Genomic DNA, 72,089 nt, shown 5'->3' with positions numbered 1-72,089 from the left:
CATTATGCACATATGGAGCGAAGGCTACCCTGTCTGGTCCTATCCCACAGAAGAGCTACTGTAGCACACATTGCTGAAAAAGTTAATGTTGGCTATGATAGACAGGTGTCAGAAAATACAGTGCATCACAGCTTGCAGCATATGGGGCTGGGTAGCCACAAACTGGTAAGAGTGCCCATGCTGACCCCTGTCCGCCACTTAAAGCACCTACAGTGGTCACGTAAGTGTCAGATTTAGACCATGGAGCAATGGAAGAAGTGGCCTTGTTTGATAAATTACGTTTTCTTTTGCATCATGTAGACAGCCAGGTGTGTGTGCATTGAGTATCTGGGGAACAGTGTGAGGGTGCAGGCGGTGTCCTCAATGTGGGTATGCAGGCGGTATCATCAGTGGTGGGTGAAGGCAGGGTCCTAGGTGCGGGGGTATTGGTGGAGTCGGCAATGTAGGGGTGCTGGCGGTGTTCTCAATGCGGGGGTGCTGGCAGTGTGAGGGTGCCGGTGGTGTCCTCACTGTGGGTATACCGGCACTGTTTGCAGTGGGGGGGGGGGGTACAAGGGTGTCCGCTGTGTCTTCATTGCAGAGGTGCCAGCAGTGTTGGCAGTGTGGGTGTCCCAGTGGTGTCCTCAGTGCAGGATTTCCAACAGTATTCTCATTGCAGGGGTGCCAACAGTGTTGGCAGTGCGGGGGTGCCGCTGGTGTCCTCTGTACTGGGGATTCAGCTGTGTTGACAGTGCAGGCTGTGTCCTCTGTGTGGAGGTGATGGCCTTTGTGAGGGTGCTGGCAGTGTCAGCAGTGGAAGAGTGCCTGCAGTATCCTCAGTGTGGGGGTGCTGGCAGTATCGGCAGTGCGGGCAGCAGTGTCATTAGCGTGGTGGGGGCCGCCATCTTGCCCCATGTGGTCTATGGGGATGGGCTAAAAGAAATGGCAGGAGGCTCTCTCAGCCAATCGGTGGTCAGCCCATTGTATTCAATGGGACTGGTGCCCGAGCCAAAACCTCAGGATCCTGAGGTTTTGCATCGATTTGGTATCCGGGGCAGGCAGGGAGGTCTGAGCTATGGCTCGGATCACCCCGAAACCTCTATGTTCAGGTGAGTCCGGTTCTCTGTGACCCAGTGCCTTCTGGGTAACAGCGGTCATGCAGTGTAGTCATCTGATGAAGCGGTGTTTTGATGAGTGTACCCACCCTATCTCTAACCCTAATCTCTTACGCTCCCTCTAGTTCCTAACCCTAGCCTTTCCCCCCCCCTAACCCTAACCTCTCTAGTGCCTAACCCTAACCTCCCTACTGCCTAACCCTTATCCTCCCATATTTCTCAAAATGTCGTCATTTCACATGTCAACATTCTGATAGTGCTGACACTTCACCTTTTGACATTTTGACACTGGCGTTTCTATAATGGGTGCCATGTGTGCAACCATGTTTTAATACTTACCTTTACGGAGTCCCACGTTGGGCGCTGCAACCGCAGCAATAATCATCCAAAACGGCCGCTGTGCATGCACTGAGGGCACCATGTTTCTAGAGACCTTCACTTGCGCAGGCCCCTCCATTATGGGAATGTCGATATAATGCAATGATTGCCTCTGCCTGATTGACAGGCAGAGGTGGTCGCAGGGTGGGAGGGGGTGTGCCAGTGGTGTTAGAATGCCGTTGGCGGAGCGCGGTCCAGACAACGGAGGCATGTCCAGACGGTTGGGGGGGGGGGGGGGCACGGTGCTGTGAGTAGTGTCCTGCCAGCGTGCAGGAGCTGCGCTGGCAGGGAGCTACTCGCCAGGTACAGAAGTATTGCCGCTGTGCGATGTTTTTGTACCTGTGCTGGAGGGGGGATAGGGTCTGACATGCGGGGCAGACTAGCCCTGTGCTGGGTGTCCCCCTGCATGTCAAAGTAAATGATCGTAGATGTGCTACATTTACTACATCTACGATCAGATCTGAATGACCTAATTTACTACATCCCAAAAAAATGGTCCAGAATCTATTTCATCCCAAACTAAGACCATATCTAAATATTTTGAATGATTGCACTAAGTAAATAATTATTACGTTATGAAATATGTATAACCAGTTATGATCCAAGTGAGCAGAGTGTCACCCTAGTAGTGAGAAAACCTATGTGACTGTTTCACAAATCCAGGTATGATATCAAAGATTAAGCAGAAATGTAAGAAATGCTGTCCTGGCATACACAGCAATGTACAATTTGTAATGGCCGCAGTCCAGTTCAAGTCAATCTAAGATAGCATCTACAGTATCTATAAATATGACATGATTAGTCTGTACCGAAACTTAAGAATTCATTACGTCAAGTGCTATTGAGCAATTAGCCATGAATGATTGATCAGGAAAATGCTTCCTCCATGAATCAACAGCTACTGCTTGTCTTTGTAATAATGTGAGCAAGTGTAATATAATCTGTACATGAACTTCACACAATTACATAAAGGGCAGATGACAACATGTCCCTACTAATGTTTTGTCATCTTGCAATGTGGCTACTGTATATTAATCAGATATATCCAAAGTCTGTTCAGATATCCCAGTAACTAACTGGACAACTTCCCAGAATAGTATTATGGCGGAGTCTGTTTGGTTTCATCATAATCATACATTCACTTGTACCGTGAGATTATATTAAATATGCATGTTTGGTGGAGGTGTTTAATTTATAAAATGTCTATCATAGACTGTTCTTCATTCATGCGCATACACCAACATCCATAAACAAATAACTGACACTGACACCAGAATAATGTTTGCCAATAGAATTGTCAGCTTTTATTAAAACAAATGGTATGGTGGCAAGGAGGGACGGCCTATTTAAATAACGTCCCTATTTATTCTAACCTTTCCTTTTAACTGTGGCTGACCAAAACACAAGAGGAGGCAAGGGCCCAACTTCAGCCCGGCCACCATCGCATAACAAGGGGGGTTTTAAGGGCCCAATTTCAGCCCCGCCCCCATCACATCACAAGGGGAGGCTTTTAAGGGGCCCAATTTTAGCCCAGCCCCCCACTCGTCACAAGGGGCCATAATGGGCCATTTGCCACCCCTTGTGTTACCTGCTCTTTATCGGGAATACCGCGGCCAACTCTCCACTCAAGGTATTCCCCAACTCCCAACCAAAGGTGCTCAGGTGTGTACCAACTCCACCTGAGACCGAAGCCCACCTGGTCCGATGGAACTCCGGCCCCGTAATGTATCAAACTCCACCACCTTCACATCTCCTGAGCACCTATAAAACTGTTTAAATTACAGCCACAATTTCAGGCTGTCCCAAACCGCCACAGTTTCAACGAAACCCCCGCCACCATACCTCTACCTTAAAACTATTCTTACTACTTCTAAAATCCTCCAACCTATCAATAAAATTCCTGAGTAAAAACCGCTAACAACAAATCCTCCATAAAAATCTCCATACCCCTCAAATTCAGATGGACACTAGAGATGAGCGCCTGAAATTTTTCGGGTTTTGTGTTTTGGTTTTGGGTTCGGTTCCGCGGCCGTGTTTTGGGTTCGAACACGTTTTGGAAAAACCTCACCGAATTTTTTTTGTCGGATTCGGGTGTGTTTTGGATTCGGGTGTTTTTTTCAAAAAACACTAAAAAACAGCTTAAATCATAGAATTTGGGGGTCATTTTGATCCCAAAGTATTATTAACCTCAAAAACCATAATTTACACTCATTTTCAGTCTATTCTGAATACCTCACACCTCACAATATTATTTTTAGTCCTAAAATTTGCACCGAGGTCGCTGTGTGAGTAAGATAAGCGACCCTAGTGGCCGACACAAACACCGGGCCCATCTAGGAGTGGCACTGCAGTGTCACGCAGGATGTCCCTTCCAAAAAACCCTCCCCAAACAGCACATGACGCAAAGAAAAAAAGAGGCGCAATGAGGTAGCTGTGTGAGTAAGATTAGCGACCCTAGTGGCCGACACAAACACCGGGCCCATCTAGGAGTGGCACTGCAGTGTCACGCAGGATGTCCCTTCCAAAAAACCCTCCCCAAACAGCACATGACGCAAAGAAAAAAAGAGGCGCAATGAGGTAGCTGTGTGAGTAAGATAAGCGACCCTAGTGGCCGACACAAACACCGGGCCCATCTAGGAGTGGCACTGCAGTGTCACGCAGGATGTCCCTTCCAAAAAACCCTCCCCAAACAGCACATGACGCAAAGAAAAAAGAGGCGCAATGAGGTAGCTGTGTGAGTAAGATTAGCGACCCTAGTGGCCGACACAAACACCGGGCCCATCTAGGAGTGGCACTGCAGTGTCACGCAGGATGTCCCTTCCAAAAAACCCTCCCCAAACAGCACATGACGCAAAGAAAAAAAGAGGCGCAATGAGGTAGCTGTGTGAGTAAGATTAGCGACCCTAGTGGCCGACACAAACACCGGGCCCATCTAGGAGTGGCACTGCAGTGTCACGCAGGATGTCCCTTCCAAAAAACCCTCCCCAAACAGCACATGACGCAAAGAAAAAAAGAGGCGCAATGAGGTAGCTGACTGTGTGAGTAAGATTAGCGACCCTAGTGGCCGACACAAACACCGGGCCCATTTAGGAGTGGCACTGCAGTGTCACGCAGGATGTCCCTTCCAAAAAACCCTCCCCAATCAGCACATGATGCAAAGAAAAAGAAAAGAAAAAAGAGGTGCAAGATGGAATTGTCCTTGGGCCCTCCCACCCACCCTTATGTTGTATAAACAAAACAGGACATGCACACTTTAACCAACCCATCATTTTAGTGACAGGGTCTGCCACACGACTGTGACTGATATGACGGGTTGGTTTGGACCCCCCCCAAAAAAGAAGCAATTAATCTCTCCTTGCACAAACTGGCTCTACAGAGGCAAGATGTCCACCTCATCATCACCCTCCGATATATCACCGTGTACATCCCCCTCCTCACAGATTATCAATTCGTCCCCACTGGAATCCACCATCTCAGCTCCCTGTGTACTTTGTGGAGGCAATTGCTGCTGGTCAATGTCTCCGCGGAGGAATTGATTATAATTCATTTTAATGAACATCATCTTCTCCACATTTTCTGGATGTAACCTCGTACGCCGATTGCTGACAAGGTGAGCGGCGGCACTAAACACTCTTTCGGAGTACACACTTGTGGGAGGGCAACTTAGGTAGAATAAAGCCAGTTTGTGCAAGGGCCTCCAAATTGCCTCTTTTTCCTGCCAGTATAAGTACGGACTGTGTGACGTGCCTACTTGGATGCGGTCACTCATATAATCCTCCACCATTCTATCAATGTTGAGAGAATCATATGCAGTGACAGTAGACGACATGTCCGTAATCGTTGTCAGGTCCTTCAGTCCGGACCAGATGTCAGCATCAGCAGTCGCTCCAGACTGCCCTGCATCACCGCCAGCGGGTGGGCTCGGAATTCTGAGCCTTTTCCTCGCACCCCCAGTTGCGGGAGAATGTGAAGGAGGAGATGTTGACAGGTCGCGTTCCGCTTGACTTGACAATTTTGTCACCAGCAGGTCTTTCAACCCCAGCAGACTTGTGTCTGCCGGAAAGAGAGATCCAAGGTAGGCTTTAAATCTAGGATCGAGCACGGTGGCCAAAATGTAGTGCTCTGATTTCAACAGATTGACCACCCGTGAATCCTTGTTAAGCGAATTAAGGGCTCCATCCACAAGTCCCACATGCCTAGCGGAATCGCTCCGTGTTAGCTCCTCCTTCAATGTCTCCAGCTTCTTCTGCAAAAGCCTGATGAGGGGAATGACCTGACTCAGGCTGGCAGTGTCTGAACTGACTTCACGTGTGGCAAGTTCAAAGGGCATCAGAACCTTGCACAACGTTGAAATCATTCTCCACTGCGCTTGAGACAGGTGCATTCCACCTACTATATCGTGCTCAATTGTATAGGCTTGAATGGCCTTTTGCTGCTCCTCCAACCTCTGAAGCATATAGAGGGTTGAATTCCACCTCGTTACCACTTCTTGCTTCAGATGATGGCAGGGCAGGTTCAGTAGTTTTTGGTGGTGCTCCAGTCTTCTGTACGTGGTGCCTGTACGCCGAAAGTGTCCCGCAATTCTTCTGGCCACCGACAGCATCTCTTGCACGCCCCTGTCGTTTTTTAAAAAATTCTGCACCACCAAATTCAAGGTATGTGCAAAACATGGGACGTGCTGGAATTTGCCCATATTTAATGCACACACAATATTGCTGGCGTTGTCCGATGCCACAAATCCACAGGAGAGTCCAATTGGGGTAAGCCATTCCGCGATGATCTTCCTCAGTTGCCGTAAGAGGTTTTCAGCTGTGTGCGTATTCTGGAAAGCGGTGATACAAAGCGTAGCCTGCCTAGGAAAGAGTTGGCGTTTGCGAGATGCTGCTACTGGTGCCGCCGCTGCTGTTCTTGCGGCGGGAGTCCATACATCTACCCAGTGGGCTGTCACAGTCATATAGTCCTGACCCTGCCCTGCTCCACTTGTCCACATGTCCGTGGTTAAGTGGACATTGGGTACAACTGCATTTTTTAGGACACTGGTGAGTCTTTTTCTGACGTCCGTGTACATTCTCGGTATCGCCTGCCTAGAGAAGTGGAACCTAGATGGTATTTGGTAACGGGGGCACACTGCCTCAATAAATTGTCTAGTTCCCTGTGAACTAACGGCGGATACCGGACGCACGTCTAACACCAACATAGTTGTCAAGGCCTCAGTTATCCGCTTTGCAGCAGGATGACTGCTGTGATATTTCATCTTCCTCGCAAAGGACTGTTGAACAGTCAATTGCTTACTGGAAGTAGTACAAGTGGGCTTACGACTTCCCCTCTGGGATGACCATCGACTCCCAGCAGCAACAACAGCAGCGCCAGCAGCAGTAGGCGTTACACGCAAGGATGCATCGGAGGAATCCCAGGCAGGAGAGGAATCGTCAGAATTGCCAGTGACATGGCCTGCAGGACTATTGGCATTCCTGGGGAAGGAGGAAATTGACACTGAGGGAGTTGGTGGGGTGGTTTGCGTGAGCTTGGTTACAAGAGGAAGGGATTTACTGGTCAGTGGACTGCTTCCGCTGTCACCCAAAGTTTTTGAACTTGTCACTGACTTATTATGAATGCGCTGCAGGTGACGTATAAGGGAGGATGTTCCGAGGTGGTTAACGTCCTTACCCCTACTTATTACAGCTTGACAAAGGGAACACACGGCTTGACACCTGTTGTCCGCATTTCTGGTGAAATACCTCCACACCGAAGAGCTGATTTTTTTGGTATTTTCACCTGGCATGTCAACGGCCATATTCCTCCCACGGACAACAGGTGTCTCCCCGGGTGCCTGACTTAAACAAACCACCTCACCATCAGAATCCTCCTGGTCAATTTCCTCCCCAGCGCCAGCAACACCCATATCCTCCTCATCCTGGTGTACTTCAACACTGACATCTTCAATCTGACTATCAGGAACTGGACTGCGGGTGCTCCTTCCAGCACTTGCAGGGGGCGTGCAAATGGTGGAAGGCGCATGCTCTTCACGTCCAGTGTTGGGAAGGTCAGGCATCGCAACCGACACAATTGGACTCTCCTTGTGGATTTGGGATTTCGAAGAATGCACAGTTCTTTGCTGTGCTGCTTTTGCCAGCTTGAGTCTTTTCATTTTTCTAGCGAGAGGCTGAGTGCTTCCATCCTCATGTGAAGCTGAACCACTAGCCATGAACATAGGCCAGGGCCTCAGCCGTTCCTTGCCACTCCGTGTCGTAAATGGCATATTGGCAAGTTTACGCTTCTCCTCCGACAATTTTATTTTAGGTTTTGGAGTCCTTTTTTTTCTGATATTTGGTGTTTTGGATTTGACATGCTCTGTACTATGACATTGGGCATCGGCCTTGGCAGACGACGTTGCTGGCATTTCATCGTCTCGGCCATGACTAGTGGCAGCAGCTTCAGCACGAGGTGGAAGTGGATCTTGATCTTTCCCTAATTTTGGAACCTCAACATTTTTGTTCTCCATATTTTAATAGGCACAACTAAAAGGCACCTCAGGTAAACAATGGAGATGGATACTAGTATACAATTATGGACTGCCTGCCGAGTGCAGACACAGAGGTAGCCACAGCCGTGAACTACCGTACTGTACTGTGTCTGCTGCTAATATAGACTGGTTGATAAAGAGATGTCTATGTAACTATGTATGTATAAAGAAGAAAGAAAAAAAAACCACGGTTAGGTGGTATACAATTATGGACGGACTGCCTGCCGAGTGCAGACACAGAGGTAGCCACAGCCGTGAACTACCGTACTGTACTGTGTCTGCTGCTAATAATATAGACTGGTTGATAAAGAGATGTCGTAGTAGTATGTATGTATAAAGAAGAAAGAAAAAAAAAACCACGGTTAGGTGGTATACAATTATGGACGGACTGCCTGCCGAGTGCAGACACAGAGGTAGCCACAGCCGTGAACTACCGTACTGTACTGTGTCTGCTGCTAATATAGACTGGTTGATAAAGAGATGTCTATGTAACTATGTATGTATAAAGAAGAAAGAAAAAAAAACCACGGTTAGGTGGTATACCATTATGGACGGACTGCCTGCCGAGTGCAGACACAGAGGTAGCCACAGCCGTGAACTACCGTACTGTACTGTGTCTGCTGCTAATATAGACTGGTTGATAAAGAGATGTCTATGTAACTATGTATGTATAAAGAAGAAAGAAAAAAAAACCACGGTTAGGTGGTATACAATTATGGACGGACTGCCTGCCGAGTGCAGACACAGAGGTAGCCACAGCCGTGAACTACCGTACTGTACTGTGTCTGCTGCTAATATAGACTGGTTGATAAAGAGATGTCTATGTAACTATGTATGTATAAAGAAGAAAGAAAAAAAAACCACGGTTAGGTGGTATACAATTATGGACGGACTGCCTGCTGAGTGCAGACACAGAGGTAGCCACAGCCGTGAACTACCGTACTGTACTGTGTCTGCTGCTAATATAGACTGGTTGATAAAGAGATGTCGTAGTAGTATGTATGTATAAAGAAGAAAAAAAAACCACGGTTAGGTGGTATACAATTATGGACGGACTGCCTGCCGAGTGCAGACACAGAGGTAGCCACAGCCGTGAACTACCGTACTGTGTCTGCTGCGACTGGATGATAAATGATATAAAAAATATATATATATCACTACTGCAGCCGGACAGGTATATATTATATATTATATAATGACGGACCTGCTGGACACTGTCTGTCAGCAGAATGAGTTTTATTTTTATAGAATAAAAAAAACAACAACACACAAGTGAAGTCACACGACGAGTGTTTAACTTTTTCAGGCAATCACAATATAAGTATACTACTAACTATACTGGTGGTCAGTGTGGTCAGGTCACTGGTCAGTCACACTGGCAGTGGCACTCCTGCAGCAAAAGTGTGCACTGTTTAATTTTAATATAATATTATGTACTCCTGGCTCCTGCTATAACCTATAACTGGCACTGCAGTGCTCCCCAGTCTCCCCCACAATTATAAGCTGTGTGAGCTGAGCAGTCAGACAGATATATAATATATATAGATGATGCAGCACACTGGGCTGAGCCTGAGCAGTGCACACAGATATGGTATGTGACTGAGTCACTGTGTGTATCGCTTTTTTCAGGCAGAGAACGGATATATTAAATAAACTGCACTGTCTGGTGGTCACTCACTATATAATATTATGTACTCCTGGCTCCTGCTATAACCTATAACTGGCACTGCAGTGCTCCCCAGTCTCCCCCACAATTATAAGCTGTGTGAGCTGAGCAGTCAGACAGATATATAATATATATTATATAGATGATGCAGCACACTGGGCTGAGCCTGAGCAGTGCACACAGATATGGTATGTGACTGAGTCACTGTGTGTATCGCTTTTTTCAGGCAGAGAACGGATATATTAAATAAACTGCACTGTCTGGTGGTCACTCACTAGTAAACTCTCTGCACTCTCTACACTTCTACAGTACTCCTCCTAGTCCTAAGCTCCAGTAAATCTCTCTCTCTTATAATCTAAATGGAGAGGACGCCAGCCACGTCCTCTCACTATCAATCTCAATGCACGTGTGAAAATGGCGGCGACGCGCGGCTCCTTATATAGAATCCGAGTCTCGCGAGAATCCGACAGCGTCATGATGACGTTCGGGCGCGCTCGGGTTAACCGAGCAAGGCGGGAGGATCCGAGTCTGCTCGGACCCGTGAAAAAAACCATGAAGTTCGGGCGGGTTCGGATTCAGAGAAACCGAACCCGCTCATCTCTAATAGACACCATCGGCCATGTAAAGATGAGGGGCAGAAACTGAAATTGAGGGATGTGGGACCACAAACCCCCAATTTTCGCTAACAGCCCTGCCCACCACAGAATTGATCCAGCGCCGGATCAACTCTATGGCAGCCGGTCTGTCCGCACCTCTCCACACCAAACGAGGATTAATGTCCGACCATCCCACACTCAGAAAGCACAACCTGTTCTGCAAACTAACTAAGTCCCTAACTATAGTTTTATGAAGGTCCAGACCAGACCTTCTGGTCAAATCATTTCCAGCAACATGGAACACCACCCTCAGTGGGTATCCCGACCTCTCCAACTGTTGCCAAAAAAGGGGGATGACTTGCTCCCAGCGAAGTCCCCTCACACCGATCCATCTGACCAGATTAGCTTCAGGGGACTGAAGGCACTCCACACCAGATCTTTCACCATAGTAAACGTATGAGTGCCCCATAATCCAAATCGGACACTCATCCAAGCGCAAATCTGAAAATACAAAAGCATTCACAGAAACTTATCGAACAAAAAACCCCTAACACAAAAATCTTGCAACAACATTACCCAAAAACATCCCATTATAAACTTACTAAAATGGTTTTATTTATTTATTTATTAAATAGTTTAATTTGGCCTCTAAGGTGAAAATTTTTGAAGCGGGGATGACTTTTCTTTAAAAGGGGGTTGGGTAAGGGCGATCAGACTTGACGAGAGGCGAAAAACACACCTGCCAAGCGGGTATGAACCCCAAGGCTTAAGGCACTTGACAGGATAAAAAATTCCTCAAGACCTCCAAATATGACGAGTGGCTGAAACCTCAAGTCTGATTTTTTTTTTTTTTTTAAACAGGTCAAAACCTGATATATTTCCGGAATACATCAGACTTCCACCTCCCCAGAGCTCTAATTTGCCCGCTCGAACAGCCTTCAGCGGCTGCTGCTGTCGCCGCACCTATCCGAAACAAATGGGTACCGTATCTCGATACCGGCAAACCCATCGTGCAAATACAACGTTCCAACACCCATCTAAATTGAAATTGAGTCACCGGCATACAATCCAAATGCTGCAACCATGGACCTGGCATATCAGTCCTTGTTTTCACATAAACCCTCGCCAAGGACACAGGACAAATCACTTTGTCGTCCGCACATCTCAAAACGACCCAACAACCTTTGCCCAATTGGTCCGTTTTGGAACGTTGTACTTTGCACCATAAGCCTCCATCTTCCAGTGACACATGTTCACGAAGCATAGGTGACATCGCTGTTTTCGAAGCTGACACCAGTTCACTGACTCTAAAGGCCCCAAAAAAGGCCATGACGAAACACAATGTAAATAAGAGTGCTTCGTAATCAGATGCACAGACATCATGCAACACGACCGCCATGCGCCGCAATATTGAAATGGTTATTGGCCTTCGTGCATCTTTTACAGGGGGCATAACTCGAGCCCACCCTTTAAGAATCTTTGCTAGAAAGAAAGACTTAGTAAAATCATGCCGACCATCAAGTCTCAAGAAATAAGAAAGAGCAGACAGTAAACGTGTTACAAACCCTCTTGACCTGCCTGCTCTAAAACATTCCCAAATGTAATCCAATAACATTGCATAATCGGTCTTACCTTGCTCCTGATGCAAACGAACATATCTTTCCCACTCTCCCATAGCATTTCTGTACCCTCGGAGGGTGGAAGGAGCCAAGGATCGCAGAGCTAAGCCCTCCAATCCGGGCGTATCACCTGCCAGGCATAAGACGGGCAAGGGTCACCAGATACATTCGCATCCGGAGCTAGCACCCTAAACCTGCGCCACTCGAAACGCGATAGCGCATCTGCCACACCGTTTTCAATGCCTGGAACATGCTTAGCGCAAAAACTTATATTTGATTGAAGGCAGCGCAACACTATCTGACCCAACAATCGCAGTACAGGAAGGCCGGAAGCTCTCTGACTATTAACCGCGTGAACCACACCCAAGTTATCACACCAAAAAACTACTGACAAGTTGGTCAAGACCTCATGCCATAACTCCAGAGCAACCATGATAGGGAATAATTCTAATAGTAACAGGTTGCTAGTGAGTCCCTCTTCAAACCAAGTTTTTGGCCATGGGGAAGCACACCACCTACCCTCCAAAAATGCTCCAAAACCCGTAGAACCTGCTGCATCGGTGAATAATTGCAACTCAACATTGGAAATGGGTATGGACTGCCAAATGAGAACACCATTAAAGGTGGCCAGGAACTCTTCCCAAATGCGTAGATCCCTACGAATTTCTTTGGATAATCTTATAAAATGACTGGGTTTTTTCACACCCGCTGTGGCTCTCTCCAACTTCCTGCTGAAAACTTTACCCATGGGTATAACTCGGCAAGCAAAATTGAGAGACCCCAATAATGATTGAACTTGTTTGAGCATCAACTTGCCGTTTGCCAATGCCACAATTATCTCTCCCTTCAATTTGTCTATTTTTTCCTTGGGTAAACGACAGCAACCCTCCATGGTATCAATTTCGATTCCCAAGAACGTCAACACCGATGTGGGACCTACAGTCTTCTCCTCAGCTACTGGGACCCCAAATTCCTTCAACAATGACAAAGCATTTAATAAAATATTGCCATATATGTCAGATCCGGCTGGACCCATGAACAGAAAATCATCTAAATAATGAACAATTCCAAACTGACCTGAATTTTTGGAAATGCACCAATGCAAAAAACTGCTGAATTTTTCAAAATATGAACAAGATATGGAGCAAACCCATTGGGAGACATCTATCAACATAAAAACCGTCATTCAGACGGAAACCTAGATAACGAAAAAATTCCGGATCAATGGGCAACAGCCGAAAGGCCGACTCTATATCAATTTTACTCATCAAAGCCCCTCTACCGAATGATCTCACCTTGGCTAAAGCATCCTCAAAAGACTGATAAATTACCATGGACAAACTCTCAGGAATTGCATCATTCACTGAAGACCCTCTTGGAAATGATAAGTGCTGAATTAGTCTGAATTTACCCGGAGTCTTTTTTGGAACAACCCCAACTGGGGACAAAATTAAATCAGGCAATGGGGGGGCAACTAAAAGGACCTACCATCCTATCCAAAGCAACCTCCTTATCAACTTTTTCTTTTTAATAACTGGGAACTCTTGAGCCGTACGTAAATTGCAAACTTGACCACGTTTTACTTGGCCTTTAATAGGCAACGGAAAACCCTTTGAAAAACCTAACCTTATCAACTCGGAATCATCTCTATTTGGATAATGATCCAACCAATGCAATAATTTGTCCAATTTAACTGGAGTAGGTGCCCTACTTAGGCCCAGCAGTTGCTGGGATTCGTTGTTGCTGCTTGTGCAAACTACCTCTCCCACTAGCCGTTTGCTGGCAGTTTTTAATGGGGTGGGTTCCTTCACAGCGGATACAAACATGCCGAAAACGACACCTGAACCCTAGGGTACATTGACTATTATTGAAGGCATAACATTTGCCTGAACGATTCTTACCCACCATCCATCTGTTACTGGGATTACCTCGCTTCTCAGCCAGACCCTCTAAACTACTTTTAAGAGGTTGAGTAACATCTACAAAAATCTCTACATCTTTTTTACCAAAATCTATGATTTCCTTGCCATTCTGTTTTCTACGAAACTCCTCATCATAGGACCTCCATGCTGTTCCCCGCCCAGATCTGGCCAATTCGCGGAGCAAATACATATATTTAATTATATTCATGTGCTCCTGAGGCCTGGATTCCAAATAACAAGCTGCAAAGATAAGCATGCCCTTCTGCCAATTAGAGTAAGACTTATAAGCCTCCTCACCTATACCTGATTTCTTTCTAGCCGCCTCTAATGCTTTTTTCCCTTTACTAGTTAAAGCAACATATTCACAAATTTTCCCTGTCTAATCCGCTCCCTAATTCTGGGCCGAATTCCTCTCAACACTGCAGTATTGGCGCATTGCAGAGAATCCTCGGGACCCTCCTCCGAGGACATGCTGGAGCTACTGTGTCTGCGCCTTCTTTTATGTCTTTCTTTGCAACCACTGCACCTGCTATCAAATGAACATGAGGACTCGGAGGAAGAAGTAGATGAATCCCTATGACTTCTGCGCCTATGCTTACGCTTTTGTGACGCTTTTTTCTTGCATGATTTTTCTTTAACTGCGCCCATGTTACCTGAGCTAACCACTGCATCATTTTGGCGCGCTGCAGGGTGCACATCCGACTCACCATAAAGACATCCCTCGTCCAGGGCAGACTCTACCACAGCCGCCGATTCCCCAGAATCCTCCTGCACTTCAGGGGCTGCAAAGGACTCCTCTGTAGAAATGCAAGGAGAAACATCTACCAGAAACTCATTAGTATTCATATTGCCCCTATTACCTCCACCCGTTCTGGCCTGTAAAACAGCAGCCCCTAAATCACAAACGCCATTCCTCTGCAAACCGGAGGGATTCTGTTCCCCCAAAAAATTCCTTTCAGTGTTATTAGCGGTCAGCACCGGGACCAGTGCTGATATAACCGAGGTGCATATAGACGCTACCTCAGACGAGTTGAACCCAGCGCCATTACGTCCAAAACGCACCGCATCAGTGTATGACCTCCCCGGTACTGTGTCCCTCATACTATGTACCTCAGGGGCTCCTTTTTTACCCCTAATATTACAAGTGGCGGGCCTTCCTTGCTGCCTTCCAGCATTTCTAATACCCGATGTGCCCGCGCGCTGGCCCGCTACAACCGTGTCAACTCCATTATCTATTGCACTAACCGGCCCCTGTTAATTCCTCTGTTAGGTGCTCCCTCTCCTTGCACCAACTCTTGTACCCTTGTTACTCTTCCATTTTGCTCACCTCTAGAAAAAAACGTACTGCGTCGACCACCTCTGGCAGCCACGGACCCCCGCGGGCCCACGGGGCGACCGCGGCGTACCTCCGGCACATGCACTCCTGAAGTAACTCCCCGGGATGTTACTATTCTCCTCAACACCCTGCTCCGCGACTCCATCATAGCCCCGACACTTCGCGACATAGTATTAACGGTAACTGGTTCCGTAGAATCGTTTCTCAAAGCTCGAGTTAAACCAACAGCTCGTGACACAGATGCGCTGCTGACCCGGCCTCTGCGTGACGCAGCTTCGCCCGCCAAAAGCCTCTCAGGTGGTCGAGCCCGACCCCTGGCGGCGGCATTACCAACATTATTCCTAGCCTGACTCCGTGTTTGTGCTGACAGCTGCTGCCCCCTCCCTGACACTAAAACAGCAGCGTCCCTTTCCCCGCTTTCAATCAAACGAACAGGGGGACGCACAGCACGACTAGGCCTCGGCATGTTAGAAGATAGGAAAGATAGATAAGAAAAAGTCAAAGAATAAAAGGGGGTTGAAAAGATTAAAGATTAGTAAAGATTGAAAGGAAATAAGAAGAAAAATACCACAAATTCACAAATAATACACAGTTCAGTACAAAACAAATGCAGAGCACTTCACTGTTCAATTTTCACTGAGGAAAAGAGGGAGAACCTATTCAGTCCTCTCCTTATAAGGGCTAAGCCCCTCCCATCACCAGATTCCTCAGTCAACTCATAGGCCCACTGTTACCATGGATACCTCCACTTATCCAGCTGCTTCATTCAGCCTGCTATTCAGAATTTTATGTCACTACAGCCATATAAAATGTCCTCCGTTCTCTGAATGTTCAGGCTGCAGGTAGCTGCCAATGGCCTCAATGTGCTGTTCTGGCAACAGCACTTTGCGGTCAGCAACATTGCTCATTTTTTGCTTTACGCCCAAGATGTGAAGATTTGCAATGTTGAGATACTGTAATAGGTAGTAATGTGTGCAGCCAAACATTGCCATCCTCTTAACGCTTTAGGAGTATTTACATTTTTTACAATATTCTCCTAAAATATTGCTTGGTGGTGCTACATACACATCTCATTAATAATCCAGAGAGGGAGAGGACATTCATTTTTATTAAGTATTACATTAATATACAATAAACATGGGAGAATAAATGAGAAATAATGATACAGACATGTACAGCAAGATAATACAAGTGTGCACACTGATGTAGGGTACACTGTGGTTGATGTCCACTGATACATCAAGAGTCTTGCCCCTGGCGAGCATTGAAACAAATAGATTATGGATAAAGAGGATACTATAGCAGGTAATATCCCAACAGGATATAATATTACAAACCTCAAAAAACACAAATATCTGCACCAATCACAAGATAAAGGGACAAAAACACATAGGAGGAGAGAGTAGGGCGGGGGAAGGGGTCGAATCAATCCTTGACTCTTTTAAGGGCCCTACAGACTGGGTGACCCGCCGCCGAGCTGCCCGACCACCGATACGGCAGACGGGCAACCCGGCGGCGAGGGGGGAGGTTACGGGGGGAGTGAAGTTTCTTCACTTTCCCCGTCACCCAGCTCCATAGCGATGCATGCTAATATGGACAATCTCGTCCATATTGGCCTGCATGCATAAGCAACGGGGCACCAACGATGAACGAACGTGGGGCCGCGCATCGTTCATCATTGGTGCCTACACACTGCACGATATGAACGAGAACGTTCATATCGTGCAGTGAGATCTGCCAGTGTGTAGGGCCCTTTAGAAAATCAAACCAAGAAAAGTGAGAAGAATCTAGAACAATCGTAGAAATATTGCAATCAGGGTTCTGAGAGTAGGCAGCAATGTAAGAACGATTCAGCCATCTCAAAGAGATGCAGAATTTGATTCTGTATATAATAATCTAATTGTTCTATAAAAGTACCCCATTTGTTTTATAAACCTACAATTCCCTTATCCACATTTGGTAAGGTAGAACCTCAGAATATAAAAATTGTAAAAAAAATTTGTCCAATGTACTAATTTGTATTTCTTAGATAAAGAAACTATTACCCCCTCCTGCGTGAGGATGGGGTCTCACAGACAGAATTCTAATTAGAGAAATTTGCACAAAGGCAGGCAAGTGGGTCAGGCCATAACATTATGGAAAGCATACTATTTATGAATGATAACACCTTGTGCCAGATCTGAAAATGTGATAAAAGAGATTCTTTCGTACAAAAATGTTTAGAGCTGAGCCCTAAACTGCACTTTAATCCTTCAGTGCTCTCACCATTAGATTTATGTAGAAAGCAGTTCTGCACAGGTTGGGTATTTTTTTCAACATTCATAATATCAACATTCATTTTATCATAAGAATGTAATCATGTTTAGCATGTCAACACTGACCATGTTGTTACTGATAAAATATTGACATAAATTGGATAGGTAGGTCTCACTGACATCATCTAATTACATTTAGATTCAATTATATATGGATATGTGTCCTTTCCCCTTTATTTCAATAATATATATGTATAAATACTTTGAATATAGTATATAGGGAGGTGCTACATACTCAGAATGTCAACAAAACAGTGGGTACTGGCAGTGTGAGGATCACTTGCCTCCATTCAGCTCCAGCAGTGCAGTGGTGTCTTCTAGGTCTGGTGGTATCATCTGATCCAGTGGTTTTGGTGGTAAGTACACTAACGCAATCAAGAATGTAGACAGGTGACTATGCGCTGCTAACAGCTGCTAATTAGGTATCACTAAAAAAGAGGTTTCTCCACCCTCCAATTAGAACAAACAGATACAAACATATAGGATACCACTGAACCAGCGCTGTGTAGGGATCGATAGGGTCGTATTCCTGTGGTTTTCCTTATTTCTCATTAAGTACCGGAAAAAAAGGAAATATGCAAAACATAGTGCATTACCTTATATTACATGTTTATTCACTTAAAATCACCACATAAAAACAATGACAACAGTAGGAGCTGGATGGCTACCAGCTAGGCAATCTCCACTGTGTACAAAAATAAAAACTGCACAGCACGTGCTGTAATGGCATTCATTCAATGGACTAGATCCTGTACAAATAGAGGAATGGGTAATTACCACGAGCCGGTGAGAACCGATAAATCAGTTCTAAAAGCATATGAACAACAGGCTTTCCAGCTGCAGCATGGAGAGTTCTCTGGTGTCAACGGCCTTCCAGGTCTGGCATTGATGGTACCACGTCCTCCTTCAGTCAGGTCAGTCCACAGGGGCACCCACGCGTTCCAACCCTTCCTGGGTCTTTCTCAAGGTCAGCTCCTCTGAATGCCTTCTCTGTCTCTCTACTTAGTATATAAGTCCCTCCTTTGTTCCTAATTGGTCCCGGCACAGCTGGTCTCTATACAATGATTATCCTATGAGTCTATGACACTCGTGTGCCAGGACCACCTCCTTATGACGTCTCAAGCCTCTTTCTCCACTTACAGTCTCGCGGTCCGGTCACGTGATCAAAACAAAGGAAGCGTCACTGGATCATGTGCTCGCTTCACTCCCGTAGTCGCGTATATCCCGTGTTTACAGCGAGCACCCATCGTCTGGTCACGTGTTACGGCATACGTCATCACGCTTTCCGATCACATGGCCGCTATCTGGTTTGTTCTCGTTACCATAGAGACTTTCCTCTCCCGCAGTCATTTAGCTTCGTTGGTTGTTATAGTAATCGGAACCAGTCATGTTCCCAGACCGCTCAGATCTCTTCATAATTATGGAGGCCTTTCATAGATAGGAGTATTGTTGTTGTCCACTTCATTATGACATACATATCAATAAAATCTAAATTTAAAAATAAAAATAAAAGAATATGTCACCAATATTGCAATATATACACAAATAAAACACACTACAGGAACCACTTGACCTCAAAGTCTAGATTCAGTCCCCCCGGTTGGAGGGTACCCATATCATAGATCAGTCTCATTTTGGCCTTAGCCAATTGAGTAGAGAGATCCCTCCTTCTCCAATGTCCCTGTATCCACTGCAGACCCACAAACCGAGTGATGGCTGTTGTTGAACACCCATGCACTCTCTTGAAATGGTTAGAGAGTGCATGGGTTTCCAGACCCTTTCTGATGTTCCTAAGGTGTTCTCCCAACCTGACCTTCAAAGGTCTGGATGTTCGCCCTATGTATACCAAATTACACTCGCACTCCACTGCATATACCACATTCTTTGTTGCGCATGTGATAAATTCTTTTATTTCAAATGGTTTCCTATTAATGTCGATTTTACTGATTTTACTTTGGTTCACCATTTTAACTTCTTTTCAGGCAATGCAAGACATGCATCTATAGAAACCCTTCGATTTAATCCTTGAAAGATTTTTTTCCGCAGGGCAAGCGCTTCTTACAAGGCTGTTTCATATATTTGGTGCTTTGCGATATATGCACACTGGTTTGTTGGGCAGAGACACCCCTATCACCGGGTCCTTTTTTAGGACATTCCAGTGTCGGGTCATAATTCTCTCTATTGATCTATATTGGTCATTATAAGTGGTCACAAAAGCCCATCCAAAATCCTTTTTTTTATTCTCATTCCCTTCATGCTCATTTACCCTATCCATCAATAAAGCACCTCTATCTAGGGTTGCCACATCCCTAGTTGTCTTATCTATCCAATCTTTATTGTAGCCACATGCCATAAAGTTTTCCTGCATCTCCCCGGCCTGTACCAGAAACTGTTCGTTTCTAGAACAATTTCTTTTAACTCTTTTTAGTTGTCCTGCAGGGATCAAACGGAGCCAATTACGGTGATGGCAGCTTGTTGCATTGATATAGCTCAATGAGTCTGTATTTTTAGTGTATGTTCTTGTCTGGAGTAGGTCATTCTCCACATAAATGGTAATGTCCAAAAAATTAATTAACTCCTGACTGCTTGTAAAGGAGAACTCTATATTTACAGAATTGTTATTCAAATACAAGCAAAAGTTTCTTAGGGACTCCTCATCTCCACGCCAGAAGAATAGAACGTCGTCTATATACCGGGACCAGGACACCAGGCTCGCCCCGAATTGATGGTCATTCCATATGTGCTCATCCTCCCATCTTCCCATGAACACATTGGCAAAACTCGGGGCGAACCTGGTGCCCATTGCGGTCCCGATCTTCTGTAGGTAGAAATCCCCCCCCCAAAGGCAAAATAATTATTTTGTAAAATAAATGTCACTGCCTCCACCAGGAATTTTTGTAATTCCTCACCCAGATCACTTCTCTCCAAAGTTTTAGTTACAGCTCCAATGCCATCTTGGAGGTCTATTATGGTATATAACGACCTAACATCGGCCGTCACCATAATCAGGTCATTGTCCCATGTGATATCTTTAACTAACTTGAGAACATCTTTGGTGTCCTTTAAGTGTGATCTGTTCACTGATACCAAGGGCTGTAAATGGTGATCCACAAACTGTGATAAGTTTGCTGTCACAGAGTCAATTCCTGCTACTATAGGTCTCCCCGGTGGATCCACCAAACTTTTGTGGATCTTGGGGAGAACATATAGTACCGGGATGACAGGTTCCGTATTGATGATGAACTTTTGCTCATCTTCATTGAGCACACTTCCATATTTATCAATCAAGGTTTTTATTTTTTTTCGGATTTCCATCGTAGTGTCAGTCCGCAATTTCCAATATGTGGTGCGGTCCCCCAACTGGCGCAAAATTTCAGCCTCATAGTCTGTGGTGTTCATCACTACAACTCCCCCGCCCTTATCGGCTGGTTTGACAGTGATTTCTACCCTCTCTTTTAATTCCTTTAAAGCTTTCCTTTCATTCCTGGTTAGATTTTGTCTACACTTTCCTTTTTTAACCTGTTTTAGATCATCAAGTACAAGTGTCTGGAAGGTGTCTATGAAATTTCCTTTACAGAAAGTCGGATAAAAGATGGATTCAGGCCTGAAAGGCCTAGATTCCACCTCTTCCGTAATGGTCGGAGTTTCTGATTCACGGCCCAAGAAGAACTTTTTAACCGTCAATTTCCTTATGTACCTTTGTAGGTCTACAAACAAAGAAAACTGATTGATATTATTGGAAGGTGCGTATTTTAACCCTTTCTCCAAGACACTATTTTCATGTACTGTCAAAAGGTGTGTACTCTGGTTAAAGATTTTAATTTTACCTCTACATAAATCTTCCCCTTCTGTATTTTGATTTACAGTATTTTCTCCACCTTCTCTATAGGCAGTGATTCTTTTTTTGCTAGTCCTATAATCTTTCTTTTTTCTGGGGGGTTTTCGGACTTTACCTCCTCTTTTCCCTCTTTTCTTCCTTGGGGCTATTTGAATGACTCCCTCCTCCCTCTCCTCTCTAAAAAAGGGGAGTTAGTGGCTGGGGCATCTTCCCTTATAAAATCAAACCTATTTGTTCTCATCACCTCTCTTCTTCTGGTCTGCATTTCAGATCTTTGATTTCCTATTTGTTTCTCCTCCCATCTAGGTCTAGTGAAATCATCTGGATATCTATAGCCAAATTGTCGACTGCTCCTCTGCTCATAATCACCCCGTTCTTGTTGGTTATCAAACCGTTTATTTACGTTTTCATAAGGTCTATTTCTCCAATTTGGGGTATAAACCTTATTTGGCTTTATATAGCCTTTGTTAGATTTATTTTGTATAGGTGCTATCTGTTTCGGTCTAACTACTTCCTGTCTAGGCTGTGCAGACTGCTCATTTCCTGTGGTCTGTTCCACTGGGTCATCCACTTTTTCCTCCTTCTTATCCCTGTGGAATTTTTTTCGCTTCCGTTCCACAATCAATTTTTCATTCTTTTTTATATTTATCTCAATTTTACTTTCTAATTCTAGATATTCTGGAGAATTCAAAAAAGGAATGATTAATTATTTTTGTTTTTGTATTTCTACCTCCAATGCATTCATTTCTTTTTGTCTTTCCTCAATGATGACTCTCATTAATGAAAATGAGCAATCCTTTAATACCTTGTCCCATTTCAATCTAAATTCATCATTAGCATGAGTGAAAGAGGCTGTTTTATTCATCATCAATCCCTTTGGAATCATCTGGTGGGATACTAACCCCTATTACTAAACCAACACTAACATGATTTCATTTGTTAAAACAAAAATATGGAAAAGAGATCAAAGGATGGTGAAAGGCACAATTTAGTTTTGTTCCTTGATTGTAGGTGTTACGGACTCCAATCTTAAAATCATTTTGTAATCCCAGGATTTCAGAATTACAATACACCAATCTCGGGATCAGGATTACTATTTTTTTTATTCTTTTTTCCTTAATTTCTTCTCCACCATGTCTTCTCTATAATCCATCCCCCCCCCCGGTTCTCTCTGTCATCCATCTCCCCCTTCTATCCTATCTGTCATATATTTTCCCCTTCTGTCCTTTCTGCCATCCTTGTATCCACTCCTGCATACCCTCCAACATTTTACACATAAAAGTCAGTACAAATCTGAAAAGGGGGCGTTGCCACAGATAAAGGGGGCGTGGATACGCCCCTTTTCCTATACTTTCAATGGAAGTTTGGAGAGCCAAAAATCGGTACAGACCATAAAAAAAAGGTACTGTACCTGCCAAAAAGGTACAATTGGAGGGTATGCTCCTGTCCGACATGCTTTCCTTCCCCTCTCTATATCACCTGATATCCTTCCCCTCCCCTTTCACTTAACTTATTCATACAGTGGCTCAGAGGGGGCTTACCTTGTTGACGGGTATATTGTCCGGTCCTCTCCCAAGTCCAGCTGTAGTAGAAGAGCTGGAGTTCTATGATTGGCTGTTCTCAATAACTGACTGACTTGGAGCTCACTGCACAGTGATGATATCACTGTGCACTGCAGAGTGTGCAATACACTTGCAGCCTATCAGTAACTGTAAGCAGCTGAATCATGGGATTCCATCTACTCTACAGGCAGCTGAAAGAACTTCAGCAGACTGGATAATGTGACCTAACCCGAGAAGGTAAATATCATCCCATTCCCCTCCACAGTGGGGGACATTCATGTGCGGATGTTCTTCCTACTCCTATTGTAATGATTTGCCGTATGCAATTGCGATGCTATGCTAATATGGGCAGAAGCTAACCCATGCAAAAGCGCCCACTGCGATTGCATCATTTGCGTACATGCCACATGATTGCAGAAACATCGCTTACATCATCGCACATCGGGTCACCACACAGAGTCTAAGGGGTAAATATACTAAGATGGGAAATCTATTTAAGATGGGATGTTGCCCATAGCAACCAATCAGATTCCAGGTATTATCTTCTAGAAGTAGAATCTGATTGGTTTCTATGGGCAACATCCCATCTTAAATAGAACTCCCATCTTTGTAAATTTACCCCTAAGTACCATCTGCCCCCTGGGCCAGTAAAATTGAAATGATCCAGGGCCATCTGGCTGCGGGAGGCAAACTTTTGAGAAATGCATCTAATGGTTATATGGCTCTATTAGCCAATTACTACCACACAATGGGGGTAATTCCAAGTTGATCGCAGCAGGATTTTTGATAGCAATTGGGCAAAACCATGTGCACTGCAGGGGGGGCAGATATAACATTTGCAGAGAGAGTTAGATGTGGGTGGGTTATTTTGTTTCTGTGCAGGGTAAATACTGGCTGCTTTATTTTTACACTGCAAATTAGATTGCAGATTGAACACACCCCACCCAAATCTAACTCTCTCTGCACATGTTATATCTGCCTCCCCTGCAGTGCACATGGTTTTGCCCAATTGCTATAAAAAATCCTGCTGCGATCAACTTGGAATTACCAGGGCCGAAACTAGGATTTCCGTCACCCGGTGCAAGGCAGTAATTTGGCGCCGCCACCCACACAAAAAAAGAACCCCCCCAGTAAAACAAACTCTGTCAGACTAAAATAATCAGATTATCAAAATATTTGAAAAAAGGGGATACTATTGGACAATATTCCCCTATGTGCCTCAAATGCCCTATGTGTCACATGCTTCCCCAGTAGCATGTTCCACTACATGCTCCTCTGTATGTCCTCATACACTGCACTATGGTGGCCATTCCGAGTTGTTCGCTCGCTAGCAGTTTTTGGCAGCCGTGCAAACGCTATGCCGCCTCCCACTGGGAGTGTATTTTAGCTTAGCAGAAGTGCGAACGAAAGGATCGCAGAGCGGCTACAAAATAATTTTGTGCAGTTTCAGAGTAGCTTCAGACCTACTCAGCGCTTGCGATCACTTCAGACTGTTCAGTTCCTGTTTTGACGTCACGAACACGCCCTGCGTTCGCCCAGCCACGCCTGCGTTTTTCCTGGCACGCCTGCGTTTTTTCAAACACTCCCTGAAAACGGTCAGCTGACACCCAGAAACGCCCTTTTCCTGTAAATCACTCTGCGGCCAGCAGTGCGACTGAAAAGCTTCGCTAGACCTTGTGTGAAACTACATAGTTCGTTGTAATAGTACGACGCGCGTGCGCATTGCGGCGCATGCGCAGAAGTGCCTTTTTTTGCCTGATCACTGCGCAGCGAACGAAAGCAGCTAGCGATCAACTCAGAATGACCCCCAATATCATAAAACTTCATCACTGCACGCCATTCCCCTCTCCACTGCACTACATCACTATACTACATCTTCTACATGCTGAACTAAATTACTACACTACATGCCCCTATGCACTGCACTACATACCCTATATGCTACACTACATCCCTACACTACATCTCCTTATATGCTACACCACATTAATGCACTACATGCCCCTATATACTGCAATACATTACTACACTACATACCCTATATTGTACACTACATCACTACACTACATCCCCCTATAAGCTACACCAAATCCCCCCATCTAGGAGGCAAAGCAGAGGTTGATACTGCTAACTGGAAGCACAGTGTGCGTCTGTAGCTTGTATAGTGCACCGCACGCTAGTCGCAGCACTGCATGGCAAAGAAGAGAGTTTAAGACAATAGCTGGCATAGGAAAGATCCCAGGTACTGGAGCTCACCTGCACAGCGTCGGAGCCAGCTGTGGGCAGGCAGGTGGGTCAGCGACATTGCCCCTGGAGCTGACTGCTGACTCACTGGAGCAGCACTGCACTGCCGGTAAAAAAAAACACACAAAAAACCTGCTCCTCTGTAACTCCTTGGCACCCCTCAAATCCTGCACCCGGGGCACATGCCCCCTTAGGCCCCCCCCTAGTTACGGCCCTGGAATTACCCCCATTACCATTTATACCTGTAAACTAGAAAATAAGCACACAGAGTCAGTTACATTTATTAAAGGTTTTCAGCTGTATTTGTGAATATTACAAATCACATTTGTAGCTACAGTACTTGAATTTTAGAGGTAGGGGTTATTGAAAGAGACAGGCGAGGTTTATAAGTGGGTTTGCGCAAGTTGTTGTCTTAGTTTAACCCTTGGACTCAGTGAATTTCTGCAGACATTCAGGTCTAGCACACATGCTGTGCTCATAAAAATCATCCAGCCTTGTTTGCTATTGCTGTGAAATTGTAGGTCCGTGCTTTTAGGGATATGTATGATTATAGGTTGCAAGTTTCATTAGGTACTCACCTATTGCTTATTTGTACAACATAGAAAGCTATATCAGGCACGGAGGAGGATCTGTATTTTTAGAGCTGAAGTCAATTATGTACAGAACAACAGTCTAATATTATTTTATTTTTACATTACATGACAGTGGAATCTTATCACAGAACTGCTGAGTCTGCCTATAAGGAGATAAGGGCCATACACAAGACGCAATATTAGACTTAATACTTACAAATGGAGACAGATTATCAGATGTAAAAGTGGGTGAAAACCTGGGATCCAGTGATCATCAAGCAGTATGGTTCAGCATTAAGACAGAGACTGACTCGTCCCATACAAAAACAAAGGTGTTGGATTTTAGGAAGGCTGATTTTGTAGGGATGGGAAAATGTGTAAGCGATTCTTTGGAAGAGTGGAGGAACTTGGAAGCAGTGCAGGAGAGGTGGGAAACATTAAAATGTGCAATATTGAAGGCAACAGACCTTTGTATCAAAACTGTTAGGAAAAACACAAGGAAAAGGAAGCCAGTGTGGTTTGCAAAAGAAGTAGCAAATATTGTGAGAGCAAAAAAGATGGCTTTTAGGAAATATAAGCAGACACAAAATAATGAAGACAAAGAGATATATCTTGTTAGACAGAAGGAGACTAAGAAGGTAATCAGATGTGCAAAGGCACAAGCTGAGGAGAAAATGGCCCAGTCAGTGGGTAAAGGAGGCAAAACTTTTTTTTAGGTATATAAGCAAAAGGAGGAAAACAAAAGACGGAATTATAAAACTAAAGACGGACACTGGGAGTTTTGTTGAAGGAGACAATTTAATAGCAGATCATCTTAAAGATTATTTTTGCTCAGTATTTACTACTGAAAGAGAGGGGAATGGGCCACAGTTAAGTTGCAGGGATATTCAGGAAAATGAAACAAGTACATTTACAGAGGAGAAGGTCCTAACAGAACTCTCAAAGCTGAAAGTGGACAAATCTATGGGGCCAGATGGGATACATCCAAGGATACTAAAAGAACTTAAAGAGGTGCTGGTAGCACCATTGACAGAATTATTCAACCAGTCATTAGCTACAGGAGTAATTCCAGAGGACTGGAAAAGAGCAAACGTAGTCCCACTGCACAAAAGTGGAAGCAAGGAAGAGGCAAACAACTACAGACCAGTGAGTCTTACATCAGTAGTAGGGAAATTGATGGAAACTCTCTTAAAAGAAAGAGTTGTAGATTATCTCAAATCCGGCAATTTACAGGATCCCAAACAGCATGGATTCACTGGGGGGAGATCATGTCAAACAAATCTTATTGACTTTTTTGATTGTGTGACTAAAGTGATGGATAAAGGTGGAGCCATGGATATAGCTTATCTAGACTTTAGTAAGGCTTTTGACACTGTTCCACATCGCAGACTGCTAAATAAACTTGAAAGTTTGGGATTGGATATTAGGATTATTGAATGGATAAGATCTTGGTTGAAGGATAGAAAACAGAGAGTTGTGGTAAATGGAGTGCATTCACAGGAGGGAAATGTTACCAGTGGAGTACCCCAGGGATCTGTACTTGGACCAGTGCTTTTTAATATCTTTATTGGTGACATTGCAAATGGCATTAAAGGGAAAGCATGCCTTTTTGCAGATGACACAAAGGTATGTAACAGGGTAGACACACCAGGTGGGGTAAAACAAATGATTGAGGATCTAGGTAGACTAGAGGAATGGTCAAGAGTCTGGCAATTACAGTTTAATGCCAAAAAATGCAAAATCATGCACTTGGGTCTCAAAAATCCTAAAGCTAAATATAGTATTAATGGCACTATACTGGAAACTACTGAGGAGGAAAGGGATCTAGGAGTCACTATTTCAGATGACTTAAAGGCAGGTAAGCAATGTAACAAGGCAATGAGGAAGGCTAGTCAGATGCTTGGCTGCATTAGGAGAGGAATCAGCAGCAGAAAGAAAGAAGTAATAATGCCACTGTATAGGTCATTGGTACGGCCTCATCTAGAATACTGTATTCAGTTCTAGAGGCCATATCTTCAAAAGGATATTAATACATTAGAAACTGTGCAAAGGAGGGCAACTAAAATGGTGCATGGCCTACATCACAAAACATACCCAGAAAGTCTAAGAAATCTAAATATGTATAGTTTGGAGCAGAGAAGGGAAAGGGGGGACATGATAGAAACTTTCAAATATATCAAGGGTTTTAACAAAGTCCAGGAGGGAAACATTCTCCAAATGAAGAGAAGCAATAGGACACGAGGACATGCACTGAGGCTGGAGGGGGGGAGGTTCAGGGGAAATTTGCGGAAAAATGATTTCACAGAAAGGGTAGTGGACAAGTGGAATAGCCTCCCATCAGAGGTGGTAGAGGCTAAGACAGTAGAGCAATTTAAACATGCATGGGATAGACATAAGGATATCCTTACAAAGAAATAAGGATCAAATAAGGTTAGAGATAAAAATAATGTAAAAAAAAAAAGGGGCAGACTAGATGGGCCAAGTGGTTCTTATCTGCCGACAAATTCTATGTTTCTATGTTTCTATGTTACAGACTAGGCGATTTTGAGCTTAAAGTAGCTCACTTTTGGCTTTTTGAGCTCAAACTCGGCCAGTGGGTATATCCGGCCGATGAGCGCTGATGCGCGCACCCGCATCATCAGCAGCTGCCACCATCCGTCGGGTTGTTTGAACAGCCGAGTGAACCACTTTCCACAGACTCCTAATGTGGAAAGTGCTTCACCCCCCCCCCCCCCCGTGAACATCGCTGGGCGAGGAGAAAATTGCTTAGTGTGTATGCACTGAACGTTTTTCCTGCCAGCGATTTTCACATCATCGCTGTGCATACACGCTGGGCAAAAACACCAAGTGTGTATGGATAGATAGATAGATAGATAGATAGATAGATTGGTACCCCCCCAATATTTTAAGCAATTAAAGTATTTGCTGTAAAAGTAGGTTACTCCAGTGGTAACACAGAGGTTGCTTATTTATTAGAGAAGAGAGGGTTCGGTTCCCAGAGAACAGAACCCCCTGTACTCCACGCTCCGAGCCCGGATCCAAGTCCGACTCAGGACTTCCCGCCAGACTCAGAGACCAGAATGAGGCAAAACGTCATCAGTCCGCTGTTGGAATCTCGCGGGTTTTGCTTTCCATATAAACAGCCGCGCATCGCCGCCATTTTCACTCCGGACTTGGAGAGTGAGGGAGACAGAACTCTGTCTCTCTGTGGGTGGTGGCATCGGGTTTGCTTAGTGTGTGCGCTGTAGGGGTGCTGCTAGTCACTGTGGTGTACCTGTGCTGTGTTAGGGATGCTGTCCTGGCTGTCACTGGTGTTTCATGTGCTACAGCTGTACATGGGTGTTGCTGTCCTGGCTGTCACTGTGTTGTACAGGGTGCAGGGTACTGTCCTTCTGTATGCTGTAAAATATTGGGGTGCTGTTGGCCCTGTATGTTGTAAAAATTCAGTGGTGCAGTTTTTAAAAATGAAAAGCACACTGCTGTATGCTGTAAAATATAGGGATGTTGCTGTTCAAATAACATAACACTGGCCCCGTATGCTATAAAAATTCAGGGGTACAGTGAAAATCAATGTACACTGGCCCTGTCTTGTATGCTGTAATAATTCTAGGGTGCAGTGAAAATCAATGTACACTGGCCCTGTCTTGTATGCTGTAATTATTCTAGGGTGCAGTGAAAATCAATGTACCCTGGCCCTGTCTTTTATGCTGTAAAATTACAGGGGTGTTGTGAAAATACAGGGGTGCTGACACTGTCTGCAATTGCGATGTCTAGGCCTGACCTTCACAACACTGTATGGGAAGAGGAGACTCCTACCACCAATTGCACGCCCCCTGCTGGGAGGCGCACCGCCAGTCCAGTTGCTGATATTGAGATCGAGGATGTCACTGTAGAAGTACACCAGGATGAGGAGGACATGGGTGTAGCAGTCGCTGCGGAGGAAGTTGATGATGAGGATTCTGATGGTGATGTGGTTTGTTTGAATAAGGCACCAGTGGAGACAGTTGTTGTCCATGGGATGAAAAACCCCATTGTCATGCCTGGGCAAAATACCAAAAAAGCCACCTCTTCAGTGTGGATTTATTTTGCCACAAATCCGGACAACAGGTGTCAAGCCATCTGTTGCCTTTGTCCATCCATAATAAGTAGGTGTAAGGATGTTAACCACTTGGAACATCTTCCCTTATATGTCACCTGCAGCGCATTCAACATAAGTCATTGTCAAGTTCAGAAACTTTGGGTAAAAGCGTAAGCAATCCACTGACACCTAAATGATGTGGTTTTGTTTGTTTGAATATTATTTATCTGTGAGGAGGTAAACACTGAAGGGGGGGGATCTGAGGAAGAGGATGACATCTTGCCACTGTAGAGCCAGTTTATGCAAGGAGAGATTAATTGCTTCTTTTTTGGTGTAGGCCCAAGCAAACCAATCATTTCAGCCACAGTCGTGTGGCAGACCCTGTCACTGAAATTATTGATTTGTTAAAGTGTGCATGTCCTGTTTATACAACATAAGGGTGGGTGGCAGGGCCCAAGGATAATTCCATCTTGCACGTCTTTTCTTTGTCTGCCACATCACTCCAGTGGTGCTACCCCATTGCAGTTTAAGTCCAAGGGTGCTGTTGCCTGTCTGCTTTGCTGTGTAATTCTCCAGGGGTCCTGCCTATGCTGTATAGCCAGCCATGAACACCTTTTGCATGCTTCTGATCATCTCCATAAAACAGCTTAAATTCACCACAACTGACCTATGAATCATCATAAATATCCAAGGACTTACCTTTAACTTGTACTACTCTACACGGACATCTCATCAAAACCAACGGATTGCATTCCTGCACTGTGATACACACTGGATTGAAATCTCTGCATCTCTCCACTGAGAAGTCCTTCAGTTTGGAATCTGCTGTACTCTGCATTGGACGTCCCAGACAAGGTACTGTGGACTACAACCTATCTTTGGCTCCATCCAGCCCCTCACTTAGACATCATTCACCTCTGTTCTTTGAGCAACAAATAACTCTGACTTCTTGCATTAATCAACTAATATACAGTATATTCAGACTCTGAATTGCTGAAGGGTCACTGTTCATTTCAAATTGCAGGATCCCAGCCATTCCCCTGGACACATGTTATCACACCCCACCCAAATCTAACTCTCTCTGCACATGTTATATCTGCCCCCCTGCAGTGCACATGGTTTTGACCAACTGCTAACAAATTTGCTGCTGCGATTAACTCTGAATTACCCCCTAAATCAGCAACAGAAAAAGCCAAGTTATTTTATCACTTGTTTCAAATATACCCATTGGATTAAGGAGCAGCAAATAGGTTATAGAAACAACGATTATAGCGATTACAATCCAAGATGGCGGCGCAGATGGCTGCCTTGGAGCTATGCAGCTCAGCCAAAAATACATGTTTCCCCTTATTTTCCCTTGCCCTTGACTACCCCACCGGTGACCAAATACAGCAGGGAAGCCATCCTGAGTTGGAGCGCTCCCGCGGTGCTTACCCCATGTTTGACCCGTCGGTGGGTGGATCAGCGGCCCTTGCAGCTCTTGCTGACCCGTGTGGCAGGGATGCAGATGTTGTAGATGCCGAAGTGGATGACCGAGCAGCTGCAGTCCCCTGCAGCCTGGACAGCGACTGGCGGGCAGATCGGCGGCCCCGGAAAGAGAATGACGGAGGCCCTCATGTCGGCCCTAATAGAAGGTCATCCATCCTCTGCTTTACGGAGACGTGGCTGGATGACCATATTGCAGACGACAAGATGTCTCTGCCGGGCTTCGATCGCTCCAAGGTTCTCTCAGGAAAAACGAAGGGTGGTGGCATCTGCTTCTACATCAACGACAGATGGTGCACCAATGTCACATTCCTAGGCAAATCACCTGGAGATGCTAAGTATCAACCGCAATCCATTCTATTCCCCCCAGGAATTTGCATCAATTGTCCTTGTGGGAGTGTACATACCCCCCCCCCCTGCCTGTGCGAATGAAGCCCTGCACCACCAGGCTGTATGCATATCTGACATAGAACAAAAACACCCGGGCTCTCTGCTTATACTGCTGGGTGACTTCAACAGAACTAACCTTAGCAAGGAGCTACCTAAGTACAAACAACAAGTCACGTGTCCCACTAGGGAAGGGCGCACCCTTGACCACTGCTACACTACCCTCAAGTCTGCCTTCCGGTGTATCCCGCATGCTGCATTTGGCCTATCTGACCACTGCCTCATCCTCCTACTCCCTACCTATACACAGAAGCTGACAGCGGTTAAGCCTGTCATCAAGACTGTTAAGAAATGGACCAACAAGGCTAAGATGAAGCTCCAGGCCTGCTTCGACTGTACGGTATGAGGGTCTTTGAAGCCTCGGCAATCGACCTGAATGACCTGACAGACACTGTCACATCCTACATCAGCTACTGTGAGGACATGTGTGTACCTACCAAGACTGCATTTACAGCAACAACAAGACCTGGTTCAATGCCCAGCTCAGGCAACTTCGTTGGGCCAAAGAGTAGACCTATAGCAGTGGTGACAGAGCACTATACAACCGAATTAGGAACACTCTGACTAAAGAAATCTGGCTGGCAAAAAGCGGTTCTCCGACAAGCTGACAAATGACCCCGTAGCTGTATGGAATGGAATGCAATCCATAACCAACTGCAAGAAAACATTGAAGTCCACCACCATGCACCAAGACCTAGCAGACGAGCTGAACCACTTTTATTGCAGGTACACAAAAGAAGTTCCCTGCGACCCAAACAATCACCTGTACGATGCCCCGAACACCGACGGCCATCTCCAGGCACTGCAAGTTGCTCAAGATGAGGTGGAGGCACTGTTCAAAAGAGCCAAACCCAGGAAAACTCCAGGTCCTGACGGAGTGTCACCATCTGCCCTGAAAGCATGTGCGGGTCAGCTCGCCCCCATATTCACCAAGATATTCAACAAATCGTTGGAGCTACAGAAAGTCCCTTCCTGCCTCAAAAGGTCCACTATCATCCCGGTCCCCAAGAAACCCTCTATCACGAACCTGAACGACTACAGGCTGATAGCACTGACGTCTGTGGTCATGAAAACGTTCGATCATCTGGTTTTGAATCACCTGAAAACTGTGACTGGTTCCCAACTGGACCCCCTACAGTTTGCCTATCGGTCGAATCGGTGTGTCAAGGATGCAGTCAACCTGGGCCTGCACTACATTCTACAGCACCTAGACATTCCCGGTACCTACACGAGGGTCCTGTTTGTCGATTTCAGCTCTGCCATCAATACAATCATCCCCAGCATCCTCCACCCCAAATTACTTGGCTAGGGGTCCCTGAAGCTACCTATTCCTGGATAGTAGACTTGCTGATAGATAGGACACAGTTGTTGAAAGCAGGGGAATTCACCTCTCAAGCGCGGTCCATTAGTACAGGGGCCCCTCAGGGCTGTGTCCTCTCACCCCTGCTCTTCTCCCTGTACACAAATGACTGCACCTCAGAGGTGCAATCAGTAAAGATCATCAAATTCGGCGACGACACACCACCGTTATCGGCCTCATCAAGGACGGGGATGAATCGGCCTATTGACGGGAAGTAAGCCGGTTAACAGCCACTACAACCTTGAGCTCAACCCCCTAAAAACTGTAGAGATGATAGTGGACTTCAGGGAGAAGTCAGCTAGTGCACCCCCGCTAACGATTGCTGAAAGTGTGGTATCGCTAGTGGACAATCTTCTGGGACCTTAAATGGGGGTCCAACACTGATGCCACTGTCAGGAAAGTGCAGCAGAGATTGTTCTTCATCAGGCAACTATGGAAGTTCAACATCCCACAGAAGCTTCTGCTCCTCTTCTACTCCGCGATTGTGGAGTTGGTACTGTGCTCCTCGATACTGGTATGGTACGGCTCCGCCAGTGCGCGGGACAGATGCAAGCTGCAAAAGGTGGTCAGAACCACAGAGAAGATCATCTAGGCCAACCTTCCCTCAGTCCAGGACCTGTACCTGTCCAGAGCTAAAAAGTGGGCAACCAAGGTAGTAAATGACCAGCTACATGTCGGCCACAGCAGGTTTAACTTTCTTCCTTCAGGCAGGTCTTACAGGGCCGCCCCCACCGGGTCCACCAGAAGCCTCAAAAGTTTCTTTCCCCAAGCAGTCCGCCTGCTGAACTCCTGAACATTGACTGACTAGACGTACGTGTAACTCACTTGTGTCCCTACGGAATACCTATCTGTCTGACTTTACTTGCCCCCACCTGCTTATCTGTTACCTACTTGGCTGTTGTATAGCAAACCGAAGGCAAAATTCATAGTATACGCAAGTATACCTGGCCAATACAGCTGATTCTGATTTTGATAAGTCCATGGGTGCTGCTGTACTTGATCTTAGGTTTAAATGAAAGCCTAGAGCAGAATGAAACAAGCTTCAACATCACAAACAGATTTGTGAAAATTAGCCGCAACGGTGGAAATGGAAATAGAAAGTGTTTTTAAATAAAGTCGGGAGAGACCACATTTGTGGCCAAAGTCAGTGTGACTTAGAAGTGACTGAATCATAATCCACCGTAACTGCCGGAGAGGAAAATGTGATGTTTTCTGCTGGAGCATTAGAGACAGGTTCTTCTAAATTATTTAATGTTAGGGGCTCACTCAAATGAATGGCTCCAATTAGTCAACTTTAATTTTGATTTATTATTGATGTTCCACATTTTGGGATTATTAATTTAGAAGATGCGCATTTGTTGTACAGGGATCTTCTTTTCCTAAGGGCTGCGTAGGGTTATCGCAAGACCTCACGGTGTTAGAAGAACTGAGTTTCAGTGATCTTGAATTGTATCAGCTTTCCATTGCACTGCAGCACTACATGGGCCAGGAGCTCCAGTGAGGCACAAACAGTTACTGAATAAGGCCCAGTATAGAGTCTCATGGTGGCTTACAGCCAGGAAGATGTCTGGCTTGCCAGACTTAGGCATGCTGTGGGCACAGAGGTTAGCATTGCTTCCTCCCACAGTCCTACTATAGTATGAAATAAGTTTGGACTGTAGAGTGGTAAGCTCCACTAGGGCAGGGGCTCAATAACAAAAAAATGTACTGCACAGTTGTGCTTAGTACTTAATATGAATAAAATAAACAAGACACACAGGTATGCTCACATGTGTGTAACTGGGAGCTGTGAAGAACAAAAATAAGGCATCTGCCACAAAATATGTAAATAAAATGGAATAAAAAAAAAATGGGGAAAAAAAGAAACCTACGAGATTTTCACAAAATAAGTCTCCAGACTCCGTGGAGGGGAAAATATCCAATCTTGATCCTGTGGTATACACAAGTTTATTTGCATCCCAGCATTAAATCCGAGATTATCTTAATCCCTGAAAATGGAGAAGGAGACTTTGGCCCCTATCTTTTCAGTTTGTCAAGTAATGTGGTCATTAATAATTAAATATTTGCTTGGTTGAAGTCCTTTTTGTTCCACACCAATATAGGAGTGGAGGTGAAAGCCTGTATGTTGTTCGTGATTGCGTGTGCCTCTCTAATTTTTAATCACCTTCTTGACACTGTCCTCTTCTTCTTGCCTCTTCTCATAATGTGAAAAGTCATCAAATATGGAGATGGCGTGTTTGTAGCTAGCTATGAGTCTGAGAACTTGGTAAGCTTTTTCCAGGGGGACCACCTGTCGCTGAAATGATGGGTTTATTAAACTGTGCATGTTCTGTTTAAACAGCATAAGGGTGGGTGGCAGGGCCCAAGACAATTCCATCTTGCACCTCTTTTTTTACTTTGCATTATTTGCTCTGCAGTGCCACTCCTAGATGGGCCAGGTGTTTGTGCCGCCCACTTGTGTCGCTTAGCTTAGCCATCCAGCGACCTTGGTGCACCTCTTTTTTTTCTTTGCATTATGTGCTCTATGGGGCATAGTTTGTAAAACTGCCATCCTGTCTGCCACTGCAGTGCCACTCCTAGATGGGCCAGGTGTTTGTATTGCTCAGTTGTGTTGCTTAGCTTAGTCATCCAGCGACCTTGGTGCAACCTTTTGGCCTAAAAACAATAGTGTGAGGTGTTCAGAATAGACTGAAAATGAGTGGAAATGAATGTTATTGAGGTAAGTAATACCAAAGGATCAAAATTACCCAAAAATTCTGTGATTTTAGCTGTTTTTATGTTTTTTCAAAAATCATCGAGATCCAAAACCAAAACACAAAACACGAAAAGTGTCCGGCGCACATCTCTATTATCTATACAACTACATTAAACACATAAAAAATGATAACTATTTGCAGGCAATGTCTAATAGTTATGGCAATATTTATCTAATATGATTTATATACATATGCAATACCCTGCTATATGAGGTATTATGTGTGACGTGCTACAGAGTATGTACATGTGATTACACAGGCAAATAATTCTCAGCAGACTCGGCAGCATTTCTGAAGGTCAGGAGCAGGTCACATGACCAGTGACAGTTGGAAGTGAGCGGCAGTTGCTTGGATCAGAGCTGCTCAGGGCCTAGGATGTATGAGAAAGAGGGGCACTGTATATCAGGGGTGTCCTGAGGTAACCACTGAGAACAGGCACCTAGGCTGCTGAAACGGCACTGTGCATCACATTGAGAACCTTAGAAAAATCTCATATTGTTGCAGATCCCTTAGAAACCTATGGGGACTGCTATTACAGTCAGAAATGGGGCACAAGCCAGAATGGAAGATACAGGTGAAACTCAGAAAATTAGAATATCGTGCAAAAGTTCATTTCTTTCAGTAATTCATCTTAAAAGGTGAAACTAATATATTATATAGACTCATTACATGCAAAATGAGATATTTCAAGCCTTTATTTATTTGTTATAATTTTGATGATTGTGGCTTACAGCTTAAGAAAACCACAAATCCAAAATCTCAGAAAATTTAAATATTACATAAAATCAATAAAAAAAGGATTTTAAACACAGAAATGTTGGCCCTCTGAAAAGTATAATCATGCAGATGTACTCAGTACTTGGTTTGGGCCCCTTTTGCATGAATTACTGCCTCAATGCGGCATGGCATAGATTCTAACAGCCTGTGGCACTGCTGAGGTGTTATGGAAGACAAGGATGCTTCAATAGCGGCCTTCAGCTCTTTTGCATTGTCCGGTCTCATGTCTCTCATATTTCTCTTGGCAATGCCAGGTCAGGCGAGTTTGGGGGAGCTTCACAAGGAGTGGACTGAGGCTGGAGTTAGTGCATCAAGAGCCACAACACACAGACGGATACTGGTCATGGGCTTCAAATGTCGTATTCCGCTTGTGAAGCCGCTCCTGAACAACAAACAACATCAGAAGTGTCTTACCTGGGCTAAAGAAAAAAGAAACTGGTCTGTTGCTCAGTGGTCCAAGGTCCTCTTTTGGGTAATTCCATGATTATGTCAACCAGAACATCTTTTCCTGAAAGTGGCCACAATTAATCTTGTAGTGAAAATTTATATTCTCTGAAGTTAATATTTTGTAAAACCAAAGATGATAAACACCTGTTTTTCATAAATCATAAGTTGGCAGCATTATTTCTCTGACGTCCTAGTGGATGCTGGGGACTCCGTAAGGACCATGGGGAATAGCGGCTCCGCAGGAGACTGGGCACAAAAGTAAAGCTTTAGAACTACCTGGTGTGCACTGGCTCCTCCCCCTATGACCCTCCTCCAAGCCTCAGTTAGATTTTTGTGCCCGAACGAGAAGGGTGCACACTAGGTGGCTCTCCTGAGCTGCTTAGTGAAAAGTTTTTTATTTTCAGTGAGTCCTGCTGGCAACAGGCTCACTGCATCGAGGGACTAAGGGGAGAAGAAGCGAACTCACCTGCGTGCAGAGTGGATTGGGCTTCTTAGGCTACTGGACATTAGCTCCAGAGGGACCGATCACAGGCCCAGCCATGGATAGGTCCCAGAGCCGCGCCGCCGGCCCCCTTACAGAGCCTGAAGAAGCCGGACGGCTCGGTGAGACCGATTCTAAATCTAAAATCTTGAACACTTACATACGGAGGTTCAAATTCAAGATTGAGTCACTCAGAGCAGTGATTGCGAACCTGGAAGAAGGGGACTACATGATGTCTCGGGACATCAAGGATGCTTACCTTCATGTCCCAATTTACCCTTCTCACCAAGGGTACCTCAGGTTTGTGGTACAGAACTGTCACTATCAGTTTCAGACGCTGCCGTATGGATGGTCCACGGCACCCCGGGTCTTTACCAAGGTAATGGCCGAAATGATGATACTCTTTCGAAGGAAGGGCATTTTAGTTATCCCTTACTTGGAGGATTCCCTGATAAGGGTAAGATCCAGGGAACAGTTGGAGGTCGGTGTAACACTATCTCAGGTAGTGTTGCGGAAGCACGATTGGATTCTCAATATTCCAAAATCGCAGCTGATTCCGACGACTCGTCTTCTGTTCCTAGGGATGATCCTGGACACAGTCCAGAAAAAGATGTTTTCTCCCGGAGGAGAAAGTCAGGGAGTTATCCGAGCTAGTCGGGAACCTCCTATAACCGAGCCAAGTCTCAGTACATCAATGAAAGGGTTCTGGGAAAAATGGTGGCTTCCTACGAAGCAATCCCATTCGGCAGATTCCACGCAAGAACTTTCCAGTGGGACCTGCTGGACCAATGGTCCGGGTCGCATCTTCAGATGCATCAGCGGATAACCCTGTCACCAAGCACAAGGGTGTCTCTCCTGTGGTGGTTGCAGAGTGCTCATCTTCTAGAGGGCCGCAGATTCGACATTCAGGACTGGGTCCTGGTGACCACGGATGCCAGCCTGCGAGGCTGGGGAGCAGTCACACAGGGAAGGAATTTCCAGAGCTTATGATCAAGCCTGGAGACATCACTTCACATAAATATCCTGAAGCTAAGGGCCATTTACAATGCTCTAAGCTCAGCAAGACCTCTGCTTCAAGGTCACCCGGAGTTGATCCATTCGGACAACATCACGGCAGTCACCCACGTAAACAGACAGGGTGACACAAGAAGCAGGAGGGCAAGGCAGAAGCTGCAAGGATTCTTCGCTGGGCGGAAAATCATGGGATAGCACTGTCAGCAGTATTCATTCCGGGAGTGGACAACAGGAAAGCAGACTTCCTCAGCAGACACGACCCCCACCCGGGAGAGTGGGGACTTCACCCAGAAGTCTTCCACATGTTTATAAAACTCGACAAGTATTGCGCCAGGTCAAGGGACCCTCAGGCAATAGCTGTAGACGCTCTGGTAACACAGTGGGTGTACCAGTCAGTGTATGTGTTCCCTCCTCTGCCTCTCATACCCAAGGTACTGAGAATTATAAGATGGAGAGGAGTAAGCACTATATTCGTGGCTCCGGATTGGCCAAGAAGGACTTGGTAACCGGAACTTCAAGAGATGCTCACGGAGGATCCGTGGCCTCTACCTCTAAGAAGGGACCTGCTCCAGCAAGGACCCTGTCTGTTCCAAGACTTACCGCAGCTGCGTTTGACGGCATGGCGGTTGAACGCCGGATCCTGAAGGAGAAAGGCATTCCGGATGAAGTCATTCCTGTCCTGATCAAAGCCAGGAAAGATATAACTGCAAAACATTATCACCGCATTTGGCGAAAATATGTTGCGTGGTGCGAGGCCAGTAAGGCCCCGACTGAGGAATTTTCAACTAGGTCGATTCCTACATTTCCTGCAAACAGGAGTGTCTATGGGCCTGAAATGGGGGTCCATTAAGGTTCAAATTTCGGCCCTGTCAATTTTCTTCCAAAAAGAACTAGCTTCAGTCCCTGAAGTTCAGACGTTTGTGAAAGGGGTACTGTATATACAGCCTCCTTTTGTGCCTCCAGTGGCACCTTGGGATCTAAATGTAGTTTTTGGGTTCCAAAAGTCACATTGGTTTGAACCACTTAAATATGTGGAGTTAAAATATCTCACATGGAAAGTGGTCATGCTGTTGGCCCTGGCCTGGGCCAGGTGCGTGTCAGAATTGGCGGCTTTATCCTGTAAAAGCCCTCATCTGATTTTCCATTCGGACAGTGCGGAATTGAGGACTTGTCCTCAGTTTCTCCCTAAGGTGGTTTTCAGCGTTTCACCTGAATCAACCTATTGTGGTGCTTGCGGCTACTAGGGACTTGGAGGACTCCAAGTTGCTAGACGTTGTCAGGGCCCTGGAAATATAGGTTTCCAGGACGGCTGGAGTCAGAAAATCTGACTCGTTGTTTATTCTGTATGCACCCAACAAGCTGGGTGCTCCTGCTTCTAAGCAGACTATTGCTCGTTGGATTTGTAGTACAATTCAGCTTGCACATTCTGTGGCAGGCCTGCCACAGCCAAAATCTGTAAAAGCCCATTCCACATGGAAGGTGGGCTCATCTTGGGCGGCTGCCCGAGGGGTCTCGGCTTTACAACTTTGCCGAGCAGCTACTTGGTCAGGAGCAAATACGTTTGTAAAATTCTACAAATTTGATACCCTGGCTGAGGAGGACCTGGAGTTCTCTCAATTGGTGCTGCAGAGTCATCCGCACTCTCCCGCCCGTTTGGGAGCTTTGGTATAATCCCCATGGTCCTTACGGAGTCCCCAGCATCCACTAGGACGTCAGAGAAAATAAGAATTTACTTACCGATAATTCTATTTCTCGTAGTCCGTAGTGGATGCTGGGCGCCCATCCCAAGTGCGGATTGTCTGCAATACTGGTACATAGTTATTGTTACCAAAAAATCGGGTTATTGCTGTAGTGAGCCATCTTTTCTAGAGGCTCCTCTGTTATCATGCTGTTAACTGGGTTCAGATCACAAGTTATATGGTGTGATTGGTGTGGCTGGTATGAGTCTTACCCGGGATTCAAAATCCTTCCTTATTGTGTACGCTCGTCCGGGCACAGTATCCTAACTGAGGCTTGGAGGAGGGTCATAGGGGGAGGAGCCAGTGCACACCAGGTAGTTCTAAAGCTTTACTTTTGTGCCCAGTCTCCTGCGGAGCCGCTATTCCCCATGGTCCTTACGGAGTCCCCAGCATCCACTACGGACTACGAGAAATAGAATTATCGGTAAGTAAATTCTTATTTTATTCAAGATGGCAATCTGTGGAATGCTGTGGTGATTTTGTGCCTTATCTGACAACTGTTTACAGATATGTAATTGTCCTTATATTAATATTGATACACACCAGATTATAAGAATCTTACCAGAGCCACAATTTGATAATAGGCTTACACTGTATTTTCAAGATGTTAGCTTTGATAATGATGTAGTTTAATTGACAGATTTAAATGTTTTTTGCAAGTATTTTGGAACATGTCATGTCTGTCACAATTCCTATGTCTTGTCTTACACAGGAATAATGTTTAATAAAATAGTTACAAATACTTGAAATTTCTTATCTTCTTTACCCAACCAAGCCAACAACTCTTATCATTCTCAGTGTTAAGTCATGGAACTGTAGGTTTCATATTTTGGAAGATTTGGAAGGAAGTTATACTCATCCTGAATTTGTGTTCCCGTTCAGTGTCGTGTCTGTCACATAATATTTGTACCTGTATAATTCTGATAATTACCGAATTAAACTTCCCTGTTACTTTAACAGTTAACTGAATGATTATAGTTTATAACTAGCATAGTTTGCAGAACTTCTGATATTTTATTAATGAAAAAAATAATCATCATTATTCTTGCAGTGAATCATATGTCGTGTCTGTCACAATGGAATTGCCCTTTTCTGATGAGAGCAAATTTTGCATATCATTTGGAAACCAAGGTCCCAGAGTATGGAGGAAGAATGGAGAGGCACACAATCCAAGTTGCTTTAAGTACAGTGTGAAGTTTCCACAGTCTGTGTTGATTTAGGGGCTTTATGGAGATGTTGACTTCATTTTCCAGCAGGACTTGGCACCTGCCCACACTGCCAAAAGTACCAAAACCTGGTTCAATGACCATAGGATTACTGTGCTGGATTGGCCAGCAAACTCAACTGACCTGAACCCCATAGAGAATCTATGGGGCATTGCCAAGAGAAAGATGAGAGACATGAGACTGAACAATGCAGAAGAGCTGAAGGCCGCATCCTGGTCTTCCATAACACCTCAGCAGTGTCACAGGCTGATAGAATCCATGCCACGCAGCACTGAGACAGTAATTCATGCAGAAGGGGTCCAAACCAAGTACTGAGTACATATGCATCATCATACTTTTCAGAGGGCCGACAATTCTGTATTTAAAATCCTTTTTTTATTGATTTTATGTAATATTAAAATTTTCTGAGATTTTGGATTTTCTTAAACTGTAAATTGCAATCATCAAAATTATAACAAATAAAGGCTTGGAATATCTCACTTTGCATGTATGGAGACTATATAATATATTAGTTTCACATTTTAAGTTGAATTACTGAAATAAATGAACTTTTGCACGATATTCTAATTTTCTGAGTTTCACCTGTATCCCCTAGATACCCCCTGGGAATAATTACATTTTGTGTTTGTTTTCGGGGGATTTCCTGCAAATGTAATTTAATAAATATGCCCCTGAGATACCACAGTGAGTTGCAGTCATAGTAACTTTCTTGCCACAATGGAAACTAAGTAAGAAGCGAAGCAGTCCACACTGATCAGTATAATAATACGTACATTAGATAGAGCAACTTAGCTGCAAAAACAACTTTCATGACCAATACAGCAGGTATAAACTACTTGTGATGTAGAAACCTCTGTAGCATGACTTTAATTGTTCCATGGAAAATTAATATATTTAGGGCCTAATTCAGACCCGGTCGCTGATGTGCGAAAATCACTATGAAGCGATTTTTGCACATCTGCGCATGTGTGTGTGCCTGTATGTGCATGTGCAGGTCTTAAACTGCATTCTCTTCCGAACGCAGTTTAAGACTTGGAGTAGGGCAGGAATGGGGCGTTGACGCTCCATTTAAGGGGCACGGTCCGGACAACTGTGACACGTCAGGACCGTTGCTGGGACGAGTCGCGGTGGTTGCGTGACATCACATGCCGCTGCAACCAAAAACATGGCAGCCAGGCTGTTTAGCCAGAGGGCTACTCGAAACATGTGAAAGCATCACCACTGTGCGATGCTTTCGCATGTGTGCAGGGGTGGCAGGACCCGGCATGGGGGGCAGACTTGCCCTGTGCTGGGCGTCCCTCGCATGTCAAATAATTTGATCGTAGATGGGCGTTTTTTTTTGCACATCTATGATCAGGTCTGAATTACACCCTTAGTCATTTTGGATTCTATAAAAGTCCTTGGTGATCACGCTGTCTTCAATCCGGCTGTGGAGCTTGCATTGAATGGATGTGCAGAGCCATTTCTTGCGGTGGGCGAGGCGTGCATTCACACGGAGCGGGATGAAGAGGATGGATGTTGGCTGGTGGATGCCGCTGCAAATGTAAGTATAACACACTATCTCTCTCTCCCCCCCTCCCTCCCTCTCTTTGTAGAAGGGGACTCTTGCCTGCCATAATTTGTAAAATGGGGACTCTTGCCTGCTGTAATGTGTAAAACGAGGACTCTTGCCTGCCATAATATGTAAAATGGGTACTCTGTCTGCCCTAAGGTGTGTAAAATGGGGACTCTGCCTGCTGTAATGTATGAAATGGGGACTCTTGCCTGCCATAATGAGTAAAATGGGGACTCTTGCCTGCCGTAATGTGTAAAATGGGGACTTTTATCTGCCATAATGTGTAAAATGGGGACTCTTGTCTGCCGTAATGTGTTGGTGCAGGGTCAAACACTGGGCTGTAAGGCAGTCGTTTCAGGTGAGGCCACGCCCTTGCAGTGAAGCCATCACCATTTTAATAAGGCCACACCCCCAGCGGGCGCGCTAATTTACTTTTTTTTATCTATGGGGGGGTGCATTTTTTTTCTATGGGAGCCAAATTGGCTAGAAACAGCCTTGTGGATGTGCCTGTGCGGTGTCCGTCCAGGAATGCTGTGTTGTCTATCCAGAGGTGCTACTGGTACTCTCTTCATCCATAAAGGGGTACTCACTCTGTCCATAAATGGGTGTTGTGTCCTCCAGGGGTATCTTCTCCATCCATAAAGGGGTGCTGTGTCCTCCAGGGGTGCTCTGTCAATCTAGGGGTGCTCTGCCCCAGTTTAAACAAAATAAAAGCCAAATATCTAGTTTAAAAAAATATTTTTAGGGGGGTGATATACCACATAGTATAATAGTACTATTAGTTTCCTGTGACACTGCCAGTCAGACCGCAGTGTATAATCATAAATGCGACACTGTAGGTGTTCTGTCTTTTGTTGTATATAAAGGGGTGCTGTGTCCATCTGTCAAGGGGCTGCTGTGTCCTCCAGGGTGCTATATAAATCTATGGGTGCTCTGCCCCAGTTTAAATAAAAGGTAAATATATCATTTAAAAAAAAATTTTTTTTGTGTGGTATACCCCAGTGAACTATACTATTATTTTTCTGTGACACTGACGGTCAGACTGCAGTGTATCATACACGTATTGTGTGACACTGTAGGTGACAGTGAACTACAGTATAATATATATTCTGACTCATACAAGTATTGTGTGACACTGTAAGTGAAACTAAACCACAGTGTTATATTATTATTTATGACTCATACACGTATTGTGTGACACTTTAGGCGAAAGTAAACCGCAGTGTTAGATTATTATTTCTGACTCATACAAATTGTGATGTGTGCTGTACCCCACTTTGTATGTATTTGTTGATAGATATGGAGGATGAACAATTGAGAGGAGAGCAGGAAGCTCATACTAGTGCTGCAGGTGCTGCCATAAGTCATGACGATACAAGGCCATCAAAACCATCTTCTAAGGCCGATGCCTAAGCTCATAGAGGGCTTAAGTCAGGACATGTAAAGTCACAGAAGCAATTTAATTTTACAGTGGTAAGGAAAAAAACATCAAAAGGATAGTTTACTGCAGAGAAATACGAAATTGTCAATATGCCAATTACCACACGAAGTACCAAGGAAAGAGTCAGGTATTGGCCTTTATTTATATCAGGTGGTTCTGCAACTGTCAGTTAGGCATCTTCTTCTGCATCTCATGATGATGAAAGAACTTTTCACTAAGTCTAGAACAGGTGTCAAAAAAATGAAAACCACTAAGGCAGTAGAACAAACTGTGTTCAGAACCGTCACACATTCCTGAGGAACATTTAGGGGTGTCCACATTAGCTATGTGTGAGTTTCTCATACAGTCCTCATAGATAAGCCTCCTTCCACCATTTCTTCACCATCTGCATGTGTGGAGCAGTACAAGTAAAGGGGGTGATAAGGACATAATAGAAATTGAAGAAGCATGTTATGGAAGTGGAACAGGATGAGGGGGATGTGTGTGTACTACTACAATCTGACATGTCACGTCTGGCAGGGTTTGAGGATCCGGCAGCTGAGATTTGCCCGAGGAGGTAGCAGGCTGTGAATGAACCAGATGAGGGGGCTGGATATAGTTCCTTCGCATGGGACACGGAGCAATGAAGAACGTAGGCGAGGTTTGAGAGTCAATGGAAAGTATTTATTATGTACAGGGCTGAGGTAGAGAACCGAGGCTGAAGCACAATGGTTAAAGACGTGGCTGGATGTGAAGAACTGCGGACTGTAATTCGAAAGACGAGACTGTAGATGATGAACTGTGGAACTGTGGATGGTAGTTGAAAACGTGGCTGGAGACAAGGACTGTGGACTGTGGTTTGGAAAACGAGGCTTGAAGATAATAATCTGCAGGCTGTGGTCAGTGGTACAAAGGCGTGGCTGGTGAAGGAGATCTGTGGAGTGTGGCTTGAAAGACGAGGCAGAAGACCCGGGGCCGACTGTGCCCAAAGAGTCTTACTGGACCGGGTTTTCCAGGAGCGCTTCCACAGGCAGTAGCAGGCAAGAAACGGCAGGGCTGCAGCAGCAACAGAGAACCGACCAAGCAGGATCAGGAGGAACCAAGATACAGCAGGAATCCTGGGAGCACAGGCTAAAGCACCTACAACAGGGTTGTAACTTGAAGCACTGGCATCCCTGTCCTAAACCAGCCCCCTTTTATAGGGAGAGCTTCCCCTGGATTGGCTGGAAGAAACAGGTAACAGGAACTATGCTTAAAACTTGGTCTCCAACATGGCGGCGCCCAGTAATGCAGATCTTTTTGCAAAGCCACATTGCTCACTGCCCCTGGTCTCCAAGCAACGGTTCAGCAAGAGCGACCCGCTGTAGCGGCGTCCCGCCACCACGAGCGGACCCCCTCACCGCCGCTACTGCTGCCCACGGATCCGGCGCAGCAGCCCACCTCCGCCGCTGCCCGCACAACGCCAAGGAAGCCAGCCCCGCGGCCCCAGCGTACCGGTAAGACTCCGGATGCTGACAGTACCCCACCCCCCCCTTTGCGGGTGGACTCCGGACACCTATGTGGCTTAGTTGGAAACTTGGCATGAAATGTCCGAAGAAGTCTTGGAGCATGGACATCCTCTGCATCTACCCAAGATCTCTCCTCTGGCCCATACCCCTTCCAATCAACAAGGTACTGGATGCGACCATAACGTCTGCGAGAATCGAGGATCTTGTGAATCTCAAATTCATCTCCATGTGCTGATTGGATCTTGGGTGATTTAGGCAGAGCGGCTCTGAACCGATTAAGTACCAGTGGTTTTAAGAGAGAAATATGAAATGCATTAGGAATTCTTAACTGCGGAGGTAATTTCACTTTGTAAGCCACAGGATTCAACAATCTTTCGATTGGGTAAGGCCCAATAAATCTGGGAGCAAACTTTTTTGTAGGAACCTTTAATCTTAGGTTACGTGTGGAAACCCAAACCCGATCTCCTACCTTAAGGCTTGGTACAGATTTTCGTTTCAGATCTGCATAGGTCTTATATCTCTTGGATGTCTTGAGCAAAGTCTTGTGAACTTGTTTCCAGGCTTCAGTAAATTGACAAAGTGTTGACTCTGCGGCTGGAACCTCGAGCGTAGGCAGAAGTTGGAAGTCAGGAACTCTTGGATGGTAACCATAATTAATGAAGAATGGAGAAGATTTTGTGGCAGAGTGATAAAGATTGTTATGGGCAAATTCTGCGAACGGGAGGAAGTCCAGCCAGTCGTCCTGTGAGGAGGACATGAATAAACGCAGAAAAGTCTCCAGATCCTGGTTCACTCTCTCTGTTTGACCATCCGTTTGAGGATGATATCCTGAGGAGAAGTTTAATTTCACGCCAAGAGCAGAACATAGGGATCTCCAAAACCTGGCCACAAATTGAGGACCTCTATCAGACACGATTTCCTGGGGTAGACCATGGTGTCGAAAGATCTCTGCTATAAACAATTTTGCCAACTGGGATGCAGATGGAAGATTAGCCAGAGGAACAAAGTGTGCCATTTTAGAGAATCGGTCAACTATGACCCATACGGTGTTCCGCCCACCAGACATAGGTAAATCTGTAATAAAGTCCATAGAAATATGCATCCATGGTCTTAGTGGAACCGGCAAAGGATGGAGTAACCCGGCTGGTGGACCTTTGGGACTTTTATGCTGGGCACACTTTGGACAGGCAGCTACGAATTCCTGAACGTCAGTCCTGAGATGAGGCCACCAGTAGGAGCGCTGAATGAATTTAAGTGTCTTATGACCGCCCGCATGGCCCATAAAGGAGGAGGAGTGAGCCCATGTAAGAAGTTTTTTGCAAAGATTTGGTGCAATGAAGATCTTCCCTGGAGGAGGAAGTGGAGAGGTATTAGTTGCAGAAAAAGAGGTGGATTCCTGGATAAATTGCTCTTTTGAACGGTCAGAGGGTTCTTCTGAACTTAGGGAGCGAGATAATGTATCTACCTTTTTGTTGAGAGAACCTGGTCGGTAACTGAGTTTAAAATTAAAACGGGTAAAGAAGAGTGCCCATCTTGCTTGGCGTGGGTTCAGACATCGGGCTGACTGTAGATACAGGAGGTTCTTGTGATCCGTGGTCACCGAAATTGGATGCTGAGCTCCCTCCAACAAATACCTCCACTCATCAAAGGCCAACTTAATTGCCAGTAATTCCTGTTCCCCAATAGCGTAATTCTGTTCAGCGGGGGAGAATCTTCGCGAGAAGAACGCACAAGGATGGACCTTCTTGTCCTCGAAAAGCTGGGATAATACTGCTCCTACTCCTACAGTAGAGGCATCAACCTCCACCAAGAACGGACGGCTGAGATCGGGTTGTCGAAGAACTGGAGCAGTCGTGAAGGCCTCCTTTAAAGATGAAAAAGCCTCCAAAGCCTCCGGAGACCACTTGGCAGGATCAGCTCCCTTCCTAGTTAATGCGGTTATAGGAGCTATGACAGAAGAATAATTTTGAATGAATCTTCGGTAGAAGTTAGCAAACGTTGAATTCCTTGAAGGGTAGCTGGAAGTGCCCAATCCTGAATCGCCTGGACTTTAGCGGGGTCCATCTGTAACCTCTGCCCTGAAAGAATGTAACCGAGGAATGGAATCGTGGGTACTTCAAAGGTGCACTTCTCTAATTTACAGAATAACTGATTCCTTCGTAAACGAGTTAACACTTCTTTGACTTGTTCCCGGTGGGTCTTCAGATCCCTAGAAAAAATGAGGATGTCATCCAGATACACTACCAAGCAGTCATAGAGGAGATCTCTGAAGATTTCGTTAACGAACTCTTGAAAGACGGCTGGGGCGTTACATAGGCCAAAAGGCATTACCTGGTATTCGTAATGGCCGTCGCGGGTATTAAATGCTGTCTTCCATTCATCTCCTGGGCGAATACGTATAAGATTGTAGGCCCCCCGTAAGTCCAACTTAGTAAATACAGTAGCTCCTTTAACACGGTCGAACAGTTCTGGAATTAGAGGTAACGGATATCTGTTCTTAATTGTTATGTCATTGAGACCTCTATAGTCAATACAGGGCCGCAACCCCCCATCCTTCTTTTTGACAAAGAAAAACCCTGCTCCGGCCGGAGATGTAGAAGACCTGATGAACCCTTTCTCCAAGTTCTCCCGTATATACTCCAACATGGCCTGTGTCTCGGGAAGTGAGAGAGGGTAAATTCGACCTCGGGGAGGAGTCTTACCGGGTACTAGCTCAATGGGACAATCCCAAGTACGATGCGGAGGCAAGGTGTCCGCCCCATGCTTACTGAAAACATCTTGAAAAGATTGGTACTCCACAGGAAGGCTGGAAGGGTTGGAAGAACAGAGAGGTCTAACTGAAGGTAAACAGTTCTGAAAGCAGTCTTGTCCCCAAGAGAGAACATCCATAGTTTTCCAATCAATGTGGGGATTGTGTCTGATTAACCATGGAAACCCTAGGATTAGTTCATGGGAGGCTTTAGGAATTACAAGGAAAGAGATTTCTTCTGAATGGAGAACTCCGACCATCATCTTGAGAGGAATAGTACGAAAGGATATAATACCCTCTGGGATATAACTTCCATCCACTGCGGTAACAGAAATGGTACGATCCAAAGGAACCGTTTGTATTCTAGATCGTTTGACCAGAGCTGACGTAATGAAGCTTTCGGCGGCTCCAGAGTCGAGTAGTGCAGGGATGAGAAGAGAAGAAGAAGGGAGCTCCAATTGGGTTAACAGGACAGACTCTTTCTTGGTATGTAATTCTGAGAATTCTCCTAGCTTGACCTCTCCAGCACAAACTAGGAGCGGGAGTTTCCCGGACGTAGACTGCAAGTTTTAACAAAGTGATCAGATGCCCCACAGTACAGGCAGAGGTTCCCTTGTTGCCGTCTCTGACGTTCTTCATTGGAGAGGTGGGAGCGATTAATCTGCATGGGTTCTTCCACAGTTGGTGATGATGGTATTGGTGGAAGAACAACTCTAGGCTTAGGGCAATCTGACCGCAACTTCTCCATACAGCGTTCTCTGTACCTCAGATCTAACTTATTGCATAAAGAAATTAGTTTATCCAACTTATCAGGTACGTCCTGAGTTGCGAGTTCATCTTTGATCTTTTCGGAGAGACCGCTCCAGAAAGCTGCAATGAGAGCCTCCTCGTTCCAGTTCAGTTCTGAGGAAAGGGTGCGAAACTGGATCACGTACTGACTGACCGTACGCGTGCCCTGACGCAGGCGCAGGATCTTCAATGAGGCGGCAGAAGTCCTGCCCGGTTCGTCGAAGATTCTTCGAAAGGTGGCCATGAATTCTGGATAGTTAGATAAGATGGGATCCATCCTCTCCCACAAAGGTGAAGCCCATTCCAACGCTTGCCCGGTAAGTAAAGAGATTATATAGGCTACTTTGGTTCGTGCTGATGGGAAGTTGGCCGACTGTAGTTCGAACTGGATTTCGCACTGGTTAAGAAACCCGCGGCATTGTTTTGGATTCCCATCAAATTTACTGGGAGGTGGCAAATGCAAACGTGGAAGTGGTACTGGTACAGGAGGAAGCGGGACCGGAAGTGCCAATGTGGGAGCAGCTGTAGATACTTGAGGGGCCGTCATGGCAACACAGAGAGAATCGAGACGTTCGGACATACTCTGCATGAACTGCACGATTTGAGATTGTGTGGCCTCCTGCTTACTTAAGCGAGACCAGATATCTGCAGTTGAAACCCCTCCTGAGGCCTGATCACCCGTCGAATCCATTGGGCCAGTGCTTACTGTCACGTCTGGCAGGGTTTGAGGATCCGGCAGCTGAGATTTGCCCGAGGAGGTAGCAGGCTGTGAATGAACCAGATGAGGGGGCTGGATATAGTTCCTTCGCATGGGACACGGAGCAATGAAGAACGTAGGCGAGGTTTGAGAGTCAATGGAAAGTATTTATTATGTACAGGGCTGAGGTAGAGAACCGAGGCTGAAGCACAATGGTTAAAGACGTGGCTGGATGTGAAGAACTGCGGACTGTGATTCGAAAGACGAGACTGTAGATGATGAACTGTGGAACTGTGGATGTTAGTTGAAAACGTGGCTGGAGACAAGGACTGTGGTTTGGAAAACGAGGCTTGAAGATAATAATCTGCAGGCTGTGGTCAGTGGTACAAAGGCATGGCTGGTGAAGGAGATCTGTGGAGTGTGGCTTGAAAGACGAGGCAGAAGACCCGGGGCCGACTGTGCCCAAAGAGTCTTACTGGACCGGGTTTTCCAGGAGCGCTTCCACAGGCAGTAGCAGGCAAGAAACGGCAGGGCTGCAGCAGCAACAGAGAACCGACCAAGCAGGATCAGGAGGAACCAAGATACAGCAGGAATCCTGGGAGCACAGGCTAAAGCACCTACAACAGGGTTGTAACTTGAAGCACTGGCATCCCTGTCCTAAACCAGCCCCCTTTTATAGGGAGAGCTTCCCCTGGATTGGCTGGAAGAAACATGGAACAGGAACTATGCTTAAAACTTGGTCTCCAACATGGCGGCGCCCAGTAATGCAGACCTTTTTGCAAAGCCACATTGCTCACTGACCCTGGTCTCCAAGCAACGGTTCAGCAAGAGCGACCCTCTGTAGCGGCATCCCGCCGCCACGAGCGGACCCCCTCACCGCCGCTACTGCTGCCCACGGATCCGGCGCAGCAGCCCACCTCCGCCGCTGCCCGCACAACGCCAAGGAAGCCAGCCCCGCGGCCCCAGCATACCGGTAAGACTCCGGATGCTGACATGACACTGAAGATGAGGATGTTGATGATGTTGTTGTGTAAGTCAGTAACCAGTGGCTACAGTTCTTGTCCGTGATAAAAGAAAGCCATTATGATGCCTGGGCATAAGACCAAAAAAGCCACCTCTTGGGTACTGGATTATTTTTACCCAAATCCTGACAATGTTTTTGAAAGCATCTGCTCCATTTGTGAGGCCAAAGTTAGTAGAGGTAGGGACATTAGCCATCTAAGCATCCCCTCCTTGCTACGTAATTTGAGGCAAGTTCATGATATTTATTTTACAAGATTATAATTAACACCCTCATCATCAACCTCCTCATTAGTGATTGGATGTAGTCCTTCCAAAAAAATGTTTGTTGGCCCAAACAAAGCAAACACTTCAGCCACAAAAGTGTCAGTCCCTGTCACTGAAGTGCTTGGTTTGTTAAATTGTACATGTCCTTTTTAATATCCTTCATGGGGGGGGGGGGGGGTCCCAAGGACAATTCTATCTTGCACCACTTTTATTTTATGCTACTGCTGTGTGGCAATGTTTCATAGATGTGCTATAAAGTGCTGCATGTTTGTGCTGCTGGTCTGTCGGTAAGTAAACAGCCAGCTCACTACAGCCTTTGGCCTACAATGAATGAAATCAATATTGTGACATGTGAGGTGGTCAAAACTGACTGTAAATGAATGTTATTGCATTTAATAATATTACAGGAACAAAAACAGGCCCAAATTCTGTGATTGTAGCTGTTTTTATGATTTTTTGAGAAAAATACAGATCCAAAACTAAAATCAAAACACACAAGGGTGGTTTTTGCAAAACCTAATACAGATCCAAAACATGAGCACCGCACACCCTTTACGCCTTTTAGATACATCTACGTAGATAAATATATAGAAAGAAACAAAGATAGATAGATAGATAGATAGATAGATCCATGTTAATTGCACTGTTTAAGGGCTTACAGCATGGATTAAACCATAGATTTTGGGCACTTAACCTTGAATTTAAAGTGTGTTAGCCAAAGGTTAGCTGTCCAGGGAAATTGGGTAAAAAATTATTTGCTGTGAGTGTTAAACGTGGAGCTTTAGCTACATGGGAAGCACAACTGAGTATAACCATACTGTCCATTTGAGTCCCCACTGGTCAACTGCGGCATCCCCAATCACTTATCTGAAATGTGTCCAGCATTCTCCTAGTGGTTCCCACTATTGTGGACTATGGACACTGTCATCATGGACAGTGTCACATGATTTGCTCTGCCAACCAGCTCTCAGCAATTCTGGCCACATGCTCCACTCAGCCTATCGGCACCTAGGCCACCTCCTGAGATTAGGCCACGCCCCTTGAAAAGTACCTGGGCCCAGCCCGGCTCTCAACTGCCTTGGCTATACCCCACTGCTTTCACATATAAGCACTGCAGTGTGTTTCTGCAATGTCAGTTGTGAAAAAAAGTTTTTTAAAATGTTAAAAAAATTGTTTTATTAAGTTTGTACAACCTGTGTCTGCTGTATCCCAGTACTACGTTGTTCATGACTCACATATACAGAAAAGCCTTTTGAATCCCCTCAGTGTGAGCATAGCTTTGAATTTAAAAAGTAAAAAATAGATTATTGTTTTATTGTTTGTACTGCTCTGTGCACTGTACCCCAGTGCGACTTTGTTCATGTATTTAAAAAAGCCCTTAGAATCCTCTCAGTGTGAGCTGAGCTGTGAATTAAAAATAAATAATCTATTGTTTCTACTCCTCTGTGCACTGTACCCCAGTGTGACTTTGTTCATGTATATAGAAGGGATCAGTACCAAATACCGACGCCGGAATCCCGACCACACAATCCCGACAGGGGTGGCGAGCGGAACGCAGCCCCTTTCGGGCTCGCTTCGCTCGCCGCGCTGCGGGCACGGTGCCTTGCTACGCTCGGCACACTATTATATTCTCCCTCTATGGGTGTCGTGGACACCCACGGAGGGAGAATATGTTGGGATTGTGGCGGTCGGGATTCCGGCGTCGGTAATTCGACCGCCGGGATTCCGTCCGGCGGCATCTTGACCGCATCCCATATAGAAAAGCCCTTAGAATCCCCTCAGTGTGAGCTGAGAATTTAAAACACACACACACACACACACACACACACACACACACATATATATGTTGTTTGTACTGTTCTGTGCGCTGTACCCCAATCTGACTTTGTTCACGTATAAAGAAAAGCCTTTTGAATCCCCTCAGGTTAAGCTGAGTTGCAAATTAAAAAAATTATATATATATATATATATATATATATATATATTTATTATTTGTACTGTTCTGTGCACTGTACCCCAGTGTGACTTTGTTCACATATAGAAAAGCCCTTTGAATCCCCTCAGTATGAGCTGAGCTGGTACTTGGAAATGTAGAGCTGTTAACTTAGGTGCCTTAAACCCATTGCTGGCTTGCTTTGTGGGTCTCAAATACACCAAATACTTAAGCACAAAAGTGGCAGTCCCTGTTGCTGAAGTGCTTGGTTTGTTAAACTGTGTATGTTCTTTTTAATATCCAACATAAGTGTTGTTGGGAAGGCTCATTGACAGTTCCATCTTGCACCACTTGCCATTTCTGCCACTGCTGTGTGGTAATGTTTCATAGATGTGCTATAAACTGCCGTGTGTTTGTGCTGCTGCTCTGTTGCTTAGTAACCAGCCAGCTCACTGCAGTCTTTGGCCTAACCTGGATGAAAAAAAATTTGGGAGCTATGATGTGGTCAAAATTGACTGGAAATGAATGTTATTGAGGTTAAAATACTGTAGGAACTAAAAAAAAGGCCTAATTTCTGTGATTTTTGCTTTTTTTTAATCAATATTTGAAAAAGAAAAAACAAATACAGATCCAAAACCAAAACCAGTGAGGTACTTTTGGCAAAACTAAAACTAACACCTGACATCAAATTAGTACCAAATCCAGCAAAAATGGGTGATGCACATCACTAATACAGGTCTCACTGTGAGGCAGTAGCATAATGATTGACAAGTTGTCTTATTGTCAGCCTATTGGTGTTTGGGGAGTTCAGGGATGTCTTTTCCTGCTTGTATTACTGCCCCCCATCCCTCTAGTTACATTTACTGTTGTGGTTCTTTGTCATGTTTTTGCACCTTTTGAGGCCCATTTATTAATACATTTTTGTGGCATATTCCCAAAAACATGCAAATATTATGTATCACCAGCATGTATGATGGAGGGACCACAGCAGTTATCTCCGATATCAGCTGCAGTCCCTCCATTTCCAACAGCAACTGCAGCAGGTGTGATGCTGTCAGAGTTAGTACAACAAGTAGTCCTTCTACAAGCAGTAGGACTTGGTGACTTCAGTGCTCAAACAATCATCAAAGATTATAGATATATGCATACCAACAATAAAGAAGATCTCAGCTCTTAGGAGTGTCTTTTCATCCCTCTCCTTCGCTTATCCCTCTCAGAGCCCTGGTACTTGGCAGGAAGAGTGGATCCTAGGCAGGGAGATAAAGGAGTAAAGTTGCTCCTCGCAATAAACAAAGTCATTATTGCTCATGTGCAAAAGGAAAAGTGCTGGTTCTCAAGCATATAGAGTCCAAAATAACACCCATTGTTAAGCAGCATTAAAATTAGAGATGTGCACCAGAAATTTTTCGGGTTTTGTGTTTTGGTTTTGGATTCGGTTCCGCGGCCGTGTTTTGGATTCGGACGCGTTTTGGCAAAACCTCTCTTAAAAATTTTTGTCGGATTCAGGTGTGTTTTGGATTCGGGTGTTTTTTTCAAAAAACCCTCAAAAACAGCTTAAATCATAGAATTTGGGGGTAATTTTGATCCTATAGTATTATTAACCTCAATAACCATAATTTTCACTCATTTCCAGTCTATTCTGAACACCTCACAATATTATTTTTAGTCCTAAAATTTGCGAGGTCGCTGGTTGACTAAGCTAAGCAACCCAAGAGGGCGGCACAAACACCTGGCCCATCTAGGAGTGGCACTGCAGGGACAGACAAGATGGCACTTATAAAAATTGGCCCCAAACATCACATGATGCAAAAATAAATTAAAAAAAAGAGGTGCAAGATGGAATTGTCCTTGGGCCCTCCCACCGACCCTTATGTAGTATAAACAGGACATGCACACTTTAACAAACCCATCATTTCAGCGACAGAGTCTGCCACACGACTGTGGCTGAAATGACTGGTTGGTTTGGGCCCCCACCAAAAAAAGAAGCAATCAATCTCTCCTTGCTCAAACTGGCTCTACGGAGGCAAGATGTCGACCTCATCATCCTCCTCTGATTCCTCACCCCTTTCACTGTGTACATCCCCCTCCTCACAGAGTATTAATTTGTTCCCACTGAAATCCACCATCTCAGGTCCCTGTGTACTTTCTGGAGGCAATTGCTGGTGAATGTCTCCACGGAGGAATTGATTATAATTAATTTTGATGAACATCATCTTCTCCACATTTTGTGGAAGTAACCTCGTACGCCGATCGCTGACAAGGTGACCGGCTGCACTAAACACTCTTTCGGAGTACACACTGGAGGAGGGGGAACTTAGGTAAAATAAAGCCAGTTTGTGCAAGGGCCTCCAAATTGCCTCTTTTTCCTGTCAGTATACGTACGGACTGTCTGACATGCCTACTTGGATGCTGTCACTCATATAATCCTCCACCATTCTTTCAATGGTGACAGAATCATATGCAGTGACAGTAGACGACATGTCAGTAATCGTTGGCAGGTGTTAGTCCGGACCAGATGTCAGTTTTCGCTCCTGACTGCCCTGCATCACCGCCAGCCAGTGGTTTTGGAAATCTGATCCTTTTCCTGGCAGCTCCAGTGGCGGGAGAAAATGAAGGAGAAGCTGTTGGCGGGTCACGTTCCGCTTGACTTGACAATTATCTCACCAGCAGGTCTTTGAACATCTGCAGACTTGTGTCTGCCGGAAAGAGAGATACAATGTAGGCTTTAAACCTAGGATCGAGCACGGTGGCCAAAATGTAGTGCTCTGATTTCAACAGATTGACCACCTGTGAATCCTGGTTAAGCGAATGAAGGGCTCCATCCACAAGTCCCACATGCCTAGCGTGTCACGATCCGGGTATCTGGACGCCATTTCTTACCCATCAGATGCCTCCTAAGGCTGGCTCAGCGCTCCAGGACCGGATCCCATCTGTTATCCTGATGTGTACATTCCTGTATCCTCTCCTGTCACTCTGTGACGCTGTCACAGTAAATGCCATATTACACCTGGCATGGCGTCTCCCGCGGCCTCCGCCGCCGTCCCTGAACTTCTGCATGCAGAGTGTCTGAGTGGCGATTACGTCAGCCGCGGCCTCCGCTGTGTCCGCGTGGTTGGATGTGCATCTGTCAGCCTGGCGCCTCCTGTCTCCGGTGGCCGGCGCCGCCATTACTGTTTTCATTACCACATGGATTACAAACCAAACTTCCCTCCAAGTGTCTGCATGGGCGCAGCCATCTTGGATTCTGTCAGCTGATCATTTCCACCAATCTGTTCTCAGTATTGATAATCTGCATAATTGCCTAGCCAATCCCTTCCTTGCTGCAGGTATAAATACACTGTGCCTGAGCAAGGAAGGCGTCAGTGCTTTGGTTGTCAAACCTAGTTCCTGTTTGTCTCTCTCCTGTGATTGTCTTCCAGGTTCCAGCTCCTGTCTCAAGACTTCCACCATAGAGACCCGCACCAGCATTCCACCTGCGGTGTAGCCTGACTCTCCAATCCATTGTGGATTCATCTGTTTCCAGCTACAACATTACCTGCTTCCAGCTCAGCTTCCAGCAGAGTACAGCTTCCCTTAAAGGGCCGGTGTCCTTTCTACACTTTACCACTCTCCACCGGTATTATTATTTCTCCGCTCTCAAGTTCTACATTTCAGTTCATATTTCATCGCTCCCAAGTTCATTTATTATTTAACTGGTTCCAGCCAGTATCCACTCCGTGCTAACAACAGTCTGGTTCCAGCCAGTATCCACAGCAGCTGTTTTATCTTCAGCAACCCAGCTTTTCCTGGAACACCAGCTGGCACAATCCTGGGTTATCTCCATTGCTACAGTCAGGCCTGGTAAGGACTTTCCATCTAGAAGATCATAAGAACTATCTCACACTACCAGTGCCCTGTGGCTCCTGCCATCCTGTAGTACCCAGGAACTGTATTTATTCTTTGCTGACTTTTACGTTTTCTTTTACTGCTGCTGTGTTGCGGAGTTGTCATAATAAACATCATTGACTTTTATCCAAGTTGTCGTGGTCACGCCTTCGGGCAGTTATTATTCATGTTACTTACATGTCCAGGGGTCTGATACAACCTCCCAGGTTCCGGTACATCTCAGCCCCTACAACTGAGGCTGCCTCCCGTCAGCTCAGGCCCTCAGTTGTGACAGTAAGCACTGACCTAATGAATCCAGCCGGAGACCAGGATCAAGCGGCCAGGCCGATGCAAGAACTGGCAGCCCGACTAGAACATCAGGAGGCTGCACAGGGCCACATCATCCGCTGTCTCCAGGATCTCTCTACTCGGCTGGATGGGATTCAGACAACTCTCCGTGGATCAGGCGCGTCTGGTGCGTCAACCACAGTGACTCCAGCTATAACCCCACCCACCTTACCCATTTCTGCTCCACGTCTTCATCTTCCAACGCCAGCAAAATTTGACGGATCTCCAAGATTCTGCAGGGGATTTCTCAACCAGTGTGAGATTCAGTTTGAGCTACAACCTGGCAATTTTCCAAGTGACCGTACAAAAATTGCCTACATTATTTCTCTTCTCAGTGGCTCAGCCCTTGATTGGGCATCACCGTTATGGGAGAGATCCGACACCCTGCTATCTTCCTACACTGCCTTCGTGTCAACATTCAGGCGCATCTTCGACGAGCCAGGCCGGGTAACCTCAGCTTCATCCGAGATTCTCCGTTTACGCCAGGGGTCACGTACTGTAGGACAATATCTGATACAGTTCCAGATCCTGGCATCCGAACTGGCATGGAACGACGAGGCCCTGTATGCTGCATTCTGGCATGGCTTATCTGAGCGTATTAAAGATGAGTTAGCTACCAGAGACTTACCTTCTAAGTTAGATGAGCTAATCTCACTCTGCACGAAAGTTGATTTACGTTTCAGAGAGAGAGCAACTGAGCGTGGAAGATCATCTGCTCCAAAATCTTCTGCTCCTCCTCCTCGTCAACTGTCACCATCTAAAGATGAGCCCATGCAACTTGGCCGTTCCCGTTTAACTCCTGCTGAGCGCCGAAGACGTCTCTCCGAGTTTCTCTGTCTCTATTGTGCAGCTCCGTCTCACACCATTAATGCCTGTCCCAAACGTCCGGGAAACTCCAAATCCTAGCTCGCCAAGGAGAGGGCCGGCTAGGAGTAATGATCTCCTCTCCATCCCCTCAAGATTGTAATCTCCCAGTCTCGCTTCAAGTTGCTCAACGTTATCGGAACGTCATTGCCCTCCTTGATTCCGGAGCAGCTGGGAACTTTATTACCGAAGCCTATGTTAAACGGTGGTCCCTACCCACCGAGAGACTTCCTTCGTCCATTTCTTTAACTGCCGTGGATGGCAGCAAAATTTTTGATGCAGTTATTTCTTTAAGGACTCTACCAGTTCGTCTGAGAGTGGGAGTTCTTCATTCCGAACTTGTTTCTTTTTTAGTGATTCCAAGAGCCACACATCCTGTGGTCCTGGGCCTTCCATGGCTCCGTCTTCACAATCCTACAATTGATTGGACGACTACGCAAATCCTGGCATGGGGTCCTCCTGTGCTGAGACATGTTTGTTTAAAGTATTGCCTGTCTGTTCTTCCTCCCCCAGGTCGTCTGATGTTCCACCTCCTCCATATCAAGATTTCACGGATGTGTTCAGTAAAGCTTCTGCTGATATCCTTCCTCCTCATAGAGAATGGGACTGTCCGATTGATCTCGTTCCAGGGAAGGTTCCACCTCGAGGCCGAACTTATCCGTTGTCTCTGCCTGAGACGCATTCTATGGAGGAATATATTAAAGAGAACCTAGCAAAGGGGTTCATTCGACCTTCTTCTTCTCCAGCCGGCGCAGGCTTCTTTTTTGTAAAAAAAAAAGATGGTGGTCTGCGGCCGTGCATCGACTACAGAGGTTTGAACGACATTACCATCAAGAACCGTTATCCTTTACCCCTGATTACTGAGCTCTTTGACAGAGTTAGCGGAGCTACCATCTTTACAAAGCTGGACTTGCGAGGTGCATACAATCTCATCCGGATCCGTGAGGGTGACGAGTGGAAGACCGCCTTTAACACCCGTGACGGACATTATGAGTACCTCGTCATGCCCTTCGGATTGAGCAATGCTCCAGCTGTCTTCCAGCATTTTGTCAATGAGATCTTCAGAGACATTCTATACCGTCATGTCGTGGTCTATCTAGACGATATCCTCATTTTTGCCAACGATTTAGAGGAACATCGTTTTTGGGTTAAAGAGGTTCTGTCCCGTCTCCGTGTCAATCATCTCTATTGCAAATTAGAAAAATGCGTCTTTGAAGTCAAGTCCATTCCGTTTCTAGGGTACATTGTGTCCGGTTCCGGACTAGAGATGGATCCTGAGAAACTACAAGCAATCCAAAATTGGCCGGTACCCTTAACCCTCAAAGGGGTCCAGAGGTTCTTAGGGTTCGCCAACTATTACCGAAAGTTTATACAAGACTTTTCCACCATTGTGGCGCCTATTACTGCTTTCACTAAGAAGGGTGCTAACCCATCCAAGTGGTCTGAAGAAGCCATGCAAGCATTTCATCTTTTAAAACAAAGGTTCATCTCTGCGCCTGTTCTGAAACAGCCTGACATCGACTCTCCTTTCATCTTAGAGGTGGATGCCTCCTCTGTTGGAGTAGGAGCGGTGTTATCTCAGAGGGCTAAAGATGGCCATTTACACCCTTGCAGTTTCTTCTCCCGGAAGTTCTCCCCAGCTGAGCGCAACTATGCCATTGGCGACCAGGAGTTGCTAGCCATCAAGCTCGCTCTAGAAGAGTGGAGGTATCTGTTGGAGGGAGCTTCTCATTCAATCACCATACTTACAGACCACAAGAACCTTTTATACCTGAAGGGCGCACAATGTCTCAACCCTCGTCAGGCCAGATGGGCACTTTTCTTTTCCAGGTTCGACTTTAAACTCCAGTTCTGTCCGGGCTCTCAGAATCGCAAGGCCGATGCCCTTTCCCGCTCATGGGAGCAAGAAAATGAGTCAGAGTCTTCAGACAAGCATCCTATTATAAATCCGTTGGCATTCTCCACGGTAGGGATGGACTCTACGCCCCCATCAGGGAAAAGTTTTGTGAAGCCGATGCTAAGGAAGAAGCTCATGCATTGGGCCCATGCTTCACGTTTTGCCGGACATACAGGTATCCAAAAAACCCTGGAGTTTATCTCTAGGTCCTATTGGTGGCCAACTCTGAAAAAGGACGTCTTGGAGTTTATTGCATCTTGCCCAAAGTGTGCCCAACATAAAGTATCCCGCCAGTCGCCTGCGGGGCAACTGGTTCCACTATCCGTTCCCCGTCGACCATGGACCCACTTGTCGATGGATTTCATTACAGACTTACCCATGTGCAACAAGTTCAATACCATCTGGGTGGTAGTTGACCGGTTCACCAAGATGGCACACTTCATTCCTCTTACCGGTCTTCCGTCAGCTTCCAAGTTGGCTCAAGTATTCATACAAGAGATCTTCCGATCCACGGTCTTCCTGAAGAAATTATCTCAGATCGAGGAGTTCAATTCACAGCCAAATTCTGGCGAAGTTTATGTCAAGTCCTCCAAGTCAAGCTAAAGTTTTCCACGGCTTACCATCCTCAGACCAATGGTCAAACCGAGAGGGTGAATCAGGACTTGGAGGCCTTCCTCCGCATCTATGTGTCCTCCTCTCAAGATGACTGGGTTCAATTACTTCCCTGGGCCGAGTTCTGTCATAACAACCAGTATCATTCTTCATCTGCTTCAACACCATTCTTCACTAACTTTGGATTCCACCCTAAAGTCCCTGAGTTCCAACCGCTTCCAGCAACTTCTGTTCCCGCAGTGGATATCACCTTGCATCAGTTTGCCAATATCTGGAAGAGCGTACGATCAGCTCTGCTCAAGGCATCGTTCAGGTACAAGAAGTTTGCGGATAAGAAGCGTCGAGCAGTTCCTGCTCTCAAGGTGGGTGATCGGGTATGGTTATCCACGAAGAATTTGAGGTTAAGAGTTCCCAGTATGAAGTTTGCACCTCGCTATATCGGTCCTTTCAAGATTGAACAAGTCATCAATCCTGTTGCTTACAGACTCCAGTTGCCTCCCTTCTTAAAAATACCCAGGACATTCCATGTTTCCCTGTTGAAACCGCTGATCTTGAATCGGTTTCATTCCTCACTTCCTCCAACTCCGAAAGTCCAAACTCAACGAGGCGTTGAGTATGAAGTGGCCAAGATCCTGGACTCACGTCACCGTTACGGTCAACTACAATATCTTATTGACTGGAAGGGTTATGGTCCTGAGGAACGTTCATGGACCAATGCTTCTGATGTCCATGCTCCTGCCTTTGTCCGGAGATTCCATTCCAAGTTTCCTCTAAAGCCAAAGAAGTGTCCTGGGGCCACTCCTAAAGGGGGGGGGGGGTGCTGTCACGATCCGGGTATCTGGACGCCATTTCTTACCCATCAGATGCCTCCTAAGGCTGGCTCAGCGCTCCAGGACCGGATCCCATCTGTTATCCTGATGTGTACATTCCTGTATCCTCTCCTGTCACTCTGTGACGCTGTCACAGTAAACGCCATATTACACCTGGCATGGCGTCTCCCGCGGCCTCCGCCGCCGTCCCTGAACTTCTGCATGCAGAGTGTCTGAGTGGCGATTACGTCAGCCGCGGCCTCCGCTGTGTCCGCGTGGTTGGATGTGCATCTGTCAGCCTGGCGCCTCCTGTCTCCGGTGGCCGGCGCCGCCATTACTGTTTTCATTACCACATGGATTACAAACCAAACTTCCCTCCAAGTGTCTGCATGGGCGCAGCCATCTTGGATTCTGTCAGCTGATCATTTCCACCAATCTGTTCTCAGTATTGATAATCTGCATAATTGCCTAGCCAATCCCTTCCTTGCTGCAGGTATAAATACACTGTGCCTGAGCAAGGAAGGCGTCAGTGCTTTGGTTGTCAAACCTAGTTCCTGTTTGTCTCTCTCCTGTGATTGTCTTCCAGGTTCCAGCTCCTGTCTCAAGACTTCCACCATAGAGACCCGCACCAGCATTCCACCTGCGGTGTAGCCTGACTCTCCAATCCATTGTGGATTCATCTGTTTCCAGCTACAACATTACCTGCTTCCAGCTCAGCTTCCAGCAGAGTACAGCTTCCCTTAAAGGGCCGGTGTCCTTTCTACACTTTACCACTCTCCACCGGTATTATTATTTCTCCGCTCTCAAGTTCTACATTTCAGTTCATATTTCATCGCTCCCAAGTTCATTTATTATTTAACTGGTTCCAGCCAGTATCCACTCCGTGCTAACAACAGTCTGGTTCCAGCCAGTATCCACAGCAGCTGTTTTATCTTCAGCAACCCAGCTTTTCCTGGAACACCAGCTGGCACAATCCTGGGTTATCTCCATTGCTACAGTCAGGCCTGGTAAGGACTTTCCATCTAGAAGATCATAAGAACTATCTCACACTACCAGTGCCCTGTGGCTCCTGCCATCCTGTAGTACCCAGGAACTGTATTTATTCTTTGCTGACTTTTACGTTTTCTTTTACTGCTGCTGTGTTGCGGAGTTGTCATAATAAACATCATTGACTTTTATCCAAGTTGTCGTGGTCACGCCTTCGGGCAGTTATTATTCATGTTACTTACATGTCCAGGGGTCTGATACAACCTCCCAGGTTCCGGTACATCTCAGCCCCTACAACTGAGGCTGCCTCCCGTCAGCTCAGGCCCTCAGTTGTGACATAGCGGAATCGCTCCATTGTAGCTCCTCTTTCAATCTCTCCAGCTGCTTCTGCAAAAGCCTGATGAGGGGAATGACCTGACTCAGGCTGGCAGTGTCTGAACTGGCTTCACGTGTGGCAAGTTCAAAGGGTTGCAGAACCTTGTACAACGTTGAAATTATTCTCCACTGTGCTTGAGTCAGGTGTATTCCCACTCCATTGCCTATATCGTAGGCAGATGTATAGGCTTGAATGGTCTTTTGCTGCTCCTCCATCCTCTGAAGCATATAGAGCAGAGGTTCTCAAACTCGGTCCTCGGGGGCACACACAGTGCATGTTTTGCAGGTCTCCTCACAGAATCGCAAGTGAAATAATTAGCTCCACCTGCGGACCTTTTAAAATGTGTCAGTGAGTAATTAATACACCTGTGCACCTGCTGGGTTACCTGCAAAACATGCACTGTGTGTGCCCCCGAGGACCGAGTTTGAGAACCTCTGATATAGAGGGTTAAATTGCACCTCGTTACCACCTCTTGCTTCCGCTGATGCTGGGGCAGGTTCAGGAGTGTTTGCTGGTGCTCCAGTGGCTGAATGCCGAAAGTGGCCTGCAATTCTTCGGGCCACCGACAGCATCTCTTGCACGCCCCTGTTGTTTTTAAAAAAATTCTGCACCACCAAATTCATTGTATGTGCGAAATATGGGGCATGCTGTAATTTGCCCACATGTAATGCACGCACAATATTGGTGGCGTTGTCCGATGTCACAAATCCCCAGGAGAGTCCAATTGGGGTAAGCCAATCTGCGATGATGTTCCGTAAGAGGTTGTCAGCTGTGTGCCTCTTATGGAAAGCGGTGATACAAAGCGTAGCCTGCCTAGGAACGAGTTGGTGTTTGCGAGATGCTGCTACTGGTGCCACCACTGCTGTTCTTGCTGCGGGAGGCAATACATCTACCCAGTGGCATGTCATAGTCATATAGTTCTGAGTCTGCCTTGCTCCACTTGTCCACATGTCCGTGGTTAAGTGGACTTTGGGTACATCTGCATTTTTTAGAACACTGGTGACTCTTTTTCTGACGTCTGTGTACATTCTCGGTATCGCCTGCCTAGAGAAGTGGAACCTAGATGGTATTTGGTACCGGGGACACACTACCTCAAGAAATTTTCTAAGTCTCTGTGAACTAACGCCGGATAACGGACGCACGTCTAACACCAACACAGCTGCCAAGGCCTGAGTTATCTGCTTTGCAACAGGATGACTGCTGTGATATTTCATCTTCCTCGCAAATGACTGTTGGACAGTCAATTGCTTACTGGAAGTAGTACAAGTGGTCTTCTGGCTTCTCCTCTGGGATGATGATCGACTCCCAGCAGCAACAGCAGCAGCACCAGCAGCAGTAGACGTTACACTCAAGGATCCATTGGAGGAATCCCAGTCAGGAGAGGACTCGTCAGACTTGCCAGTGACATGGCCTGCAGGACTATTGGCTTTCCTGTCTAAGGAGGAAATTGACACTGAGGGAGTTGGTGGTGTGGTTTGCAGGAGCTTGGGTACAAGAGGAAGGGATTTAGTTGTCAGTGGATTGCTTCCGCTGTCACCCAAAGTTTTTGAACTTGTCAATGACTTCTGATGAATGCGCTCCAGGTGACATATAAAGGAGGATGTTCCTAGGTGGTTAACATCCTTACCCCTACTTATTACATCTTGACAAAGGCAACACATGGCTTGACACCAGTTGTCCGCATTTCTGTTGAAATAATTCCACACCGAAGAGGTGATTTTTTGGTATTTTGACCAGGCATGTCAATGGCCTTATTCATCCCACGGACAACAGGTGTCTCCCCGGGTGCCTGACTTAAACAAACCACCTCACCATCAGAATCCTCCTTGTCAATTTCCTCCTCAGCGCCAGCAACACCCATATTCTCATCCTGGTGTACTTCAACAGTGACATCTTCAATTTGACTATCAGGAACTGGACTGCGGGTGCTCCTTCCAGCACTTGCAGGGGGCGTGCAAATGGTGGAAGGAGCCACCTCTTCCCGTCCAGTGTTGGGAAGGTCAGGCATCGCAACCGACACAATTGGACTCTCCATGGAGATTTGTGATTTAGAAGAATGCACAGTTCTTTGCTGTGCTTTTGCCAGCTTAACGCTTTTCATTTTTCTAGCGGGAGGATGAGTGCTTCCATCCTCATGTGAAGCTGAACCACTAGCCATGAACGCAGGCCAGGGCCTCTGCCGTTCCTTGCCACTCTGTGTCATAAATGGCACATTGGCAAGTTTACTCTTCTCCTCAGACGCTTTTAATTTAGATTTTTGGGTCATTTTACTGAACTTTTGCTTGTTGGATTTTACATGCTCTCTACTATGACACTGGGCATCGGCCTTGGCAGACGACTAGTGGCAGCAGTTTCAGCACTAGGTGGAAGTGGATCTTGATATTTCCCTATTTTACCCTCCACATTTTTGTTCTCCATTTTTTAATGTGTGGAATTATATGCCAGTAATATTATTATATCAATAGCAATGGCCTACTGCACTGTACTACTATATACTGCTCACAACAATGCAGCACAGATATGGATACTTGCAGTGACACGGAGCTGCAAGATACAGCATTGGCCTACTGTACTGTACAACTATATACTGTTGGTCACCAAAATTCTGCACTGTACTACTATATATACTGCTCACAACAATGCAGCACAGATATGGATACTTGAAGTGACATGGAGCTGCAAGATACAGCAATGGCCTACTGTACTGTACAACTATATACTGGTGGTCACCAAAATGCTGCACTGTACTACTATATTTACTGGTGGTCACCAAAATACTGCACTGTACTACTATATATACTGATGGTCACCAAAATGCTGCACTGTACTTCTATATATACTGCTCACAACAATGCAGCACAGATATGGATACTTGAAGTGACACGGAGCTGCAAGATACAGCAAAGGCCTACTGTACTGTACAACTATATACTGTTCACCAAAATGCTGCACTGTACTACTATATATACTGCTCACAACAATGCAGCACATATATGGATACTTGAAGTGACACGGAGCTGCAAGATACAGCAATGGCCTACTGTACTGTACAACTATATACTGTTGGTCACCAAAATGCTGCCCTGTACTACTATATATACTGGTGGTCACCAAAATGCTGCACTGTACTACTATATATACTGGTGGTCACCAAAATGCTGCACTGTACTACTATATATACTGCTCACAACAATGCAGCACAGATATGGATACTTGAAGTGACACAGAGCTGCAAGATACAGCAATGGCCTACTGTACTGTACAACTATATACTGTTGGTCACCAAAATGCTGCACTGTACTACTATAATTATATACTGGTGGTCCCCACAATGCAGCACAGTGAGCACAGATATGGAGCTTTTCAGGCAGAGAACGTAGATATTTGCAGCACACTGAGCACAGATATTTGCAGCACACTGAGCACAGATATGGAGCTTTTCAGGGAGAGAACGTAGCCACGTCCTCTCCGTTCAATCCCCAATGCACGAGTGAAAATGGCGGCGACGAGCGGCTCTTTATATGGAATATGAATCTCACGAGAATCCGACAGCATGATGATGACGTTCAGCCTCGTTCGGGTTAATCGAGCAAGGCGGGAAGATCTGAGGCTGCCTCGGACCCGTGTAAAATGGGTGAAGTTCGGGGGGTTTGGATCTCGACGAACCGAACCCGCTCATCTCTAATTAAAATACATGTGCCTTAAGGCTACAATGCCCAAAAAAGTTATAGATAGTAACACCAATAAAAAATGGATAAAAATATATAAATATATGTGTACCCCTTAGGATTTAGAATCAAGGCTCGGTGAGAATATGGTTGTCCTATGACTGCTTCTGAGGACTTGAAATCTCCACCTTAAATCAGAAAAATGGTAACACACAATGGGGGTCATTCCGAGTTGATTGCTAGGTGCATTTGTTCATAGCGCAGTGATCAGGCTAAAAAACGTCAGTTCTACGCATGCAGAGGCGGATTGGCCATAGGGTTCACAGGGAAGATTCCCGGTGGGCCGACGCACCCGTGGGGCCTGTTTTGTTTAAGGATGTGGTCCTTTTTATAGACATAATGAATAATATGTAAAATAATTTGCATATATGAAAATTACTTTGCCACTTAGCCTGTGATTGCAGATGATCTAGTGTATGCTCTGTCTGCCTGCTTGGCTGACATATAAGATTGAGTGAATAGTGATTGGGATATGGTTGGTGTAATAAGCAAGAAAATATATCTTTCTAAATAATTATATAGTTTCCTAAATTCTGAAGGTGTATCATATAATGTGCTCATAATATTTTATTTTATTTCTTTTTAACTTCCCCCTTGATGCTGGACATGCCCACTATCTGGAAAGTCTTGGGGGGAGGGTGCTGCTGCCATGGCTAGACCTTACCCTCTGGTGCTGCCCATGTGGGGCCACTAGTACAAATTTTTCCAGGGCCGCTTTTTGTTCCCAATCCGCCCCTGTACGCATGCGTATGCGGCGCAATGTGCATGCGCGACCAGGGCCGTCTTAACAGCAGTGTAGGCCCCTGGGCACAGCAATGCACCGGGCCCCCTACCCATCCTCCAGCGTTAGGGGTGTGCTATCATTGCCAGCTTTGATGTCCCGCGGGTGGTAGGGGATGTTCTTTCTTCCGCTCAGCTTGTAGGACCTGGAGCAGTAATTTCTGCTAATTACTCCTTTACTGCACAGATGGGGAGGGAGAGAGAACACTAAACTGTAGAAGGGGGCATTGGGCTAAATGAAGGGGCCCTGGTACATGACTTCCAGGGTGGTAGAAGTGTTTAATACGTAGGTGAGGGGTGGATAGTGGAGTGGACTTAATATTCATCATTTTCTGGTAGGAGGGCAGCTTGGTTGACTGCAGATATCTCCAGTTCCTGGAAATAGTTTTCTTAGCTTTGAATGGGATTAAAAGAGAGCTCCACCTTTCAGGAGGTACTGGGAACTTGGGAATCAGAGTTCAGGAGCCAGAGCAATCCACCAATGAAAATATAAAACTGTGTATTAGGCGTGTGGAGCTGGAGCAGGGACCAGCTGCTTGAAGGCTGATATCTCTGGTTCTGGGCATAGTAGAGACAAGGTGCAAGTGTCCACCAAAAGGGGAGAGTCCCATCTTTTGGAGTATACCCTCAGAAATCTCTAAGTCAGACAAAACCCAAGATATCTGGCTAGGAAGAACAATTAACAGGCTTGGATGGGGACCACTGCTTTAAAGTCAAATATCTCTGGTTCCCCAGGGCCGACTTTCAAAAATCTGGTACCCCTGGAAAGATGTGACCCTCAGCTATCAGTCTAGGGCCCTTATACTCCTGGGGCCCTTGGGCAAGAGCCCATTGAGCTCATATGAAAAGACGGCCCTGTGCGCGACGTACGGGTACAATGCCTGATGCAGTTTTGCACAGGGTCTAGCGATGCATTTCAATCGCACTGGTTGCCGCAGAGTGATTGACATGAAGTGGGCATTTCTGGGTGGCAACTGACCGTTTTCAGGGAGTTTTCGGAAAAACGCAGGCTTGCCAGGGAAAACGCAGGCGTGGCTGGGTGAACGCTGGGCAGGTGTGTGACGTCAAATCCGGAACTGAATAGTCTGAAGTGATCATAAGCGCTGAGTATGTTTTGAGCTACTCTGAAACTACACAAAAATCTTTTGCAGGCGCTCTGCAAAACAACCATTCGCACTTCTGCTAAGCTAAAATACACTCCCAGTGGGCGGGGGCATAGCGTTTGCACGGCTGCTAAAAACTGCTAGCGAGCGATCGCCTCGGAATGACCACCAATGATCATCTGTTTGAGAGGAAATCCTGAATCCATTTGTGTGCACGTATGAGATCTCTATAGAGCATAGGTCTGCAAACTCGGCCCTCATTACCCCCACACACTGCATGTTTTGCAGGTAACCCAGCAGGTGCACAGGTGTATTACTTACTCAGACACATTTTAAAAGGTCCGCAGGTGGAGTTACTTATTTCACTTGTGATTCTGTGAGGAGACCTACAAAACATGCACTGTGTGGGGTCCTGAGGCCCGAGTTTGAGAACCTGTGCTATAGAGTATGCTCCCGTGTCAGGTGAGTACTGTTGCTATAGCTATGTATTTCACAGAGTGTCATTATTTACTTTTCTTTTTTATCACAGGGACTTTAGTGGCAGGGTGACACATTTTGTTTGTATAAGCAACACTCAGTTTAAGCACTCAGGAAGCTTCTCTCTTTTTTGACACATTGATAATACATACCTATAAAATAGATGCTGCATATTACATACTGTATATGCGTCATATATAAACATCCCATCCTTTATCGGCATAGGGGGCCTTATTTAGGTACAGTTGTAAATTTACTAAATGGCAATTATCGGCTGTGTGAGCATGCGCTGCAAATGCATCCCATGCTGGGATGTGATCACAGTTTGACAGGTGGCGGGCATTTGTCGGTGTATACAGGGTGTTTGCGGTGGTTAAGAAAACGCAGATGAGTCATGGCCATTTTCGGAGCGTGCATCTGACGTCAGCTGTGATTGCTGCGACGTAAAACATGGGGTCCGGTGCGAATGCATTATCATTATTCTGAGTAGCCCTGGATCAACAGCAACTGTCGATGGTGGTTGATTTTTGCGATGCATTAGCAATATTTCGGCTGCATTCGCAAATTTGCAAATGTATTGCAGGGCGGCTTGTTCTGTACTGGGCGGCTCTTGCTGTACATTTCTCAGCAGTTGCAGTACTGCTACAATCGCAGAATGCAAATGAAGCTGAATAAGGTCAGGAATTGCATATTTTTTTTCAACGATTGTATTGTCAACTGTCAATAAGCCATTTTATTATGCTGACTATACTGTAACTGTGATTTTATACGATGCCACTTTTCAATTGCCCCAGAAACCATTACGCACACCTCACTTTATTGTGTGTGCTCATAACAAAGACATCCTTTTGTTGAGCACGGAAAATAGGGATGAAGACATTTATAATAAGGTTAAATAAAGACACACAGCTTCCATTCATCTAATTCTGCCACATACTGTATTATACATTGCAATGTGTTGGAGTATTGTGATTGCAGAGATTTAGGTATTGTGTAGGTGACTGTCATTGGGAGATGACTGGTGACTCATAAGAGAGGAATGAGGGATTCTTGCTAAGGAACAGACAGAGCAGGCACTTCAGGTTATGCAGAATGAGCTTTAGAAAATACAGTTACATTTGCTAACTACACATATTTCACTGAACAGTTTATATATTTTTTATTTATGAAGAACTAATAATGGAAATATTTCTTATTTATCAGTAGACAGCATAGTTATGGCGATAGTAGGGGCTTATTTATGTAACTAATAATTGCCGTTATTCCTCCGGAAACAGGTGTTTATAGTATTGGGCTATTACCGTTAATGACTGCAGCAGCATTCCCCATTGATGTCAGTGAGGACTGCATTAGTGCCCTATTTGCCAACCTCCAGAATGTATCTTTAGATAGCATTAGCCAGTGTAGCATTTTTTCTGTTTGTGAGGGTAATGCCAGTAACTGCAGCTGGAAGATGCGTATCCAATCACTGCGTATGGAGTCCTCGGCGGATTGTGAAATTGGTTGATATTACTCTATTCTCAATTGTACATATGTGATAAAGTTATTTAGGTTTTGTTTGTTTTTTGCCAACAATTAACATTTATTATCATCGCTATTTGTGGCGATAATAGATGAATTATCCTAGCAGTTTAACAAGAAACTTTTGTTGGGACCATGCATCCCATAAAAGGCTCTCCCAGCAGAGATCTCAGTATAATTATAGTGCTACATATCAGTACACAGCTAGGTTCTATTCTGATTTGTCTACTGCACATGAGTGCCCAACAAGCCACGCATGTGTATACAAAGCTTAGACACATGTGGGAGTGGAGGAAAGTATAACCTACCACAGATGGAACTAGTGATGAGCGGGTTCGGTTTCCGAGAAACCGAACCCACCCGAGCTTTACCTTTTTTTACACGGGTCCGAGCAGACTCGGATCCTCACGCCTTGCTCGGCTAACCCGAGCGCGCCCGAACGTCATCATCCCGCTGTCGGATTCTCGCGAGATTCGGATTCTATATAAGCAGCCGCGCGTCGCCGCCATTTTCACACGTGCATTGAGATTGATAGGGAGAGGACGTGGCTGGCGTCCTCTCCGTTTATAATTGTAGAAGAGACAGTTGATTGCTTGTTTTATTACTAATTGTGGGGTGGATTGGGGAGCAGCTGTTAGGACTCGGAGTAGAGTGGAGAGTTTTGCTGATAGTGACCACCAGTTTTTTTTTATCCGTTCTCTGCCTGAAAAAAACGCTCCATACCATATCTGTGCTCAGTGTGCTGCATGATATATCTGTGCTGAGTGCTCACACTGCTTAATTGTGGGGACTGGGGAGCAGCTATAGCAGGAGTACAGTGCACAGTTTTGCTGACAGTGACCACCAGTATACGTTTGTCTGCCTGAAAAACACTCCTGTGGTGGCTTTTTTTATACTAGTTTAGCAGTCTGCTGACAGTGTCCACCAGGTCCATTATACTGTATATAGCAGTACGGTAGGCCACTGCTGTACCTACCTCTGTGTCGTCAGTCACTCGTCATCCATTAATAATAATAAGTATACTATCCATCCATCTACATTGTATACCTGTGGTGGCTTTTTTTCTTTATACTAGTAGTACTAGTTTAGCAATCTGCTGACAGTGTCCACCAGGTCCATTATACTGTATATAGCAGTACGGTAGGCCACTGCTGTACCTACCTCTGTGTCGTCACTCGTCGTCCATAAGTATACTACCATCCATCTACATTGTATACCTGTGGTGGCTTTTTTTTTTATACTAGTAGTACTAGTTTAGCAGTCTGCTGACAGTGTCCACCAGGTCCATTATACTGTATATAGCAGTACGG

The 72,089-nt window shown here is 45.6% G+C and overlaps 1 long non-coding RNA gene across 1 annotated transcript; it reads left to right on the top strand.

Moving 5' to 3' along the window:
- Positions 1–36,133: 36,133 nt before the first annotated feature.
- LOC135051132 (uncharacterized) lies at positions 36,134–41,954 on the top strand. The gene is made up of 3 exons (XR_010242058.1): positions 36,134–36,365; positions 36,823–37,040; positions 41,301–41,954. It is a non-coding gene; the product is annotated as an uncharacterized LOC135051132 (long non-coding RNA).
- The last annotated feature ends 30,135 nt before the right edge of the window (positions 41,955–72,089 follow it).

Source organism: Pseudophryne corroboree, chromosome 2 (assembly GCF_028390025.1).
Source record: "Pseudophryne corroboree isolate aPseCor3 chromosome 2, aPseCor3.hap2, whole genome shotgun sequence".
Taxonomy (NCBI): Eukaryota; Metazoa; Chordata; class Amphibia; order Anura; family Myobatrachidae; genus Pseudophryne; species Pseudophryne corroboree.
Note: the sequence above shows the minus strand (reverse complement) of the source record. Positions and strands in the feature narration are given on the sequence as shown.